A 72,089-nucleotide genomic window follows, 5' to 3' on the forward strand; every position below is an offset into this window, starting at 1 on the left:
GAATTACTGAGAACTGTATTTATGTTCATAGAGATATTCAAATTGATATTCAAATTAATTACCTGATTCTCAGAATAATATTGCTAATTTGTGGAACTGTACACCTATGATTTGCTTAAAGTGTTCAACTTCTTATTGATAGGAAAAATAAAACTACATTTAGGTTTTGTGCCAGCATTGAATGGTATTTGAGATTGTTCACAATTCCCTACACAATGACTAAAGCCCCAGTTGCACATGAACAAAATAGCCCTAGAAAATGATGCTGCCACCATCATGCTTCATTGGGGGTTTCTTGGTGTAAATTGTGTTCAAACATTTTATTTAAAAATATGGTCAAAAAGTCCAACCTTGGTGTTATCAGATCGTAACATATTTTCCCACATCTTGGTTTTATTTTTACATCACAAAACACGCTATTTTAGTAGACACGTGTGTATATTGCAATGAAAATAAATACAAATGGATTAATATTATTTGTCAAAACATTAGGTTTCCAGTAATAAATTGCCTGAAGTAAATATTCAATATTCTAAACTTGAATAGGGGTCCAACATTTTTTTTAAATGCTGTGGTGTAACCTTTATGTTTTCTATGTTCTGTTTTAGTACCTGTGCCGACAGTGCTGTAAACATCTGAACTTAGCTCCCTTCCGCTGTCAAACACAGAGTCACAGGTGATGCTGGGGACGGTGGGAGAAGCTGGACCATTGTCCTTGTCAGTACTCTTCAGCTTCCTCCTCATCTTCACCTGCACAAGTAAACAAATGTGTTTCTCTGACATTTAAATGACATAACCCCAAAACAAAGTTGACCTTGTGTCAAAAAATAAGCTATTTTGTCATTTTGCTTATGTACTGGTGACATTTTTGACCCCTGGAACAAAAACACTCACAGTAGTAACAACATTTGAAATATATAAAACATTAAAACCGTTGACAGATATAGTGAGCCTGGTATATCTTGTTGCAGTGGAAAGGACGCTTAGACCAACACTTATTTTTTTCACTTAAACATTTTTGAAGATAAGTCATACCTCTGACTTTTACAGTACTCGCCTAAAGCAGTTGTAACCCCCTACCTGTCCCTCTCAGCAGGACATCAATGAGACATGTGAAGCTGCTTAATAGCTTAGTCTGATGGGATCTAATGACAGAAGCTGTAAGTAACACATCCACTGAGTACCCACCCAGGCGCCCCCAGGCAAAAAAGATCTATAGGACAAAACACTTTGTGACCCATCCAGATCTTCTTTTGACACGTCATTGCTCGTCAGAGAAATTTTGGTCATAAAAGGACGAAAAAGCAGGAAAAAATCATCAGCATTTGGCTGATCAGTAAGCGAATATATAGTTGTGAATGTCAAATTATTTTGTAAGAAAAAAGCAAAGTATCAAGGAATACAAAGACAAGTTGAATGCTATTGAGTGAATTGGTATCAATAGTTTTCTTCACCTAAATAAAAAAATATATATTTTGTATCTACTCGGTATATCTCTATGTGACAATAAGACCTGCTTGATGAGCTTAAATAAGTAATTAAGACATAAAAGCAAAACCAGAACAATCCTATATAGAAACATGTTTTCTCTGTCTTTTTGAAACCTATACAAACATTGCTCCCTTACATGCACTTACCTCAAGAAAAATAATTAAATGTCACAAGTCATCAGCATAATCCAGTATGACTTTTTTTTTTTAAATCCAAGCCACAAGAAATGGAATGTATGACACAGTTTGAAGAGTATCAAGGGATTTGAATTACTCAGTATTTTTATTCAACCCCCTGAAGTCTATGTAATGTAGTTGGTGATGGTGCTCCACTTGCTGTGCTATTTCTTTATCTTATTTCACAGCACAGAAAAATATTCATGAAGTAAAATAAAAACATTCAGCAAAAAAAAAAAAGAAGAGATACACCTTCACACTTGAACTGGTCTTAATTCACAATCCACAGCATTCCAGGGTTATTCCCTTCAAACTGCATTATTTAACTTTGTGTATCTGAAATTATGGTAGGAAGTGAAGAGGAGTGAAATCCTTAAAATGATTACTAACCGATTTTTTCTGCTTCGGGCTGTAAAGAGAGGATGCAGGAATGTCGGATTTCTTTCTCAAAAACAGCTTGAATGTAGCAGAATCAAAGTTATCCACTGCAAAACATCTCCACGATGTCTGTGGAGACATGGAAATAGAAATGTATTGGAATGATTGATACACTTCATCCTTGACCATATTTTTTTAAAAAAAGAAAGAACAAGATGCAGGAAAGTTTTCTGTCAGTAATAAAAGTTGGGCTCTGAGACTATTCAGTCCCCCAGCTTCTCTGAGGTTTCCTTTGAGGGTTTTTTTTAATACCTGTATGAGACAGGCAGCTGCAGGAATCTGCCTGTTGAAGTGCTTCTGCCTTTGCTTTTGCTGCACCTTCAGGGCAAAGCCAGAACCTAAAATTCCCTGTGAACAACAACAGAGTGATTTTTTTTTTCCTTGTTGCTTATTAATTCCATTTTAATCCCACAGATATGAGCATGAATGTGGGCCAAAAACTGAGAAAACATGAAATGTTTATAGGAAAAACATTTCATTTTCCTAGTCATGCAAACACTGATAGAAAAAAGAACACAAACGTGGATTTAAACACTTTTGTAAGTCTTTTTTTTACCTTTTAGAGACTTGACAATGACTAAAATAATTACTGACAAAATCGATTAATTTATGTCATCTCAACTTAATAATTATTTTAAATAAAAAAGAAAAAAAAAACATATCTCTTTTCAGTTTACATTACTTTTGGACAAGCATTTGGTAATTTTTAAAAACAACAACTGAGTATAAGGTAGTTGTCACTGTAAAACAAATAAAATAGTGTTTTTTGCTATTTTTTTTGTAACAACTGACTCTTCATATGAGAGCAACTATTCAGAACATATCATCCACATCAAGGTTTCAAATCCACATCAGATATTTGAAATCTAGATTCTCTTAAACTGGAGCTGTTTCATGCAATGTGTGACAAGCCCCTGAGCCATTTAATGTTCACATAAAGCTTGTAAAACTAAGATGAATATCATTTAAATGCAACTGCCAAACAAAAACTGTAGCAGAATAAACTAAAGGTGAGATCAAAACATGTTAAACAGAGCACAAAGCAGCCCTTCTATAGCTTTTTGCATATTATATTCTTCATGTCTTTAATACATAATCCATGTGTTTTTAAAAACTTTTTACCCAAGCCTTAATTTGTGGATTATTTTGCTCGATTCTTTTTTAAGTGTGGATAGCTTGGAGTGTTCAATAATTATTTCAGTTGCTGTACATGAACAGAAATTGACCTTAAAATTTCTGGTATTTAGAAACATGGCTGTGCTGTATAATTAATTTATTGTCATAAAGGGTCAGCAACCAGTCAGTCACAAATGCCTGAGCTATTGATTAGTTTCAGCTTATTTAGTGTTCCTGTTCAATATTAGTCTACTTCAATAGACCTTTGTTCATTTTGTACTAAATAAAAAAAAGGAAATGTGTGTTTACATGCAATATCTCAAAAGTGCAGGCTCCAATATCCAACCATAAGTTCCCATAATGAATGTCAATACACTTTTCCCCCAGGTAAATTTCTTCTGATCAGCGTTATAGAGAGCAAACAGAGAAATGTTTGGGAGCAAAGCTAGCTTGATTGACATGCCTGGGAGTCTATAATTTAGTGACTTATGAGTCACAGAGAGACAAAACACCTGTGATCTTCAGTCGCATGTAAATTATTTTGACTCATGGTTTTTATCTTGCCGTCATCTGTCGGTGGAATAGGCAATCCATCTCTGACAGACAGTTACACTGTTGTTAGTTATGTTAGCTGTGTTGTCTGTTGTATTCAATTTTCTTTTCTCCATAATTATGGCTTATGGCTTACAATAATTTAACTACCAAACTCTCACAATGAAGATATCCATAATTTGCATTTTCACAAAACAACAAATCATACTGAGTGCATCCACTTACTGCAGGCAGAGCAAAAAACGATATGGCAAACACAGAAAAGCAGGAAGCAATGGTCTTCCCAATCCAGGTTTGAGGCACTTTGTCTCCGTAGCCAATTGTAGTTACAGTCACCTTTAAAACAGAAAAATAGAAGAAAAAAATGTTTATCCATACAAGAGATTTTTTGTTTTAAAACCACTAATACAATCATGCAAGTAAAATTTATTGCGGTTCTTATGTGGTTGTTCTTCACAGGTGTTCAGTCATCTGACAAAGAGGTTCAGTTTTTGTTTTCCTCTTGCCCCTTATACATATTTCTGATTTAGTTAATATCTCTATAGTCTATAGTTGGTCATAATGCTTTAATTTATTTCTGTAATAACTGTTCTTCACTCACTATCTTGCGTTTGTATTATGTTGTAGTCTACATCCGTGCATATGTTTTTATTTAAAACCAACTTCTAAAGCTTTAGATGAATATGAATGTTTTTTTTTTTTTTTTTTTTTAGTACATTTCTGGTAAATTACTTCCTTGTTTCTCTTCACTCACCATTGTTTGTCCCTTTTAGATGCTGCAGCTGGAGCAAATGTGTGGGAGGGGCCGGCCCAGTATTTCCTGCTTAAATGGGTGGCTGATGTCACTGATCGCATCAATGGGTTCTACCAAATGGAAGGTTTTTTGTATTATATTGTTTGTTTTTCTTTAAAGTCAGCTTTTGAGTTGCCTGGTATTAAATGTTTTATTTTGCAGACTATTCAGCTATATAGATGAGTTTGTAAATTATATTAATAATCTTAATCCTGTTTCTTTGTTTAGAATGTGTTATTTGGTTTGACCTGTTCTATTATGGTATAGTCCAGGGGTGGGCAATCCTGGTCCTCGAGGGCCGGTGTCCTGCCACTCTTAGATGTCTCCCTGGTCCAACACACTTGAATCCAGTAACTGAATCACCTCCTAAGATTTCAGATGCTTGAGATAGATTTCAGAGCCTAAAACATGCTAAACAATAAAAATGACAAGAAGATCCTGGAACCACCACCAGATGCTGTTTTCTGTTCACCTGTTTTGACCCTTTGACTACACTACCTCACACTAGGACATTAGGTTTCCTAAGTGAAGATTAAAAGAACAGCTTATGTTAGTTGCCAGTTGTCACATCACCATGGTTGACCTACAGTGCACCGGACATGGATTCCCTTGACATTTTTCACATTCTGTTACACTATGACCAAAAACTTCAGTCTATTATCTTTTTATTGTATATGATAAACTAACTTGCACAAAGAAGTGCATAGTTGTGCATTTTAGTCCACTCTTCATCGCAAAACAACTCAAGCTGACTTGAATGGCAGAAGGGCTGGATACCATCTGTGAGAATTAGCAGTGCACATCGATTTACAAGTCTTGCAACATGTTCTCAGTTAGATGCAGACTTGGTTTTCTTATTCAAATGCATAAATATAGGTTGATCTGAACCATTTCATTCTGGCTCTGGCTTCATGTCCAGGGCCATTGTCCTGCTTATATGAGAACATCTGTCCCAGTTTCAGGTGTTCCACAGCCTCTAATACCTGGTAGCTCTGTCATCCTCTACTCAGCTCTGAGAGATTTGTCCAGTACTTTGCTGACCTGACCATGTCCCACAATGTTAATATTATGTTTAGGGTGACCTGTAAACTTAGTTTACTCCACATATATGATTTGAAAATAAGCCAAAAACGTTACATTTTTCTGCCACCTGACCAGACTATGTGCTTGCTGTATCTCTTATATGGCTTTTAATGAACATTTTGTGGCTCTGTTTTAATAATGGATTTGTTATTGGTTGGGTCAACATTCATAAGATGTTTTAAATGTTGATCAAAAGGTTTTGGTCATCACATCACTTTTTTTTTAAATACTGAAGGGTCAAGACACTGAATGAATGCTCTTCAAATATGCTGTACCTTTTCTCTCTCAATAATCACATTGCTGGCTAGATCAGAAGCACACGTCTAGTTCAAGGTGATAATTATAACACCTGAATATCCTTTCTCCTTAAAATATCTATGTGTTTACTACATCTATGAATTATTTAAATTGATTGTAAGAGGCAATATACCTGTCCTGCCTTCATTACAATGCTGATCTTCTCCTATTCAATAAAATATTTCATTATTTAGGCATACATGGAGCATTTACACATGTCAAAAAGAGATATTTTGTTTTTGACCACTTCCATAACAATGTCTCTGAATTGAACTGGGTTTATTAGTTGTCTGTCAGCAGTTCTTCCATAGCTGACTAAGGCAGTGTGCTGAATAAACTGCCTCTTGATATTTGGGATCTGTAACACAGTAATCTGCTGGGAAATACCCCCACCCATCGGCCAATATGGTAGGTAACGATGCAGACTTTGGTCACAAGCCACTAGAGAGACACTGCAGTCCAGCAGTTTGCATGGGAAATTTCCATGCTGCTTACATCTGGCAACAACCAAATAAAATAATAATGGATAATATTGTAAAATAACTACCAAAAACAAAATCATGGCCGACTTAAACATAACGAGGCCAATGAAGTAATAGCTTTCCAATAATGTAAAATGTTTTTTGAACAAGTAACATACTATCATGTCACTACAGCTGCAAGTTATAGCTGCATAATATAACTTTTATAAAAAATATATATATATATTTTTTAGATATTTGTTGAAATTGTCACTATGTCATGACAGTAATCTATGAGACAGATAATCTGTGAAAAGCAAATGTTTAATTGCATTTTAAAATTCACTTTATTCCATTTAAAAGGGCCAAATTATTACATCATGTGCAGTTATTACATTAAAAGTTTTTCTTATATTAACGGTTACAACACATACCTCTTCATTAAAATCTCCAGGATAAGAAAAAGTTGGTTTCAGTATAGATTTCTCATAATTGTAAAAGCACAACTTACTTGTTACTTGGTCTGCAGCTATTATGGACACACGCCTATATTGTAAGAGGAATAAGGAAGCAAGAGTGGAATATGTAACAACTGTGGTGACCTGATTTCAATGGCCTTCCAACCATTACAAAGTTAATTGTCAATTTTGTAAAGGCCTAAATTAGATGGCTTCATGGCTACAGGTTGCTCTTAGACTCTAAACCATTTTTTTTCTTTCTGACCATGAAGATATAAATATAAAATATAAAATATTGCATTGATGGTCAAAAGGCAAAAAACAGAAATAGTTTATAGGCCTTAGGCCAAAACTGTCAAGGTCTAGCATGGGTTCTGCATTATTAACACTCATTTTATGTTGTATGGGTTTGCTATTTGTGTAGGTTACAGTTACTTCCTGAAGAACTACAGCATAACTTATTTTTGAGGAAAATACTCTAGACAACTCTTGGTCTTTGTAATAAATTACCAGTCTTCCTGACCACAAAATTGAACTTTTACCTCGTTGGTTCTCTCTCACATGTTTCTGCTGTAGAAGAACCGAAAACAAAATCACTGTGTGTAAAAACGGATAAAAAAAAAAAAATCCATCAACCGAAACTTGTATTTATGTAAGAAAGGTTATCGACTCAATTGAACATGTGTGTGCTTTTAAAAGAGTCCCTTAAGTTTTTAGAAAGCTGAAGTTCATCCCATGTTCTCTTCACTATTTGTGTTAGTGCCTGCATTAGCAGCCCACTGGATCTACCCACGAGTTTACACACTCCTACTTCAACAACAAAGCCACAGAGAAAACACAGACTGTGTTTGACCTTTCACAGTTGAAGAAATACAGCCTCAAGTGTTCCTTAAAAAGAACAATATTTTAAAAATATGATCGTAATCAAAGATCAGAGGTAAATCTATTATTCAACAATATAAGTGAAGCCATTCCCAGCTACAAGGTAGGTAAATCCAACAGATAAAGGTTCTGGTTTTAGTCACAGTTACATGTTTCAGTTCATCAAAAAAAAACTTTCATATGAGCTACAGCATACATATCCGGTTTTCAAATAATTTCACTCACCAAGGGAAAAGAGCAATCCAAAAACGTCCCTGTTTCTATGTGAAAAAGGAAACGCCCTCTTCTAAATCATGAATTGACTATAATTAATATGAATATAAACAATTATTAATGATATATTAACTTTGTTAGCCACGCAGCCACACATTTGGAGTTAATAAATCACAGATGTAGAATCTTTAAAATAATAAGGAGATAATAATAAATACCTCATCCTGCTTAGATCAAAAGGAATTCAAGAACAGATGAGAAATATTGTCCTTGACCTCTAACAGTCTGTAAAAGTTACAAAGTTATTTGTAACTTAGTGAATTATAGCAGGAGTTATAACCCACAAATAGAGAAAACGTGAAGTATTGGTGAACATTCCCAGGAGTGGTCAGTTAACTAAAGTCAATCTATGACTGAGCCAACAGGTTTCTTTTGACTGGGAGTAATATTAAAGCTTCAAAGTCCTGATTTTACTCTGACTGACAATCAATGGAGGCAGCTAAATATTAGGGTAATGGCAAGTAGGCCAACTGGCCAGAAAAGCCTTGAAGCTCATTACCAAACAAATTTCATCAATTAAAACATGAAAACATCTGACTGATAATTATAGGAAGGGTTCAATTAGGGATGTAACTTTCAGAGTCATGTCATCTTAACAACAAATAATGAATATGTATGTTGTCAAAGCATGGTTTGAAACACTCACAGTGACAGTTAACCTGTTGAAAACTTTCTTTAAGCTTATTCATTTCATATGCTTTAAAATTACGCCATCTGTTCAACACAGACAAAAAAATTATTTTCCTTATGAAATTAGACATTCAACACTCTTCAATCTGCCGTTAGCGACTAGATAAATCCCAAACTAGTGAGAAAGAGGCAGTAAATGAAATTCATTGAGCAATAAAAAGCAAATTTTAATGGGGAATCGCCAAAAAAATAAAAAAAAAATAAAAAAATGCCTCTCTGCAGCGAAGTGACATAATCTGTTCGGTACATCTTTAGCAACTTGGCATTTTATTTGCTTGCTCTGCAATGTGAATCGCACAAGTAACCAGCTTGTTTATGCAAAAGCAAAATGTTATCCACACCGCAATAAATCATAATTTGGACAGTGGATGCTGTGAAGACGCAGCTTCAATATTTCCTCAAGTGGTTAATGTGTGTCTTTTTAAATGAGATAATAATGCAGATTAATTTTACATTATGAAAGGAGTTATTAGTAAGGAACTGCATTATTTTGATGCTGCTTATTTTTATTTAAATCAACCCACTTAGCTATGGGTCATATAGAGAAATGCCTCGATAAAGATTAGCAGCTTCTATGTTTAAACTGTTGTAATTGTTAAAAGGTGTGTTACAAATCAGTGCAGTCCTAATTGCAGCATGTTTTATTTTTATTTGATCAAACATTGTATAAATTGAAACAAGTTTAAAATGTAGCTCTGTGTGTTCCATTATCTTTTTACACTGAGTGAATATGCACCAAAGATGAGGCTCTGGCTCAGTTGAGTCACAAGACTATTGTAATGATGAGATGGTGTTTGCAAATTGAAGACTCTGTGATTAAGCAGATGGTAATCTCCTAAGAACAACACCCTGCTGCCGGGTTTAGAACTGCCAGACAAGAAGTGTAACATGGGAGCACAAAAACTCCAACAGATGAGCAGTCACTTAAATAACATTACAAATGTTAAAAATACACTTTGAAAAACAGTGTATTTCTTGTAAAAAGTGACTGGTAAAGGTCTGGTTACTGAAACGTTGTCTTGATCATTTTAAATAGTAATTTGAAAAGCTGCATTTCATATTTGTGTACTCGTAACTGACGTGATCATGAAAACTGCCATGATCATTCAAAAAGATTTATCTTACGACAAAAGTGAAAGAGAAACCTTACATCTCACATTGTAGTTGGAAACTTTAGTCCACTCTGCTGAAGTTATTTTTTTTTATGCACATTTCTCTTTTCATTCCCTAATAGGATTTTTTAATACTACATTGTCTGACTTGGGTGTAAATTTGCTGAGAAATCCACTTCAATTTCTTTTATTATTATTATTTGTTTTTATCTCCAAAATAATGAAATTCAAATTAGTCAGAAATAACCTGACAACATTTCCTAGATTTATGGACAACAGTAATTCCTTGCTACCTTAGTTGATGATCAAATAATCACATGCATTAACTCAGCTACTTTTCTTCGTATGTACCACAAGGGAGTGATTCAATTTTTGCCATAATTATAGACATATACAAACAGTCATAACCAGTAGAGGTAGTCTTACCACTCCCCACCACAACGCATCTGCATAGTTTCCAAACCCAGTGGAACCTGTGCTATCAGCTGCATCCTTTTCTGCCAGGTAGACAAAGTACGAAGAGAAGATCAGGCTCAGAAACCCAATGTACAGAGTAGTGATCAGCTCCTGAAATACACATGAAGCAAAACAATAGTTATTTCAATCTTAAACCAAATATCTTTTTAAGGTAAACTACTCTCTGATAGTTATCACTTCCCATAGGTGTCAGTTTTATTAAGGTTATTTGCTCATGGTCTCTCATATATAAGTGTTATCCAAATGGCATATGGATTTGAATATTCATGTAAACATGGTATGTGAATAAGATTAAAATATCCCATGTAAGTCATTCATCAGGTAAAAAACTGCCCTTTCAAAAGGGCATTTTATTCCCTTGCCAACCCTTAAACAGTCTAAAAATCAACTTAGATTTTCAGACTGTCATTCTGTGCTGGTGACAGAATGACATCAGGACAGATGTAATTCTGTTGTTATTGAAAATTGTTCTTCAATATTATCTTGGATCACAGTAAATAGACAAAACTTCTCCCAACAAGTATGTCCATGCTTTTACAAATGAAGCAAAAGATAAAGCTGTTATGTGCTGGGTTGTTTTGAGGTTTGTTATGTGTTCCTGACTCTTTCTTTCTTTGATTTGATCAGACTGATTTGATCCAGTGCATAACTTGTCCCTAGTTATTCCTTGTTACTCTAGTATAATTATGTTTCTTATACCTAGCTATTCTTTAGTTTTATATTTATTTCCTAGTCCCCTGTGTACTCTCTCTCCCTCTCCTCAGCCTGCCAGCTGCTCACACCTTCAACCTGTTAGCTAATCAGCCCGGGTCTTTTGTTCTAGCAGTCACCCTCACAGTTTTTAAACCCCTCTCTTCCTAACACTCCTTGCTGGTTCCTCCTGTAATACCCTGTTGTTAGCGTTTTTCTTGGATTTTTTTTTTTGTTTTTGTTGTGCTCTGACTTCCTGTGCTCCTTTGTAAGTTTTCATCATTTTCTTTCATAATAGAACAGTCACCATGATCCATGCTCGCAGCTCCTGCTCCATTTTAGAGTTCACCAACAAACACATCATGATAAAAACAATGCTTTCAACACAGCTTTATGAAGATTTTTCCATTTGTTGCTTTATTGTCACAAATAAATTATTATTTGATTTATTAAATTAAATTTATTAAAGGCCCTACACCAAAAGTTATTGCTCTCTAAAACTCAATACTGTGCTATCCTTGGCATCGAAAACTGCCATCAATGAGCTACTGGCAATGAGTCTCTTACATAGCTGTGTAGAAATCATGGCCCACACTCTTCTTTGCAGAGTTGTAGACATTCAGCCACATTGGGAAACTTTAGAGTCTGAATGGTCTGTTTACAGTCCAGACTTAAACTAGGTCACTGTAAAACCAAGCACCCAAACATAGTTAGAAATAGCTTTGCAGCTATTGTTTCATTGATGTCAATAACTTTGTTTCTTGTCTGTTTCTGGGTTTTGCTCTACAGCCCTGCAACATGCAAAAAGTGTCAAAGACAAAACATCGCCTCCTTATCTCCACCTGTTTGCATGTGAGTATAAACTACTACTAGAGAATAAGAAATGTAAAGTTAAATGTTTTATAGAATGCAAACGAGGTTCCTCAGAATGTTCTCATTTTATCAATTCATCAGGGAGGAAAACATCAGTGTGCATGTGTTTGTACTGCCATCATTTCCATCTGTGAACTGGATAACTGAGCCCCCTCACACTCCAAAAAAGAAAACGTTCCGCAACTTTAATGTTTGTAGATTTTAGTGTTGAGTCTCTTGGACTAAAATTACTCAGGGCTGATGTCCTGATGTCTTTTCAAGCTGTTGCACTGCAGCTCTAAAAAAACAAACAAAAAAACTGTGGAAGGTGCCACACACGACCAGTATTGCTTGTTAAGTGGATAAGTATTTACTACCACTGCCTGCAACAGCAGAAAATAGGAACCAAATGAAAAGAGGGAATAGTAGAAACACAATGTCTACCCCTGCAGCTTTGTTCATGCCCTCAATTAGTCAGAAACTTTGAGCACTCCTCTCTCCCCATGTGCTGCAATGAATAAAAAGAAAAAAAAAAACAACTTAAACCATATTATTGTAGTCACAATAAACAACTAACTACAATCTGCCCAGGAGGCAAAACTCTCATATATCATTGACGTATAATCACTTACTATCCGATTTAACATCTGTTTAGGAATCATGCTCCCCAGTAGTAATTATTTAGAATGACTTCCTGTTGAGTAAAACTACTCCATCTGGTATAATGTAACATTATAAACCCAGATAAAATTCTGCTTGTCATAAAAACAAACAAACAAACAAAACATGTAAAAACTTAATGGATTAACATATTTCTAACCATTATTCAATGTGTAGTGGCCATTTTCACCTGGCAACCTCTACTGAACACACATTTCCATATGCTAGACACCAAACTAGACAATTACATTTGCAAGCAAAAAAAAAAACAAAAAAACATTATAATGTTATTGTCAGTCTAGAAACTTCTACAGCATAACCAGCCACACACTGCATTGGGTTTTTTGGGGGTTACATGGGGCTTTGGAATATCATATGATTATGTTACTCTTAAAAAGGTAATTTGAAATGAAATGATGAGTACAAGATATATAAAGTTCAATTCTCACAGAGACAACACCTTTTATCAGAACTGAGTTTTATAAGGCCTCTCAGAGAGTCACTCTCGTAATCACACTCCTCTATCAGACGCCATTGGTGTTTGTGTGTGAAGACTGAGCCCTATTATGGGTCCAGCTCATATGTGTGAGAGTAATTTGGCGCTGAAGCCCTCAAATTTCCTTTTCCACAGCCTTGCAAACATGGGTTGGATAGTGAATAGCTTCTGTCTGCGAAGAACATGTTTTGAATTAAATGTCCATGTTTTGTGTGACCATCAGGTTTCAGCTGTTTTCAAAAAAAGGAGGACAGATTTGGTAATTAAACAAGATGAAACCTAAAGGGTGCCATGCCTATGTTTTCAGTCATCCAGAGATGAATGAAAACATCTCTGGATGCATTTTTTGCAGTTACAGCTGCAAGTCTTTTATGGTTTGTCTTTATCAGCATTTCATATGTAAAGGCAACATTTTCTGTCCATTCTTCTTCACAAAATAGTTCAAACTTAGGCACATCAATACTATTTGCAAACAGCAACTTTCAAGATCTGTCACAGACTCTGAGTTAGATTGAGGTTTTGACGTTGACTGGTTAATTCTAACATGCGTTGCTCTGAACCATCCATTGTAACAATGGTGCATGGCTGGGTGTTACAGCTGTCGTCCTGCTGCAGGGTAAGCTTCCATCTTAGGCTCAAGTCTTCTGCAGTTTCTAATAGGTTTTCTTCCTGGACCGTTTTGTATTTAGCTCCATCCATCTTCCCATTAACTTTGGCCAGCTTCCTTGTCCCTGGTGAGTAAAAAGCTTTCCTGTACCATGATGCTTACATTACCATGTTTTACCATAGTGATGTCATGTTCAGAGTACAGTGGATCCTGCTAAGTTATCATGGACCTTGGCTGTTTCTTTGATTAATGTGCTTCTTGCCATGTATGTCACTTAGGTAACAAACATACTTGATGACAATGTCTTGGTAGCCTTGCCACTGAGATATACTATTTACATTTTAATATGATGGATTCAGCAGTGCTCACGATGTGTTCAAAACTTGAAATATTGTTTGATAATGTAATACTGCTTTAAACTTCACTCCATCTTTTTCTGATTTGTCTGGTGTGTTCTTCATCTTTATGAACATGTTTCTTTGCGTTAGCTCAGTTTTTCCCAACCAAAACGCTCATCTGTATAAACACACCTTCTGCACTCTTCCCCCCATTTGCCTTGAACCAGCCACCAGCAAGTCTCAGGAGGAGAAAGGCTGTCATTCTCCAATTGTCACACCAGTCAATTTAAGCATGCTCATTTGTTCCCCGAAAAATGATAAAATGGAAAAGTGGACGTTATGCTGCTAGCACTTAGCAACAACTCATAGGTGGAAGAGAGAACGCTGCCCAACACAAATAATGATCCAGCCGGAACACGGTGTGCTAAATAGTAAAACATAATTTAACGAAGCTTCGAGGCAGATAAATGTTCCTTGAGGAATTTTAATAATCAAGGTACTCAAATCATTCGAGGAAACGTTGCAGCCCTACTATGCATGAATGGAGAATCATGCAAATCCCAAATAAACCCCAGGCTGGCTTTCATAGGCAGATCTTCATCATCATCTTCATAAGTCTTACACAGAGTCACAGAGTCATCCTTGTAACAATTTTTGAAGGATGATTATTTTGAAGGTATAACTTGAATAACATGAGTATAAATAAGATTAATACACGGTGTGCTTCTGCTTTATCTTACATTGGCTTTTTATGCATTTATACTGTTTTAATAAGTAACTTTTAACAACCTATAAAAAGGCACCTGATGTAGCTATTACTCAAGATTAATAGAAAAGTACAACAATGTACTTATTATATCACCATCTGGCACTGTTAATTTTAAAAGGATGGGTGAACATCTTGTGAACATTTTGTTTTATGTTTAGACATTTTTACAGAGCTGTCAACATCACCGATCTCTGTTTGGAAAAGGTCTCTGATATTTTCCCTGCACCCATATTAACTGTCTTCATATCTAAAGTCAGCAGCTGTCGATAATCCTCAGAAGCTATAAGTGATGTAGCCATCATGAAGGCAAGGAAGAACAGCAGGTGGCCCTGAATGAGTAAAACTCCTGACACCCTGCTCATCACTCATCACTTTCATATGGACATTAAAGGCAGCTACCATGGCCACTGGGGATAATCACAGCCACCTCTGTGTCTCGGTTAAATGACACCCTGGAGAAAGACATAATCCTTTCCAGTTAATGTGTCTATAAAATTAAAAAACCCAACCGTGTTCATAACTGAGCTTTTTCTTGTACTTCTCTGCTCTGAATACTATTTTTGACCGTATGATGTATATTCATGTGAAGACCATCCATTTCATTGCATAGTGAGAAAAATAATACATGATGTGGAGAGGCTATTACTCCCCAGATGGAGAGTCCCCAGCTTATTTATAATAGTCTGAAACCCCAGTGACAGGAATGACTGTGGACTTGAAATATACAACACATTTAGAGTTGTGATTTTGTACCTGCCGATGGATGAAGACAACTGAGCCCAGGAGACGCCAGGTTCCTCCCTGCCTGTCAACGTGCAGCATTCGCAGGATCTGCAGGAAGCGAATCCCTCTGGAAAAATGCAACACTTTTTACCTGCTGACAATATATGTTTGCCAATTGCAAGTAGAGATCCCAGTGCAGACAATAGAATGGAAGCAATAATAAATGTTACATAAATTAAGCTTCTAATGAAATGCACCAAATGACTTTAAGGTTGGGGTCATGTGGAGGACAGCTGTCACTCTAACCTGGGGCTCTACATTGCCTTGCAAAGCTTCTCCTACATCATAATCTTGCCCACAGTTTGACAAGTTACAGCCACAAACTTTTCAGTAATTATGTAGGATTTTATGTTGTAGACCAATGTAAAGAAGAGCCAAACTGTAAAGTAAAAGGAAAGTTTTACTTGATATGTTACAAGTAAAAATCTGAAAACCGTGGTGTATTTGTGTCCGGTTAACAGACAGATCAGAGGTAACACCAGAAATAACATTCTGAAGACTTGTTCTGGTTTTAAAATAATACCCCAGACTTCAAAGATCTTACAGAGCTGGGACAAAAAGATATGGCACAATTTCAAACCAAGTTGTTAGTTATAGACTTTAACTGAAAGGCCAGACAAAAAGACCAGCAGTCGAAAAGCCAATAAGAACAGTGGATAAAGATCCATATGTCCATAGTTCAGGTGGAAGAATCTATTGACAGTACAAATATTGGTCATGGATGCCACAAATCGGATTTTAATTTAAGAGTCTCAAGAAGAAAATAGTTTTTGAAAGAAAACCGATAGAACTCCTGTTTGCAGCTTGAAATACCAAATAGAGGAAGCATAGTCAGGATGTAGAAAAGCAAGCACAGGGTACTCTGCTCAGATGAGGCCTTCATGTGACTTTCTGGTTTTAATATACTATATGAAGCAGAAAACTAACAATCCACATTGCCCCTAACACATCATCCCTACAATAAAACATGGTAGTGGCAGCATCACCCAGTGAGTAATCTCTTCTTCAGAATAAACAAAGAAACTGATCAGATTGGAAGGTGGATCAAGCGAAATACAGCAGTGGCAAGTTTTGAAAATGCATGTTTTACTGACACTCATCTGGAATGGGTTTGTGAAAATACTTCAACCTATTGGTATGCAAATCCGACTGGGACATGAATGTTAGATTATCTTCAAAGTATTGGGGACCTGCATGGAGTTGCATTCCAGACTGCTCAGATTTCTATTTGCTTGTTCTTTTTCATTCACTTCACAAATATGTTACTTTGTGTTGATCCGTTGCACAAAATTCCTTTGAAATACTTTTGCAAGGCATGCCTGCACATAATAGGACTAAAGTATTTACAAGTATAATTTACAAGATAAACTTATACCTTGTTAATTTATACCAAGGTAGAAGAGAGCTTAGGGTCCTGGATGTCACTCTAAACTGGTACTCTAAAGAGTTTGTATTTCATTTTCTACCTAAACACATAGAATTACTTACCTTACAGCAGAGGTGGCGAAAACCTGGCCTTTCGAACCCACTGACAACACAACTATTGAAGCGACAACCACTATCAGATCTGTGATAATGAAGCACATGAATCTCCGTAGTTAGGGACATGAACATATTGAAGTTGTTCATCAATAAGACAATAGGGGTTTATCTTAGGATAAAAACAGATTAGGAAAAGAAAACATTTGGTTTTTTTTAAAAATTCAAAGTAATTATTTTAATCAGGTAAAATGCGAAGGTGTGAGTAATAATAATATTCACACTGGCACATTTAAGAATAAGCACCTGGAGGCACAAATCTCAACAATAGAATCTAAACGCAAGAAAATATTGCTGTGACAGTTTTAATTTCATGCCGAATTTGTCTCAACTATCTCATTTTAGGAAGAGGCTCGGGCTACATTGCCAGTTATTGTTTAAAAATTGCAAGAGTGGGTGAGGAGTGACATGTCTGCTTGTGTGCATGGGTAGAGATATACAAGTGTATGGGGATTGTGTTTTCACCTATAATAGATATTGGCTTCCTGGCAAAGCGCAGTCGGCCCCAGATGCCAACATATTTACTGCGGCAGCCTGCGGACCAAACGCGGACGAAATATTCCACACCGAAGAACACCACAAGGACGATCTCCTGTTAGACAAATGAGGCAGAGGGACAGAAGGATAGAAAAACAAACATCAGATGTTGTTGCAGGTTACTTGGTGCAACAGCACCTGAACAGCTGTTCAGGTTTGTGCCTCCTTCGCTTTAAAACAAATATGGTTAAATTATAAATGTGAGCACTCTGCAAAGCTTTTCACACTGTCTTAATCTTGTCAACACAATTAATTAAGGATTATTGATTCTCCCTCAGAAGAGACGCCATTTGTTAGTGTTCCATTCGTGTCACCTCATTGATGAGTTCTCTGACTCGGCTGCAGTGCACTTGTGCCTGATTAATATGTGACTAAGACATGTTTGTTCAAAGAATTTGTCTGTATTGTGTTGTTTTTAAAGAAGGGTTCTTCAGATTGTTTTTCATCTGATTTTTCTATCAGGATCCCTCTTGGAGAAAATTATTATCGTTGAAGGTTGTGATTTCCCGATGTAAACAGAGGCATAGATTTTATAAAAGATTGATGGAGCAACAGAATATGACCTAATTATTGAGTGTCCCTCAGCAGATAAGCAATTTGTTTATGTTTAACTGGCACCAAATTATGGAATTGTCCTATAATTCATCTGCTGTCTATATGTAGCTAATTCTGATTTACTGGTGCATGATATCTAGTGGCTGCTTGGTCATTTTTATAGGTGACATCTGTGGTTAGGTATCATGGAAAAAGGCTTAGTACTGCATTTATACAGTACTAAGAGGATAAGAGGAAAAAGAGGATATATATATATATATATATAAATTAGGAAAAAAAATATAATATACACAATCTAGTTCAATTCTGGATCAACTTATAACTGAACTAGATTCGTTTAGTTCTAACAATTAATAACAAGGACTCTAAATGTTAAACTTTATATAATATCTTAACCTTGGCCATAGTTGATCAAGAGCTTTTTATTGCACAGGGGACAAAATAATGTTTGTAGTAATTGGACCTTCAAGGAAAGGAGAATACATTCACATTCTAAAGCAAGATGGCTCTGTGTTGGCAAGGCGGTTTTATTTTTATTTATTTTTTTTACAATCTGTTTTGTGAATTTTAGAAGCTGAATTTGCTCAAAATGAAATACTCTGAATTGAAACTGGCAACATTATGTAAACAACAATGCTTCTGACTGGCAAAAAGAGGAAAAATAAGCTATGTGAACCAAAACTCTTTGACTCCAACTAAAATTCTAATCAATGAAGCAGAAATCTTGCATGTTCTAAAGCTGCCATTTAAGTCCTTTATTTTTTCTCATTTTTTTCTGCACGGCAGGTCACTACTTGCATGGACAGTCTCAATTCTGATTGTTTTAGTAGCTAACAATAAAATCTGAAATAATAAAATGAGAATGTAATACAAAGCTTCAAAAGCTTTTTATTACATTAGAATCTTTGTGATTCAAGTTTTTGTGCATCATTTAACAAAACAGATTCCAAAGTGTTCATTATGAACACTTGGTGATCATTTTATCACTGATACAAAAGTAGTTTGAACACTTTTATACACAGAACAAACATAGCATAATGACCACCTGCCAAGTAGTTTGGAGATCCTGATATTTTTGGGAAACAGACCTCACCAAAGCATGAACTCCACTAGACCCCTAAAGGAGTGCCTTGGTATCCAATACCACGATGTTAGCAGCAGATAACATCATGGTATCTGCTGCTAACATCGTGTAAGTTGTTATATTGGGTTGAGATCTGAGAAATTGTGAGATCACACTCAGACTTCAAACTTAGTTACGTTCCTCGAACCAATTTCTTGATTTTTGCTATACGTTAGAGAGCATTAGTCCGCTCAAAAAAATCCATGACAATTTCTTTCAGTGTGAAGACCCGGACAGGTCTTTAGCTATGCAGAAGCATACATGCAAATATTGTGATGCCCTTGTATGATTAACTTATTCGGTGATTTAAGCTGCAGAAGCTAACGTGTTGGACCAGATCACATGGGCCAGCTTTCTCTCCCCATGTGCCTCAGCAGAGAACTTTGACTTTGTCAGCTACATTTGATACTGTTGAGCTACATTTGATACTGGACACTACAGACTGGGAATATCTCACAAGATTTACAGTTCTCTGGTCTAAGGAACGCTATGATATGTTAGTACCTAGGCCTGACCACACATTACTCTTCTTTTTTCTTCTCTAGGCAAATGATTGACAAAATGTTCTAAACATTCAGGTGGATAATTTATCTGAGAAATTAAGATTGCAGTGGCTTTATGTTGTACAATCTTACTAACTGCATATTTCAAGTCCTTCCCAGATGACTTTATTGGACAGAAGTAACTTTCTAATCGCTGGTCTTCTCTCAAAACTATTGTCCAATAGTCTTCACCTTGCTGATGCACACAACTCCACCTGCTGCCAGTGCTGAGCAAGCTCTGCGTTGGTGGAAACATGATTCATTAGTGCCCTCCTCAGGTGGAAAGTAATTATTCTTTTTGATGGACACTGAAAATCTTAAGCCCTTTCCATAATGCAATTTAACATCTGATGTTGAATGTTTTGATATTTCTGGCAACTGTTTCTTTCAAGGAAATATTCTTTGCAACATTCCTGTCATATATTAGAACAATTTGGTGCAAAACGGCAAGGTTTTGTTTTTTTTGTAAGCATTGCTAAAATAAAAGGATGATTGAAAATGACAAAAATAAAAAGACAAACCCCTGCATATGTTTCCTTTATAGCAATTAGTCTACTAATTAGATTGGAAGGGTTTTTTAGTAATGGAAAAATACAGGCAGTCTGTCTTTTTTTTTTTTTAATCTTGCATAGCATGAACATTCTATACAGTCTAAAAACTGACTAATTCCACCTGTTCATTTTTTTTTTTAATTCATGGTGATTGAATACATTCAACACAATGGACATCAGCTATTTTATTTTCACCCAAGTTTAATGCCACCTTGCAATAAAGAAGGACCACTAGGTGAGTCCAGTGAGTAGAAACTAATGATATTTTGTAAAATGCACTTTCATCCAGCTACGTCTTAATATTTGACAGCCGTAAGGAAAAAGAACTGAGAGAAAGTCAATAGCCGCTTCAATTTCTATTTTTATGATGACACCATGTACGGAGTGAGTGATGGGAGAACACTAAAGGGTTCTGACAAATGATGTTTCCATGTTGAACTTCACATTTTTTCAGCAGTGTTCTTAATAGTGCTTTCTTTATCAGAGTCAATGAATATAAAATAGCACCGTTTGAAAAGAAAATTGGATGAATAATATGTTTAATTGTACTCCTGGAAGCTAATGTTCAGCCAACTGCTTCATTTCCTAATTTAATCACTGGTGGGTTTTACTTTGCGGTTGAAAAATAAGCTGCTTTTCCCCCCAAAAAAATAATAAATAAATAAATAAGAAGCAACACACCAACAGCGAGGGATGAAAAAATATGCAGAAACCATTTTCACTCACTTAAATCTGTAAGATATCAAAGAAAGCCAATGTGTGATCACAAATGGCCAAATTAGTCAAACCAACAGAGACTTTTTAGCTATATCTTCATCTGTATTTTATTAGGTCTTTTTTATAACTTAACACAGAAGGCACAGAAGGAAAATGTTCTGCTAGATGTGTGTGATGAGTTATATAGAGGGATACCTTTGAACTTACAACAGAAGAAAGAAAAAGGCCAAACATTTTCTTTGCTTTCTTTGCAAGTTATAACTTAAAAGTAGCAGCTGTTTTTGAAAAAAAGGTTAGCAACTCAAAAATCTAAAACCCATTTATTAAATTAGTGAGGAGATTTTAGATATAACACAACACATTTTAATCATAATTGAAAGTCAAATTGTATCTTTTAATAATGTAAGTTACTTCAGATTGTTTTGAGGTTTATTTTACCCTTGCTGTGTATTTTACAATAGTGACAATAGAAGCCTATATCATTAACTCTCTGTCTTATTTTATGGCAGTTTTATAGATATATGGGGACGTATGTTGCATAAAGATGTGTCTGCTTTCCAAAATCATAAATTAAGACGTCAATATGAAACTGTCTTCAAGTGTGTTAAACTAATAAATTTAATCTCCACACAAAGAAATAGGCGATCTAAGCTATGCGGGTAACTTTTGTAACGGCTGAATTTCAACTCACATTGTGTTTAAATTGAAATTATGTTACAGCTGTGTGAGAAAAGGCAGCTTGGGGGGACATGTTGCTGAAAAGATTGTGAAGACTGGCCCATTTATATGATTTCAGAGGAAATCTATTTGACAGATATACAACACTGGTGCCCAAGCTACACTAATGCCTTGTGAAGGAAGTTTCATAGATAATCGAGGAAGTTGGAGCAGAAGTCACTGCACATGGTTGCTGCAAGGAGTCTGGTAGATTTTCTGACCTCGTTTTAATCACCATAACATCGGGGATGTGTTGTGTGTTCCTTTGTGTCTTGGGCAATTCATAGTCTGATGCATATTGATTGCTAATGATTTCACTGTGATTATCAAGTTGGAAAAAGTCATGCAATTAAAAAAAAATCTCAAAGTCATGTATCATCTTCTTTTCAATTCATTTTCTGATTATTTTTATCTCTTTTTTTATCAATTAAAATACAAATAAAATACATTTAAGTTTGTGTTTGTGATTTGGTAAATGTGGACATGAAATAAAGTTTCAGAATGTGCCAGAAAATTCTACAGAATTCCACTAAAAGACACATATTTGTGAATAAAGATATAACAATTAAAAAGACAAAAACCAATACATCTTTCTAACCTCTAAGTCACATAATGATCACAGGCCCACCTTTTTCTGCTCCTGCTCTTCCTTTTCTCTCATTACAGAAGCCACAAGGAGAACAATAAATCTAGGATTCCTCCCAAAGTCATTTCCCCCACACAGAGTCCAAGTCCCAGGGTTCCTCACAGCAACATCTTTGACCCAAATCAATCATCATTTTACATGCAAACTTTGTTTATACTCCCACTTATGTAATTTCTTAGAAGAAAAGGAAATCAGCAATGGGTAAAAAAAAATATCTTTATTACTAATTAAAATCTGAGGTGAAACATCTTATTCAATTCACTCTGAAACTTGACACATTTATTTAAATGGTCCATATTTTGCATCCTAAAAAGTGAAAAAAATAAAAAATAAAAATCTTTGGCGCAGACTGCCAAGCATCTGACCAAAAGCACATCAGCCAGAGCTGCATCTCAAAGCACAGTGCAGTGTGGTCTGTGTTAACCTTGTGGGAAGGAAGAAAGAAGGAAGACAGAAAGAAAGGCTTATGTCACAGAGGAGGAATGAATGAAAGGGGTGGAGGGTCAGAGAAAATCTCCCAACTAGAAAGCACCAAGCACTAAACAGTCCCCCTGGGTCAGAGAACGAAACAGATGATTGTCTGGGATTTCTAGAGGTTCAGTCGTAAATATTAATTATGCATTATCTGAGTCGAGAAGAACAGGAAGATTAAACATCTCCTGAGGGGGAACCTAAGGTGGAAAATATTTTTGCAAAGGAAATGTATATTTCCTGATAATGCGATAATGACAAAATTAACAATTCTTCATTTTAATTACAGATCCCGCTCACACAATCATGTTGTACTGTTTTCCTCACGAAGCTGATAATATACTTCTAGGATCTGGCACTCTATTATAACAGCTCATGAAGGACTTGTTCTCGTCTCATCCAAATATTCTCAGTCCAAGGTGAACTTGTCACATGCAGCATTCGTCATTTCTACACACAGCAAATCCTCAGCTCTTTTTTATTCCTTAAATGGGTTTTCTTTCATCTGAGTTTGAGGGAGCCACCACCCAACTGTTCCCTGACTGAGAAGATTGGGGTTAAATTGATCCCTTTAAATATTGATTTTAGAGGAGTTGCGTTAGCTCTGCCAAGCCACCAGGACACACTGAAATTGTTTTTAAAAATGCGTTGTGCAGTTCCATGTGAACAGTTCTATTTGAGTCCGATTTTTGAGCCTGTTAAGCACTAATATTACTTTTAAGGAAATGAGATTTGATATTTGTAATTTTTATATTAAACATTTAACCAATTCATTTTAAACTATTACAATTACCCAATCAATTTGCACCAACACAATTTGTAAATTGGTACTTTTCCTTCTACATGAGCTTTAGTTTTTCATTCATGTAGTTCAGCTGACAGACCTTCACACTCAAAGTGTGTATTTTTTGTCGCTGTGTGCCATGGTATTTCAATAAGATGGGATGTTATGAACAGTTCATAATAATACTTCAGCAGCTCATTTATCTACATGGAACACATCATATAGATTAATTGCACACTGATGTTATTTCCATTGATTATGATGATTTTCCACATACAGTTCATGAAAAAACAAAACAATAATAATAATAATAATAATAATAATAATAATAATAATAATAATATTCAAATATTACTTATTAACAACCCAGTGACAAAAGTCTAAAATGAACTTAATCTTAGCTCAACTGAGCAAATAATATCTGCAAAAATTATTAAAGTAATTTCCATCCAAGTAATAGGTAATTATTTTTTGAGGAAGAAGAGTCAGTTTTCTACCTCGGACTGTCATACTCTATATTGGAATTTAGCTTTATTCAATCACAGAGGGAGTGTTCATATTTACAGAGTATTCATCCACATATCTTTTTTATTTACTTGATTAATCCTATCAAGAGTGTAAAGCAGGACAAACTCCAAGCAATGAGAAGACAAACAACCGTCAACACATGCATAATGGCAATTTGAAGCATCAAATAGTGGTCTGACTGTGGCTGGGAGCCGGAAAACCTTGAGTAAATCCCACACACAAAAGATATAAACTCTACACTGAAAGGGAAGTTCTTTCACAGAATGTTAAAATCTCTGTCCTTACAGAGATTTTAACATTCACCTTCAAGCTCTGTTTCAAGAGGGTTATTCTTTGCTCTACAACACAGCATTTAGTTAGAGGTGATGCTAATTATCTAGATGAAATTCACAAAGATCAATGATATTGGTGGATGTGCGGATCGAAAGGAAATCCTACTTTGTTTTTTTTCACTGATTGAATCAAAATTAGCTACTATGTGAACTAACATCACTCCAAAGAAAATAAACTTGCTAAGCCAATATGTTTTTAATATGTTTTTTTTTTTTTTTTTGTCACAGTTTTTCTGAATGCCAATGATTATTGCTTTTTTGGGCATTTTTAGCTTAGGTTTACCAGAGTATCCCATACAAGTTGAGTTTGTCACACTTTGTAATGTTTTCAAAAATAGTTTCATACTCGGATGGAGATTTCACCTGAAGGATTTGTTGCCATGACAAAAGTGATATTTTTTATGTTATGACTGTTGTGTTTTTAATGGTTACGGGTTGTTATTAGTAGCATCTTCATTTTTCCACGAAGAATGTCAGAATATTTCTCTAAACTTACCATCCAGAAGAGAGTTGTGTGAGCCAGAGCTTGGAATTGGTCGATGGTAGAGAGGACACTGAGGATCAGACAGGCCAGTACTATGAGGAACCTGTACAGATCAAAGCAGAAAATGTCTTGATTGAAATGTTGTTTATGTTAGAAGTCACTTTCTATATTCCTGTGAGAGCTGAGTCTATAATTAAGCTGAACCAGACCTTCTACACCAATAAAAAAACACTTCTCAAATCAAAGCTCTATGTTGCTTGCAGTCTGTCAGGCAAACATGAATCTCCTCAATCCCTGCTCATATTTATGTCAACGTTTTAGATTCTGATCAAAAGTGAAAAGGCTTAACTCAACTTTGGTGTTTAGTTCAAGTATCTGACAAAAACTGAGGAAACTGTGCTCTCTGAAGGGAAAACTGAACTTTTAGAAAATGTATGCATATAAATGCAAAGAACATGCAGAATGTGTCATATGTTCCTATACAGAATTTTACAACCCACTTACACTATCTCTAAGTACTAAATTACTCTTTGACCAATATCCCTCTTGAGTTGAAAAGTGCTTCAAATGTGACAACAAAAAGATGTTCAAAACCCTTCAAGCTACTTATAAGAAGAAAAAAAAGAAAAACGCAATTCTTCAAGTAAAGGCTTGAAGCTGCTTTGACACTTCACCACAGAAAGAAGTAGCATCAATATAAATCCAGTTCTGACTCTTAGAGACCACAAATTTAGGGATGAACTGGATTTCATGAGTGTTTTATGAACATGTTTTTGAGATCTGAATAAAAAGAGCAGTTTGTTTTTGAAATCCAAATGTAGTAACTTGCAACCCGAAATAAAAGTCGGAATACAGTCTGCTACCCTGTGTATATCATTTTTCAGAGCTGTTCATAAAAGTCAATATGAGGGATACTTTTCAATTTCAATCGAAGAAGAGGAAGTCGGGCAAGCAGGGTGAACTGCAATATAACTCACGAGCCCATCTCAACTTATTTCCTCGCTCTCATGTGTTTCAACCCACCAAGTAGGACCAAAGTTCCTGTTTTCATTTCATTTGCTTCAGGTTTGTCTAGGTTTGGGCTAAATTTGGATGAAGGTGTTTCAGCGGTTCAGCTATTTACCAAGTAAAATAGAAAATGAACTTTTTATGAAATTTTGCAGAAAGGTTGACATTGAAGGAAGGACAAACTCATTATTCTGCTAGCAAGAGGTGGTGAGAAATGTGAGGATAAAAGCTTGAACGAGTGAATGAAATAGGAGATTGTGAATAAATCCAAAGGCTTGTTTTATACTTGTGATTCATTGACCTACATAGAAAGCAGCATGCAGTTAACATGGAATTAGGAGTAAATGTCATTTGCATAACAGCCGACAAGAAACGATCTGCCAGATGCTTTTCTTCGTCTATTATTGACAAGAGTGTAAAAGAAATTACTGTAATGACATCATCAATTCTTTTTTTTATACCCATCTAATCTTAGTCAAGGTCACTAGGAAGCTGGAGCCTATCCTAGCTTTAGGGTTTCCACACTTCCCCTTCAAATGTTGAATCATCCAATATTTAATGATGTGTGTCCCATATTTGTGAGTTATTATAAACACAGGATCTTCATGGATATCATCTTTACCATATCATCACGTGGTATAGCCACACACACTGACTTTCTTAGATACACCTCATTTAGACTCTCTTTTGCCTTCAAAAGTGCCTGAATCCTTTATGACACAGATTCAACAAAGTGTCAGAAACATTCCACAGAGATTTTAGTACATATTGACTCGATAGCATCATGCAGTAACTGCAGATTGGTTGCTTGCATATCCCTGATAGGAATGTTCTGTTTCACCACATTCCAAAGGTGTTCTGATGGATTGAGATTTGTCGACTGCGGATGCCTTTGGAGTGCAGTGAACTCACTGTCATGTTCAAGAAGCTAGCTTAAGGCCATTTTAGCTTAGACGTGGTCATTAGAAAATTGTCTGATCTGTCCGACTTTTTAGGCAGACCTAAGAAGACACTGTTGCAGTAATCAATGCAACTAAAGAAATAATTCTCTGGTTAATCGATTGTGTTCTTCTGATTCTGAAACTAGAAACAAAGGCAGATATTTCCCAACAATAATTTATTAGTAAGTAATACTACCAGGTCATAATCACAAGCAGGTTTCTTTTTCACAAAGTAAAACAAGTATGTGCAGTACATATTTGCAAAGTGGTTATATAATATATTTCCAATCTAATAGACTCCCCTGCCTTTTTAAATCTGCAGCAGTGAACTAGAAACATGCATCACTCAGCAATTATTTGACAGGTCAGAACTTTGTTTTAATTTATTTTCACCCCCTTCATCTTTGATCATTTCAATACCTGCTTTGTTTGTGGAGTAAGAAAAGCTGGAATTTTAAGCATTGTCTTTTCTGAACTTGTGAGGGGTTGTCTTATCTGCATATAATTAATGCACTCATCTCAGAATCAAGGGCAGAAAATAAGCACGTCACATTTTAAAAACACATTTTAAAAACAGAGGATGTAGTATCTTGCTGTGTTGAAAAACCCCAAAAGAAGTGTTCAGGTAATTCTGAAAACAAAAAACAAAATCTTCATGAACCCCAATTTTGACAGAAAAAATGTAGCTCCATCCCAATTTTATCCCATGCTGAAGTCTTTGGAGTGTTAAACCCCCAAAAAAGAGATTACTAAGCTATGATTGATGTGGAAATAGACAAAGAAATTCACAGAATGTGAGCGTGATTTTTTTATGTGTAATTTTTACTACTGTTTTACTTGCTGCCTGTTCTAATATTTAGTCAAAATTGACCCTAGTCAGTGTTTACAGTAAGCGTTGGACCTCTTGCTCTCATTGCTCATTCAGACTTGGGTCTTAGGAAGTAACAGTTTTTAACATTATATTTGCGCAAAATAAATCCCATATGAATGAAACTCAGCGAAGAGTTTCATTGTAAAATAATGAAACACTCAGGTTTCACCCTGACACAGCTAAAAAGCTATAAGCTAATGGAACATTATCAGATTCTGTGGATCATGTTACTTTCAGATGAATATCTCATACTGCTATAAGCTTCAGGATTAATAAAGAGACTATGTAGATTGTCTCTTTGATCCCCATTACTCTTGTTAACCCATACAGTAGATAATGGTAATTTACTGAACAAGTAGAATAATCACCATCTCAATGAGTTGCTGCTCTCCAGAGCAGAGAACATGTGGCTGTTATAACACTGCTGAGTTTGAAAATGACAACATTAACTAGATTCACTGCAGAGTCACTCTGTGTTATCACTGCAGAGCAGATGGACATGGATCTCATACATAACTGTGAGCATCCAAATTGTAACATTTACATTATTCTCTCAGTGCACCTGGATGACATCTGTGAGCGAACCTTAAAATGGTGACAGCTGCAGACTTAATCTACACAATTAAGACTGAAATATCAAGGTAAAAAGTCACAAATGTCAAAATGCCGGCTGAATTACCGCGAGTCAAACCAAGGGAACAGCTTTAAGATCTCTGAAACGCCAACAGTTGAAGGTATAACTAAAATAAATTTCAGGAAATTGGCAGCAAATAAGAAAAAGCAACAGAAAGGCTTATAAAAGAAAACAATGGAAAAGACAATGGGTCCAGAAAAGCTTCAATGCAGAACAATGGAGAAAAAGACAGTTCAACTTTGTGTCTATCTCCTGACACATGGTGATACTTCAAAGTCAAGGAATTTTACCCAACATCAATTTTTTTTACCTGTTTTTATTTTTTTTTCCATTTAAACACTGCCAATATGTCAAATTCAGAAAATGCATAAACCTTTGCAACTCTAATAGTGTATCTTTAAACCAAAAAGTGATACTTGCATAAAGCATGACATTTTATGACATCAATAAAAATGTGGTCCTTTGTCTTGTCTTTGAGGATTTCAACTTTTACTAAAGAATCACAAGTCATCACAGAGTTAATCCTATTCGAGTAGACCTGATGGAAAGTATGTGTAGCAACAGTTTTGTTTGCACCACGAAGACCCTTATCACTTCTTGCTACTGATCCCCGTTTACTGAAGTCCAGCCAGGAATCCAAATGCCCCCCCTCTGAGCTAACACATACACACACAGTGAAAAACGTGCACACCACACGTCAACACAGATAAAAGACCGAGGAGGGATCTGCTCAGGGCTGCTGGATAACACCACTAAAGCAGATGGTCCTGTCTGAAATGACTAAACATGGAGACAAAACAACACAGTAAAAATGACACTGGAGTCCCCTAAATTCTGTCCCCAGGATGTTGCATATGTAAATGAAAGTCTGTTTGTCTTCTGGAAAGTGAAAAGTAAAATAGCTGTAATACATATTTAATCACTGGTCAATGCATATTTATGTCACTATATGTGTGACAGAAGCAGTGAAAAAAATAAAAAAATAATGAAAACAGACAACAGCAGAGGGAAATCTCCAAATAATCATTCTGATGCGATAACTATTATTTTTTTCAGTGAAGCCCTATCTAATTTATTTTGTCATTTGCAGTGACAATAAGCATAAACAGTAAAACAATCCTGAGCTTTGATTTTTGCTTCACTATTTATTTAGCAAATACTTTCTAACTTGTCTTTCCCTCACCACTAACTGCTCCATCATACTACAATTCCTTTACCTCAAGGCCCTTAGAAAATACAGCCTCTGTCTCTTTTTACACCCAAGGGCTTGGTGTAGCAACAGACAAAATAATACATTGGCTCAGCAGCACAGGCTCCACTGAACTCTAAACAAAAGCTCAAAGCATTCCACCTATCTATTATTGATGGACAGGTTCACTTGCACACTGTTGTACTGTGTGTGTAGAAAAGCAAGACCTTGGGGTTACCCTACTGACCATGTCACTAGCTACTATTATGTTTAATCCATCAAGAAATAATTCCTAAATTGATTTAAGGCTGCAACATAGATGGTGTAAGTCTTTGTCAAATTATAAGTCCAAAGTGCAGCTAGCACGTAAATAATAGGTGAAAGAATGTTGTTATTGTGGCTCACTGAAAATGTGTGAGAATCTGTTGAGATAAGTTGCTGATATTTTAGGGTTAAGTTTAACAAGGTGTAGAGAAAACTGGAGCACCTTGAATTTGAAAAGAGAGAAATCACACAATTGCAGTAAACAATAAAATAAAATACTAACAGTAAGTCAAAATGTGTCTTTAATGAAGACGGGTAACGCTTTGTGATCTCTTAGTCTTTTTGTTAAATCATTGATGCATGTCTGAACGTCCTGCCTCTGACTGTTTGTCAGAATAAGTAGTTTAGTTTAATAGAGCTGAGTTTGGAAAACACTTTGAGATATCCGTTTTCTTTTAACTCTCCCAGCTGACGCATCTAGGCCCAGCATGTGGGGTGAATCCATGCTGCTGCTGACCAAAACATCCCATTTAGCTGTTTGTCACTCCCACAGAACCACAAAGAAAAAAGTATTGCTGAAACAAAAAGGAGAACTAAATATGTATAACCATTCTATGCTGCAGTGTTGCAATGGATTGTATCTGTTCCATGAAGCTAAATATGTACTTGTACATATTTACATATTTTCCATACATATATTGTACATAAAACATAGTATTCATAATATTTACAATAACGAAGTTCTGTACTGAGCCCCAGATATCTGCAGGAAGATTTCATATCACAACACATCTGTTTATGATCTAGCTACAATTTATATAATAAGTATTTGCACAGTGCCTTGCTAAAATGTTTTTACCATTTGAACTTTACCACATTGTATCACAAAATATTCTCAGACTCTATGCAACTTCAGTGTATTTTATTGGAATTTTAAAAGATACACATGCAAAGTAGTGCACAATTGGGATGTAAAACGAAAGTTATGCAATGCCTCAAAATGGTTTTACTAATAAAAACAAAAATTAAGGAAGCTAAATAGAGTGAAATCCTCTACTGTTCAAGTGTGGGGATAACTTTAGAATGGGACAGAGGTTCACCTCTTAGCAGGACAACCACCTTAAACATATATCTATAACAGCAAATAACTTTAGATGGGAACATGTTCTTGTTCAGAATGGCTTAGTCAAAGTCCACATCTCCATCCAGTTGAGAAGCCATTCAAAATGGATGTTTCCAGATATTCTAAATCTATTTAAATGAACTTCAACTGTGTTGCAAAGAAGAAAGGGCAACAATTTAGTCTATGCAAAGCAGGGAGATTGATAAAATAGGTCAAAAGACTTGAATTTTTATTGTTGAAATGGGACTCTAAATAATATCGACTCAAATGCAAGGTACACTTTATTCATAAAAAAACCTTTTAAAAACCATGTGCCTCCATATTTCTTTATCTATTTATCTTATTATTTTACAGTGAGCTATCACATAAAATTCCAATAAAATGTATTAACGTTTGAGGTGAGAAATTGACAAAATGTGAAAAAGTTTAAGATATATAAATGCTTTTGCCAGGTCTCACATGCGATTTCATATGTTTGAACAGAAAATGTGAATTCAATTGTTTTGTCCCTCCAACCAAAGCTGTATTTTCCCGTAATGTCAATTGAAGAGGCCATGAAATATATCCTTTATTTAACTCTGACCTTGTTTCTATCCACAGCCGCTAACACAAACACATTTGGAAATATGAGACGTAGAAATCAGCCATGTAGACCTTCCATCACCACTTTTAGCACAAATGTGCAATTTCATGCTACAACCTGCTGCATCACTCTCACCAACCTTTTACAGTCTCTCACACTGCTAAGCATCTACAATCAATACAAAAGCCATTGACATCATATTTGTTTTAGGGGGTGCAGAGAAAGGCCAATTTCATTAAACCCTCAGGCCAATAAAGTCATAACATTAGTGAAACAAGAACCTTCCAGTAACATGGCAAAGAATGCTGTCATGAGAAAAGGAGCTGAGCTGCAGCAAACAGAAACATTGCACCCCCAGAAATGTAATGACATTAGTGAGTAAGCACATTTTTTCTAAACATAAGTAGATTAAACAAACACAGAATTTAAAACCAACAACTACACGCAACAAAGGCAGGAAGATTGTTTTTCAAGAAATATCATTTAAAAATCCAGTAATTCAAGGTCTCTCTTGAACAAAGACATTTTTAATCTCAACGAGACATACCTGGTTGAATAAAGGCTACATACATGCAAAACTGAACAAAGAACAGTGTTTAACCATATAATTTCCTTTCTGAAATGCTCTGTGAACTTGGCGTTTAAATATGCTGGAGTTGCATTACGCTCGCTCATGTTCCCTTTGAGTCACTCAGATTCTAACCCGCTCCGACAGGCTGCGTTCCTCTGTGTCCCCACCGACACCAGAGGGTCACAGGGTAGCAGGGCAAGACCGGGCCGCTGCCTCCTCCACAGCATGCACCCTGCCAAGTTTAGCTGCCCGCTATCAGTGCCAGTAAGCAGGGATGGACAGCACACATGGGGGTGTGCTAGAAAACCATTCCAAAACCTCTGGCTGGTTACCATTATATGCATCCAGTTTAAAGCTTGTGAGTTTCATGGAGGTGGATTGCATCAATTCAAAACATAAACAGAGACTTTGCTTGATATTTCATCTGTGATGTACAGAAACTAGAAAGAAAAGAAAAATAACATTGCACCTGGCAGGAGAGATTATGTGTGTTTTTAAAAGGATCTCTGAGTACAATACAGTCAATCCTTAAAGCAACTCTGGAAAATTAAATACAGATTGGTGCTTAGACAAAAAAAAAAACAAAACATGTTTCCAAATTAAAAATGTGTGTAAAAGTATCATCACAGTGCTCCCAAGGTTTCATACATTTTAATGGATCACATTTATTTTCAGGCTAGTCCTTTCATCCTTCCCATTGGAAACTAGAGCTGCATGGACGTCTGATCAGCATCTTTCTTAAATTCAAAAGATTAACAGCTCTTTGTTGTAAGACCTTCCAATGCAACACTTTGCAAGTGCAACTAACTCCCTGTGTAATTTGAATCTGTTTGTAATAATCCCCACGAAATACCCCGCGGATCCAGAGGCTTATACACAAAGAAGATTTGAAGAAAAACACTTACACTGTGAAGTGATACATGAAGCACTTCCAGCCAGACGGCCTTTCCAGAAAGTTGTACACCCGTCCCTGGGTGTAGGCGCGGGTAACAGCTGGGCGAACCCCGGTGCTGTACACCGACATCCGCACAGACATCCGGGGATGAGACAGGTAGGGGTCCAGGTGAACAGGGGGAGCTTCAACACGGGACCTGCCTTCTCCTTGCATTGTGTCGTTGCTGCCCGCAGCTGTTCCTGATTCATGCCCATTGAAGGCGGTTTCCGAGAGCTCCAGATCCGGTGGTCTCTTTCCACGTGCCACTCCTGAAAACTTCCTGGAGTTCTTCGTGTTCTCCCGCCCGGGAGTAGAAGAAGTAGACATCTCGATCTTCCTTCTTTCTTGTATAACTTAACTTTTTCACAGTTTATTTTTTTTTTCCGGTCACTGAGTTAAAATGACAAATGTTCGCCCATTTGCGCACACCTTCTGTTGCGCGCCTGATCGCACCAAGACGCATAAAACTAGAGGAGGCTATAAACTCTGTTATTAATGCTCTAGATCACAAGTACGTTTTTTTTTTCTCTTCCTGGAAATAACTTCCCAGTTCTCTGGGTTGTTCAGGAAATGACAGGTCCCAGACTTGAATGGGTCTCTCTTACCTCTTTAGAACGCTTATCAGCCCGGAGTGCTGTCACCAGGCGGTGCGCTGTGAGCCGCCAGCTGATCGGTCATTTGCCAACTGTATGGCTGTACTGTTGAAAAGCAATGCAGAGGATGAACTCTGGCCTCTCCAAAGAATAAGCATTACATACTTCACTTTCCTCCCAAAGTGTAGACGTTGTTTATGTGATGTTAGTAGGGTAAATAAATGAACATTTCAAATTTGTTGTTGAACTCACATTTTTGTAGAGTTAAATAAACTGGCAAGACTTTTGTAAAATCCCTTAACCTCACTTTAGATATAATTTGTCACCTCTAAAACAGCTTGCTGTGGTCAACTTTCATATTTGTTGTATTTAGTTGTAGATCATTATTTGACTACCCTTATCACCCTTATTAAGTCCAATCAAAATTTTCTAAATATTCAGTGTAAGCATGTGTAGTGTTACAAAACTCATATCAGAGACGTTTAAAAACGTGATCATATTTTGAGTTAAGTTAATGTTACATATCCCTGGTTGTCCCAGTTTCCAGATTTATTTGCCAGATAACAGAATTGATAGGCAGAAACCCATTGAGGTCAGTTTATCAAGGTTATTGTGTGGATTTCTCCCACTGTGACCTTGGCTCAGGTAGTCTAACGGAGAGGAAACAAGCTCCCCCGGAGAACATTTTAATAGGAGTCGAGTGTCGTCCATGTGACGACAGGATCTGTTGCCAGGTAAGTATTAAGCACCAGTCATACAGACTTTTGCAGCAGGATGCCTTCCATATCATTTGAGATTTTGTCTGTTGTACAGAAAGGGCATTGCTCTTGAAAGTCACCATTTCTATCACAGCTAAATGACAGACAAAAGGGAAAAGCTACAAATGGTCTAGTCAGGGATTAAAAGCTGAATTCTCATTCAATGATTTATAAGCCCACTTGAAAGGTTAAAAGTGTAACATGTCTTTTAGTTAAGAAGAAATGTTCCAATCTTGGATATATATCAAAGATTGGATATATATCCAATCTTGGACATATATCCAAGATTGGATATATATCCAATCTTGTAGATTGGATATATATATCCAATCTACAAGAATATTGAGTCAAGGTTTAAAAACATAATTATTTGTTAGGTCTGTTGTAATAGTGAGCACAAAACATATGTTTTTAACTGTGCAGTTTGTTTTCATATTTTATCCAGTATTTGGTTTTGAGTTTAATACATCCAGGAGAGAAATGCAGATATCCGTTTTTCTTGTCACAGCTTATTCTGGAGGGATCCAAACACCTTCCTAAGCCAAAAACGAGAGACAGATGAAGATTTTTTTTTTTTTCTGTCCCAGGTCTTTTCTCAGTGGGACAAGCTTGGAAAACATCCAAATGGAAATATCCTGAGTCAATGCCCAAAACACCTCAACTGACTCCTTTTGATGAGAACGAGCTCATGCTCTATGCCAAACCCCCTGCATGACAAAGCAGAGGCCCCTTTCAGAATTACCATCCTCAAAAAGACACATAGCCACAAATCCCCTTTTGCAGATCTTTTTTTGTTCATATTATACAAGATGATCTGGTGAGTTCACTGGACCTGTGTGTTTGCAGACCATTCCCATGGGATGGATGAACCAAAGGGGCATAATCTGCAGCTGAGCAACATTCACTTGAGTAATATATATATCCAATAAATGTTGGGCATTTCATTGTTTTATGGTCCCATTTTTATCCACATCAAGATCTATTGATCAATGTATTAATGAGATCAGATGAGCACTGGATGAACATCTGACATTTCTGTTGTTTGCACCCTTGGGCTGTGCTGCTACTGCAGACTTTGCTTTGTCACTACACCACTCTTTTTCCTCTTCTCCCTGTCTTAGCCTTACAGCTGACAGTTGTTATGGGTGTGGAACAACTTCCTTCCACAAGTGGTGAAGCAAAAAATATGTTATTGAGGATTCACTTTGATCCCCTTATTCTGTATCTGATCCTTTCAGCTGATTGTGAGACACAAAGAACACAGATAGACAGTGAATCAAGACTATATGAAAGGTTTTTACACCAGCCAGACTCTGCATTTTGTGTCATGAATAGATACTCTTAAAGCACCATAGAGTCAGACATTTGTGGGACCTTGCCAGTGAGCACCTGGTGGTTGGGCTGTGGTTCTTGGGGGAAGGCCAGGCTCTGCCTAGAAAGACAACAGGAGGCTTCTAATTGGTCCTGTCCTTCACCGAGAGGGGAATTAAATTTGGGAATCATTGGAGCCTGGTGGCAGGTCAGGCCTTGACCAGGGCCAGTTGTATCATTATACTAACATTTTCTATTCTTTTTATTTATTTCCTCTGTGATAGATTATAACATTCTTAAGAGTGTTTTTTTTTTTTTTTTTTGTATTTAAGGTTTCTTAAGCTTTATTTTGTTTACACTCTCGGTTGTGTGAGTTTGCACTACGCCTTTGCAGTATAGATGGGCAAACATAGATGCTTCCCACCTTCCTAAAGGACACGAGGAGTTGGAAATGTGATATTAACTGGTATTTACACTGTGTGGTTCAGGTGAGATTATGGGATTCCATATGCCAGCTGAGACTGCAGCTCCTAACTAAGTTTAGGAAATACAATAAAAAAAGAAGAAAACAACCACAGAAACAACAGGAGCAGTGTCATTTTAAACAACAAAAACAGTACAAACAAGAAAGCACAATTTCTATTTATGTTATCTAATTTGAATTATTTCTTTTTAAAAAGTATTTTCACTTACTAACAGTTGCACCATGTAGAAATGCTTTATTGCATTCTGAGTTAGGAGTCTTTCTAAACAGTCTCTATCCAAATGTTTTGTACAGCCAATACAAGTTATGGGATCTCAAATTTTATTGTGCCTGTATTTATGAGTAATGAAAACACATTAAGGAAATGGGATCTGTCTTTCTATGGCCGTATAAACAAAGTACCAGTGACTAAGTCTATTCATGTAAAGCTATAATTAATAAAGCCGAGGCATAAAATGTGTAAAGATTGGTTTTTACAGTAGATTATTTATTTTGTCATATAACCCAGTTAATAATGATAGTGTCTCAAGCATGTGCATCACAAAATTCACTCTGTTGTGTAGAGTGGCCTTGTTCAGTAGCTGTTTTCTTTGAAGTCTCCTTTTCTACACCAGAAATGACAAGACTATTCGTTTCCAAAGACTTTTCTGAATGCAGCTTGAAACTGTTCTTGCTTTTGCTTGAATCTAAAGGGCAGAGCTGTTGTATCCTTTGCAACTCTCATTCAGTGTGCAGAATCCCCAGGCTAAAAACACATTAGAAACCAAAAAAACAAAGAGTCAACCTTCATTGATTTCCATTTGAGCCTGATGAAACAATATTGCAGTACAACTTTATCCTGCTTTGACCTGCATTAGATTGAAAATTAAGAAATGATTTTTTTTCCCGCTGTTAGTCTGTGTTGCATCCATGTGACCAGCCTGTCACCAGTCCTGAAAGAACACAACTGTTCTGAATATTCTACTGTTTCAATCCAGTTTGATTGTTTATCAAATAATATATTTCATATATTTGAAATTTATTCAATCTTCGTTTTCTGAGAAATGTGGAAAACATCCTCTAACACTGCAACTATGTATTTAAAGTGTGAACTCCTTCTAAACTTGGATTTTTCCAAATAAGTTTGAGATAAAACTTGGCTTAGGTTAAAAAGTATCTACATTTTGTTATAAATAACACCCGACATGAGAAACACTCTTTTCAAGGCTGTATAACACATTATTGTAATTTATAGGCTTGCTTTTCACCAACTAGACATGAAGTGCCAGTGGCAACAAAAATCCCTCCTTTTATCTCTCTTTGTCAGGGTAAAAAATGGGAAGAAAAAGGCTCAACACAAGGCAAATGCAGCATTAGACTTGTAACTATAAAAGACAATGTACAGTCTTGAGGGCACACATTTTAGTACATAAAATAAAATATATCCAATCATTCAATGATTAAAAGTAAAAGTTAGTAAAAGCTTACAAAATAAAAAATTATCAGTGCCGTAATTCTATAATTACTCCATTATTATTAATTTAGCTTCACTAGCAAAAATACTTATTGTTCAGGCAATCTTAAAGTCATAAGTATTTATCTACTTGCTTATCAATACTACTAACCTAAATCTACCTCTGATAATAAACTGTTCCACCATGACAATCACAAATACTCTTTTCCTTCAGAGTTTCTATTCTTTTTTCAGAATTATTCATAGATGTTTTTTGGCTTTTGTGACATAAATTACATAAGGTTGAATGTAACTCTGATTTTAAAACCAGAGCTCTATTGCAAACAATTAAGAATAATTTTTGCCTGAAATAATTAAATTTAGGGTGTTTTCAAACTTCTTTGATTAATCATGTCTTTCTTCATTTATTCAACAAATTAAAATTCTTTTAGATGTAGAAAGAAGAAAGAAATTTACCATTCCAAACTTGGCACCATGTTGATGTTGCGGGAAAGGAATTTGCTCAATTACTTTTGTGTTTGCTTAGTTTGTTTCACTTAAATGTTTTAGCCAATCAAGAAATGTAATCAGGACAAAATGGTGAGTAAATAGTAAGATAAGTCATTTTTTAAATTGTGATTTTTTTTTTTATTAGGGGAAAACATTTTTAAACTGCTATCCATAGCAGTTTAAAAATGTAGCCGCTAGTTGGCAACAAAATTTTAAATCAGACATTTGCATTTGCAAATCAGACATTTACTCATAATGAGCCTTTTAGATTGAGGATTTACAAACCACTCTTTTTGGCAGGAATGTTTTATTTAAACACACAAAATAAATTGGGAATTTGTTCTTTTTTTGTCTGATCTTATGGAACTTCAGCTTTTTATGACACGTTGCAGCATATTATCACTGCCATGCTGCATAGTCCAAGTACTCTTTCACCACTCCATATCATGAAGACTGTTTTACTTTTGCAAATGTGAAACAGGTCTATGTGTTATTTTTGATAAGCAGGGGGTTTTGCCTTGGAAGTCTGTCCTGGGGGCCATTTTGCCCAGTTTCTTTTCCCATAGTTGACCACTGATTTTAGTAGAGACAAGTGAGGCCTGCAGCGCTTTAGATGGGAGTATGTACTCTAAAAGTTATTTTTTTTAAAATAAATTTTGAAACATGTAAGTGTAACAAAACAGCAAAATCTGAAAAAAATTGTCAAGGATAAACTATTTTTTTCCAACACTGTTTGTCCAAAGTTTCTTAAATTAGGCATCAAAAATTGCCACTGGAAGGAAGCCTTTTTGGCTTCCATAGGAGTTGTGAAATTAAACTAAACATACACTCCTACATTGACCATTAACAGGAATGGATTGCAACCTATGGCTTCCACTCTTTGGGCCTTCCACAATAGCTCTTAATAATTGAGCTAAAAATGTGCAGAACCAACAAATGTTTAAATTTAGATGGATATTTTATGGAATCGACATTAAATAGAAGAAAACATACCCCCTTTTTGAAAATGGTTTACATTTTTCTTTATTTTAAGATCTGAACATATAAATAAAATGTTGGTTCTTTAAAAATGACCACAATTACAAATTACAACAATTTATCAACAAAAGTTGTCTCTCAAAATGTTATAGAACAGTGAGTTTCATTTATCTAGACTAAGGGCAAAAATGTCTCTGTGGTTTGTAAAGGTTGCAGACCTCTGACTTAGACATTTATACAGTTAAATTACTTTTCCTGTAGTAATGATAGTAATAATACGGTTATACTCACAATTCAAATAAAAATTGCATCCTTTGTGTTTTCACCTTGAGATAATCTGAATTGCAGATTATCTCAAGGTACAGCGGGGTTAATTGTCCTTCATAATACGTTCACACATACTAGTTGATGTTCTTCAATAAAATGTAAAGTGTGGCATTCTAAAGTTTGCCTGCTGGCCTGAAACCTAACAACTGCAGAGACCACTAGAGTAAACATGAGTCAATGTCATGTTACATTTTCATCAAAAAAGTATTCACTTGGAAAAAATGGTAAACTGTGTCTAGAGGGGGATGCTCCTGGTCAGCAACAAGGTTAAGTCTTGGGGTTGTATTCAGCTTCAGAATGTCTAATAAAAAGGCAAGACAACCGCCACCATCATCAGTTAGGCTTTGTTTGTGCAGCAGTGTTTCATGTGGCTCAGTCAGGTTTGCACTTGTAATGACTTTATCATAGTCTTGCTCTGCTTCTCCCTTTTTTCTCTGAAAACAACAACAAACGCTGAATGATTCCATTACTAAAGGATCAGATTCAGAAATGAAGCAATCTCGCTGGATCAGAAAGGTTATTTTAAAAAAGAAAGAAAAAGGTTACATGCACAAAGAAACAAACATATGGTATTAATAAAAAAAACCCATAAAAAATAAACTCAAACTCATTACAAAGACATGATTTTAAAATTCTGCTCACTTTGTGTCATGAAATAGCATTGACATATAACAATACATTATTAGTCATTTTATTAGCTACCACTGTTGTATTTTGAGCGCCACTCCCTATTGCAAACACATTTAGGATTACTACATAATAAGTGATTGAGACACAGCAGCAGAGAAGAGTACCAGCTGTGCATCACGCCAGACGCCAGGGAAAACATAGAGAGGGTGGCTGGTGGACAGGTGGGAAATGTCAGCATCTGAAAAAGAGACATAAACAAACACACAAAGGGAAGCTGGGGATGAGGCTGACACAGGAGCAGCTGTGACAAACACAACATTTGTAACTGTGTGGAGGAAACAAAAGGGCTTAGAGACGTAATGAGTACCTGTAAACATTTGCCAAGGCTCTGTCTATACTGTTTGAGGGTTGTTCAAATCACGTTTTGCACTTTTGATAAAGTGCATTTACTTTATGTTGGTGTGACATATATCCTTAATTCAGTTCTTTAAAAATGTGTTTTAGTTGCATTTCTTTTGAATACAGCGTAAATATGATTTCATATTTGTGTATGAAGACATTGTATAACATTATTCAAAACTCTTAACTTTTTCATCTGATGTCACAACCATAATCTCTGGTATGATGGATATTTGCCAGGTTAAAATATTACTAGAAATTTTCCTAGCATGTTCTTTACATGTGAGGTTGGAGTTAGACATTGAAGAAAAATATATTTTTTAAGACATGGTGACCCTTTCACAAAGCTGGAATCAGAGATGTTCTGATCAACCAAAAATTTAATATTTGCCTGCTTTTGACACGTTAAGTCGTAGAAAGCTGGAATTGTGCATCCTGAGCCATTGCTTCAACAGACAAGGTAAGATCTGACTCTAAGGATGATGTGGTTGCTTGGGTGCAATTAGAGAGCTTAGCTGTATCAAATCCCAATAGAATACACTGAAGTTAGTGTTTGTAATACAAGGCATATACGTTCACAAGGCTTTGTACACACACATATGTTTAATATCCAAGCCTGGTCTACAGCTAATGAGCATAGCATTATTTGTACTACAGAACATTAGTTTCTTCTTTGAGACATAAAACAACTAATACATCTGACAGAAGGATTTCACTGCCAGCAAACTAAAGAAAGACATAAGCTCATCCCCCTTTAGCTTGAGTTCTGAAATCAGTTTTTATTTGTTGAGCTATTTTCATAAATTGTGTCAGTTGTGACACAATGTCCCTGGCAGAGCCTAAAAACATAGAAACATTTTGTCCAAATTAGTAGTCACACCAGAAACTCCAAAACTGACATGTTGTAATATCATGGAAAATGTAGAACTAAGGGAAATCCATTGGAATTGGAATTGTACTGACAAAACGGATGATGCAGAAAAATATAAAAAATGCGATAACATTTAAAATATTAATGATTTCATACTGTGATTAAATCTTGACTGAAGAGAATCATTTCCATAGCACTATTATCTAATCTAGTAGAGTCAAACAAACATTACTTACAATAAAACAGATCTCTTCAATATTGAGATATTAGCAAATACAAAAACAGACTTACTGAATTCTATAATTATTGAATTACTAAAGGCCAGTCCTAAAACACATGTTTCGCTTTGCTTTTAAATAGAAGCTATACATTGCACACGTCAATAAAGAACATAACCCCCTGTGTAGTTAGGGACCTAAATATTTGATCAAGGTATTAAGGATACAATTTAAAAGGAACTCTTTGAAACACTTTGCCATTAAAAGCAAACCTTCACAGCCGGGGATTTACTGGTGAATCTATACTCCATGCTGATTTATTGTCTCAGCTAGTTAGGGTGTTGTTTCTCAGCAAGCACGTTGCTGCATGTGTTGCAGCCTCTGAAGAGCTTGAAGGAGAGTCGTTTCTTTTCAAAATAGTAGCGCAACTCGGTCGTCGTGTTGGCCCAGCTCCCTGATAGCTCCCTCAGGCAAAGATTTTAGCACTTAACACTTGTCTGTGCTACAGGTTATTTCTGAATCGGTTCCCTTGTCACTCAAATGCCAGGAGTTAAGTGTAATTGCTGCTGTTGTGTCCTCAGGGCACTAGTGATCCCCACACTGCGAATGCTGTGTGCCCCTTCGGAGGGCAGCCTTTCATTTACGATACAACAGGGAGGCGGCAGCTGTGGGAGCATATTTATGTAGGGCAAAACATGCTGCAAGTGTGAGAAACAGCAACAAACACTAAGAAATTAGAAAGCTTTGTTTTCAGAATTTTGTGCCCAGGCAGCATGGCTTTGGTTTGTCGTTAGGATAGTTTTTGTTTCCATAGCGTGAGTATTTTGACACAGACTTAGATCTATAGTTCTGCAGTAAAAACTCACCAGCACATAAGACGTATTGTAGAGTATGTTTTTTTTTTTTTTGTTTTTTTTTTCACGGCTGGGAATAGATCCAAGCAAATTCAATATTTACTTGTGTTTTTCTAATATGTGCAGAGACTTACAGCATAGCCCTGTTTCAAGATGTTTTTCAGCTCTTATAAAATATACAATTGAGGATGTACATCCACAGTAGAGACAAAAGGCTTGGAGTGCTGGAGACTTTTGTAACATACTTAGACATATTCTAAAGGGACTTTTAAGCCTTTCATTAGTTTGTTGACTAGGAAAAATGGATAAAGGTGTGATAAAAATAATAGCAATCTATAGAAGAGGAATTGGCTTCTTAAATTATTGATCTTGGAGAATGAGGCCAGCGTCTTCCCACTCTTCAGTTAATTGTGGATTCCCCCCTTGTGCAGTCAACTGAGACAATATCTCTTGTCAGCTGATATAATCTTTTTTAAAACTATATATTGATGTGCAACGGATGACATACTTTCTTCAAGTTATTATACTGTGTAGTCTCCAGGATCCAAATGCAGTCTGGCAAAAAGAAAATCTGTTTCTAGAAGCAAATAGGCCTTGATTACTTGAAATAAGATTCAAACCAGAAGGAAAGAAACAGCAGAAGGCAACAAATAACCAAGGAAGCCAGAGAATCTGACAATGGGCAATGAACCGAGAGACACATAAATCAGCTTATGCTGGAGGAGGTTATTACAAAATGTTAGACAATCTTAGGTGTGTGGATCAACAAATAGAGAACCGAGATAAAATGGAAGCTGGAAGAAACACATACATCTATAGAGATTTATTTATTTGTTTTCATTGATGCAGTCCAAAGCTTCTAAATAATTACTGGCTACCATCAGAAATGGGAATGTGTAAACAGACAAATTATTAAGACAAAGATTATCTGGTGATTGTCCCAAACATGATTGACCACCACACTATGTTTATGTTTACTTATATAATATAAATATCAGGTTAGTTACTATTAATGTTAGGGACACATTTCTGGAAGAAAAGTGTTTTAATGTTTTTTGAACATCACCAAGACGGTGCTGGGCCAAATCTAGAGTTAAACCAATCAAAAATACTTTGTTCAGACATGGGCATCTAGTTCCAAAGCCTAATTAGCTTGAAAACATGGTCTTATCCCATTTACTCACATTTACCAAAACATGTGTACCCTAATTTACAATTTTACTGTTTCAGACAGCGTGGGTGCATTTTAAAATTAGGCCTTCTGCACTGCAGAGTTGTAGATTTTCATGTTAAATGTTAATGGCTGGTAGAGTTTATTGATACGTCAATAAAAACATTCTCACAATGATTTTTAAAATTCTGAGAAAAATTGCATTGTTTTTCCCTATAGATCGTTTTAATACTTGCTCTCCACTTTTTCTGCATGTATTGCCCTGCTTTTATCCCAGTATGTTGTCCACTGTGATGGCATTGACCTACCCAGACATACTTATATTAATTCCAAACATAAATAAAATCAATATAAGAAGTTGTTTTACATTTTTGAAAAGTAAAATACAAAGAAGCTTTCTGAAGTTTCTTATCAAATACAACTGATAAAACTGCAGGCGATTTTAAACACGAGAGGTGAATTTCTGTTGTCTGCAATTGAATGGATTCTGAATCTAACATCATTTATTAACAGTTTTGTTTTTCAAACAAGCTCAATGACTACTTTGTCAAAAAGTCTTCTGCATAATTTAAAAGGCTATTTATGGTGGCATATGTTGTTTAGCTAGTGGATCCATATTGCAGCTATTTAATCTGCAGGGATAAAACAGTCCTGCAAAAATGATTAATTCTTGTTATCTGGATCTTGGGGTCACGAGCTCTTTCCAACTAACTTCTTGATTTAATGCCTAATATCCATTTTATGTTTGTCAAGAAAGACACTCAACATTTAATAATACCTCATTCTGATGATTCAAAATTTGCTCAGCATTTTATTTTTGCTCGATTTAACTAAGGCTAGAGCTTATGCTGAGAAGTATGCAGATACATCATTTAAGTCAAATCGAAAATTCAATTCTAAACATAAGCAGTCATTAATAGTTCTGTGTAACTTACTGAAGGCATTTTAATGAATAAAGTCAAAAATACATTAACTGTGCTGTAATTTTTAAAAGCTACAACTAATACTGAGCCAACCGTTGATCAATTTCCACAGTGGTGCAAGGTTGTTTTGCTGGATTAATTTTTTTAGAACTTAAGTTTTATTAATTTTTAACAGAACAATTATACAGCATGACATTTTACAATGTCAGCATCACCATACGATCCTAAAATAAGGATCCACTTTGGGTGGCAGAGTTGGGCACCATAAACCAAAACCCTAACTTGTTAGACTTGTTTACATGAATAAAGCTTCTGCTGGACCCCAGAGTAGACTGACAGTAGATTTTTGAAGTCTGAATAAATATGTAATCTTTTTCATTTGGTACAAAGCCCTTACTTTTTCAACCCAACTCAAATGATGAGGCACTGTAGAAAGGTGGCCCTAATGCTGAGTTAGTTTTTGATTCTATTCTCCTCTTCAATGCTCAAACAAGAACAAGTGCATCACCTTGAGAGAAGACACATATAAAGGGTTGCTTGTTTGTGAATCCCTGCACAAATAATAAGATGTTTGCATCAGAGCGGTGGGTCATTTCACACCAACCTTATTTGATAAAGCTACGCTAAGTCTGAATTGTATGGTCTGTACAACTGACACAGTTACAGCTGAAATCAGATGTTTACGTACAACAAAGGATACTTATTCTATGGATCATGCATCATTTTAACTTCTCTGCCTCAAGCTTCTCCCAATAGCTTGATAAAACATTCTGTAAAATATTTTCTAGAAATTTGAGCTTTTTTTTCATTTAGACATAGAAACAATAGCAGTAACAATAACTGCCTTGTCCTGTATAAATGTCAGACAATGAGGGAGAAAAGCTCTTTTTTAAGAGTGCATCTAAATAACTGGTTTCAACAATATTTATTTTTCCAGATTTTTTACAAAATAGCATGATATATATTATTGGCAAACATCACATACAAATACCTAAATAAATCTAAAGACTTTTTACACTTATAATCCCATCTGATCAAATAGATTTTGCAGAAATTCAATGAGGACATCCGTGGTAAATCATGTCGTCAGAACTAATGCCGTAATGTAATACACGGTATGCATTATCATATCATGTTAGATATTCAAGATGCACTATGACAAAGATTTTAATCCTAATCCTGTTTTCAAGCATCACCCAAAGCATGACACTGATTCCATTGCATTGTGGTCTTGGCACAACTAAAAATTAGATAAGCAATGCCTCATTGACTTTGCAGAGCAAATAGCATGACTCAGGGCATCAGTCTGAACTGAGCACTGTAAGCATGCTCGGTCCTTTGAGCTTTGCATTGTGTGGAAGGTTTTTTTTTTCTTTTTTTATGTATATATCTTGTCTTGTGCTGTAGATTTGGAGTTCTGCCTCTCCGTCCTGACATCACAGAGCACTGCCCTGCTCCAGGTGAAATAAATAGGAAAGAAAATGTATCTCCAAGCTCAAGAAAGGAAAGTAAGAGATAAAAGAAAACTTCAAAAACAAATAAATGTGAGAATGACATGTAATGAAACAGGACAAAAAATTAGGTGACGTGAGTCAGTACTTTATCTTTTACTGCAGTAAGCCACAGTCAGAAGCCAAACACTGACTATGGCTCACAGTGTTTTTACTAAGACCCCTTTATGTGAATCTGCTAAACTAATTGGATCCAGTCTATAAGTGGATCGCCTGTGACAAACCCTGAGTGAGTCTGTGATAATAGCATGAGCTACATACAATGTTGTGAATATTTCAAACCCTCTGGGAATCCAATTTTTCTGCTTGTGCAATTCAGTTCAAGAACTGCCTGTAAATGTGATCATCATTCTAAAAAACAAATCAGTCCGACCCATAAGCCCTAAAGGGAACAGTGAATGGCTTGGAGAATGTATGATGAAATGGTACAATCAAGACGGAAGCAGAGGAGGAGGAGGTATGGCTTGGCATTGCTCCATTTAGTTAGATTTCTGTGAATGTTACTAAGGTGAGAATGTGTTTCAAATGTAGTTTGGTATATATTTTGATTTGGGAAAAACAAAGACTCTGCAAGTAGGGATGGGCAGAAAAGCAAAGACAGCTTACCTAAAAATATAAAGCTGTCAATAGTTGACTGAGGATGCAGAGCAGAGGAACTGGAGTTCTCACACAAAGATACAGAGGTGCTGCTGCATGTTATAAAGAAACAAGATAACATTTGTTGGCCTCCCAGCCATGGTATTGTACTACTAGTAGAAAAAAAATCCATATCTACAACTAAAAGACACGATTTAGAATGCATTTTTTCAGATTCTTTCTTCTTCCACGTTCGCTCTTAATTTCCTATTTTCTTTTCCCCCTACTACATATTCCATCCTTTGAAATCTTTAGTGTAGACCACTGATCTACTCAAGAGCCAGGTCACTGATGTGAACCAGGCCAAGTGTGTAGGACCAGATGTTTCCCTGGTCCTAAACGCTTGAATTAAATGGCTCAACTGCATCCATCATTAGCATTCAGTCAAGCTCTGCAGAGATCTGCTAATGAGCCAATATTGAAGCGCTAGATGATATTCCATCTGCAGAAGTCTAGTCTCGATGGGTATTTATACACATGAACTACCTCAATAATATATCCCTCAAGAGAGGACACAGTGGGAGTCATGTGAGGCACCTTCTTGGTGTTGGTGAAATACATTCATTTAGTCTTGTCAGCATTGAGTACCAATTTTAGCTGCAGAAGTGTGTGCTGTACCACAAGCCTTTCTGCAGAGATTTCATAGTCATAGTGGAGATTAATCCAAAAAATTAAATAACTGTATCATCAGCGTAAAAATGCATGCTAGCATCTGACATGTTTTGTCCTAACTTGCTAATGGACATAATCAACAAGAGGGTACCCAATACTGAACCCAGTGGCACCCCCACAGCTCATGTGGGGGTGCCACAATACTGAACCCTTGTGGACACTCACAAATTCAAAACAGACCATTAGATTATACACTGTCCCCTGTAACTCAGGTATTAGTAATTTGAAATAAGTTAATTTGATTATAAACATTGTTCTAGTTGATCACAAAGAAGAGATTCAAAATTTTTTGACAAGACACAAATTTGATATTGGCCTGTAGTTAGCCGAAGCAGCTGGGTCACCTCTTTTTAAGGTGGTGACCCAGAGTAACATGAGTAACGAAAGCTGATTTCCAGACAAATGGGATTTCGTTAGTTTGGATTAAATAATTGTAAGGTTCTGTGGTACAACATCAGATGTCTTTTTCAAAAAAGATATCTTTTTTGAAAAAGCCATACTTCAAAAAGTATGGCTTTACCAAGTCTGGTCCTGGTGGGTTTCTGTGATCCCCCAGGACCAGAAACCTGAGGGCCTTTGAGGGCCTTTATGCACTTGTTGCACAAATGTAAGAACAAAACTAAAAGAATCTGCAGAAACCATTGGAGGGACTGTGCAGGGAGTCACAGAGGCTACTCTTGAAGAGTCAGACAAAGAACAAAATGCTTGTTAAAGGAATTTATTTCCTGAGTTCTATTGTAGACTGGCACCGAGTTTTTTTAAAACAAATTCTGGAAGAGCCTGAAGACTTTTATTGGCAGATAAGCATCCAAAACCTATTTGAATTAATGAAGTTATCAAGTAATAGTAAAGTGATTAACAGATTGAGACTAGCATTTCACTTACTTTGATGAAAGTTATCATTGGTAAATGTTGATAGGACCTACTTCTCCATACTGACTTCTTAAAATGTCTAATTTGAAACTTAAAAAGTTTCAAATTAGACAAATCAGATATACATTAGATATAATAGCATGGAAATATGCTATTATATCTAAATCACACTTCATGCAGGATTTTTTGAGAACAAAAGCAGTGGTGCTCTTTTCTCAGTTGTCTAAGTCTATTTGAGAAACAGTTCACTTTTCCTCTTGGAAGTAGTTTGTCTGACAGATGAAAAGGTCACAGAGGAAATTAAGACTTGTGAAGCTAAAAGTCCTCTGAATTTTCTGATTAAACAGTTCCCCCCCCCCAAAAAAAAAAAAAAATATATATATATGTGATCCTAATTTATACTCATTTGTCTTTAATGTTTGCTTTGTTGTTCATGCATTAGTACAAGTAAGAAGTACGGACACAAACAAGGATGTAATTACCATAAAAATGGTCTGCAGCAGCCTTTTATCGATGAAGTAGTGCTCCTGCTCTTTAGAATATGCTCACATTTTTCATTCTGATGTAAAGCTATATGGAAATTCTGTCTTCGGTCATGGTGACGGTCATATATATTACCCCAGAAAATTCAGAAACTATATATCATATGCATAAATCAGCAGCTCTGATGGCTCATATTAACTCACCAATAGGCATTTTGGGGTAAAACAAAAAAAAAAAAAAAAAAAAAATTATTCAACTTACAGGAACTGATTTATGACATACTGAGACAACAACATATAATGCATCACATTTGTTGAATGTTGGAAAAATATCTGGTCCTACCAGCAAATTAGACACAGTACAACCGTAAATAGGCACAGCACATGTGATATATTGTCGCCTATTTACAACAGAGAATGGTGCATTGAATGCATCAGCAAACATATTTATTATGGAGCTGTTGGCATAAAATTCACAGCAGATGTCAGTCTCAATCCAAACAATTCACACAAGCAAAGAATTCTAAGCAAATTAATACAGTAATTAAGCAATGTGTAGCAAAGTGGAATAAAAGAGAGAATGAGTGTTGAACAAATGTGCAAATGTGCAAAGCCAATACAATAGCTGAAATCTGTCTGTAATTAGAAAGCAATCATTCACCCTGTCAGTGCAAATTAATATCAAATGGCTTAATTCCAATTGATGGTCTATAAAAAAGTTTCTTATTTCCAAGGTGTTACATTAGAAGTATTTAAAAGAAAAATCGCTCTCAAGATTTTAGCAATCTTAATAATGCAAACACATTATTTGCATTATGTGTTTGCATTATTGTACTGGTTTCAGAAGTATTTCTGGAAGTTCCAGTGTTCACTATTGGGGCCATGTTCTCTAAAGGGAGTCAAAACAATTTCACCATAAACCAGCAGTGACTAGGTGTTCTACACAAGATTTAAAATATAAAGACACTTTCTTTTCAAAAAGCTTCAAGAAGATTTGAAATTAGATTGTGCAATTTTCAATGAAAACTATATGTAAGGCAACACATTGAAATGACCCCTCTGTAACACCTGATTTTTTTTTTTTTCCAAATTTGCCAATAATTTACTATGGGAGTTAAAAAACTTTAGGAGCAACTACACATAACTTCTTATGTTTAGTTACATTTGGTCTTAACCAAATGTAAAGGAAAGTTATGGGCTTATTTTTGTTTGTTTTTAGGTGTGGATTACTTAGGTTGCTGTAAAATGTTTTACAAGTTTTACGCTATCTTCACAAAAAAATTGCTAAAACCCAAAATAATAAGAGAGGGGATTACAGAATTTCCCAACCTTTCAAATTTGGAAGTTCATAGTATTTTCTAAATATTTGATATGATTGTCTTTTTTAACCTATACGCATTGGGTCAAATATTTTGGATATCCTTCCGTAACCTTCTCAAAATAGTTTGCTAACAATTTGAAACATAACTCCTGACAGAAGGGATGGAACTGAAACAGGCATTGGACACCGTATTCATACACATCTTTTCAGCTTGGCCCACACGTTTTCTGTGATGTAATCTCCAAATAGTGTCTTTTTTTGTCCTTTTGTAACCACATTTTGATATGCTTTTGGTCATTTTCCATTTTGGAAGAGCCTTTTGTATCTAAGCTTTAACTTAGTTCAGTATTTCCACATACAGTTTTTTCCTCTTGACAATATGTATTTTGTTATTCCTCCTGCACCGCAAAAGCCATTTAACCCTCACAACTTCTTTCAACCTTCTCATTTGGTGTCTAGATAAAACGACTAAGATTGGGACCAAAGACTTTTATTTCAGTTTAATCAGACAAAGGAACCTGTCTCCAGAAATTAAAATCTCTGAGAGGATTTGAGAATTGTAATTGAACATTTTATGTTGCTTTTGGAGTCATTTCTTTTTACTCTTTCAGTAGACTTTCAGCCCGTGTTAGTGCAGGACTCAGATCACTGTGGATAATGGTTTTCCCACCAGCCTCAGAGAGAATCTTCACAACGTCCTTGTCTTTTCTTCTGCGCTTTACAAGTATATCAACCAAGACACATTTATTTTTGAAATGGGAAACATATTTAATTCGATTTATTTCATCTTATTTATAGCACCATTTCACAACATGTCATCAGATCTCAAGGCACTTTAGAAAGAAAGTAAATTCAATCCAGTAATGTCATGCATTCCATTTGATCCTAGTTATCAAATTGTACAGTCAAATTTAGTGTATTATTCAAATTGTTTTCTACGTAGCCGAATACATCCAGCCATTGACTGGCAGCATTCATTCATCCTGAGCATGCAGGTAACGAGAGTGAGCAATTGATTGGCTTGTGCCGTTGACTTTGTAGTAATCCCTCATACCGAGCTTGCATGCAGTGACAGTTGAAAGGAAAGCTCCTCTTTAACAGGAAGAAACCTCTGGTAGAACCTGGCTCAATGGGAGCAGTCATCTGTCATGATCGACTGGAGGTGTGAGAAGACAGAACATGCGCACAAACAAGAAGTACTGATCTACAAGTATTTTCTATGTTAAAGATAAGTAAAAGGATAATAGCAGGAGAAGGAGAACATTAAGTTGATCGCAGCAGTAGCTCAGCAGGAAGGTGTAACAACTAAATATAATATGAAACCAGATGAAGCAGCTATAAAAAAGAAAAGAATGGAGAGAAAATAAAGTTAGAAGTCAAAATGACAGGAAATAATGGTGACCAGAACCTAACAAGAAGCTTACAACAGGATGACACAGTTATCTGGGTTTCACCAAATTCTTTAAAATCATTGTAATCTTAGAGTTTTTGACCTTCTTAGTTTGAAGAAAGTAATACAAAAGAAATATGTATATTGCTCTCAATATTCTGGCATTTGTCAAATAGAAATTATTTTGGCCAACAGACATCGAACAGAAAATGTTTTGTCTGATTTAAAACAGTGAGGGGAAAAAAATTCTATTTTCATAGACTTTGTATATAGAATGCTCTAGACATTGTATATACATGACTAGAGCATCAAAGGTATTTCCCCCTGTTTATGACAATCTATCTGGCAGTTGAAGCTTGGTCCAGTCTAGTTCCTACGATATGACAGTGAATCTGACTGGTAGGTGTGTAGTGCAATGCCAGAAACTGAGAAAATGAAACTTTTACTGTGGGTACATGAAAGATAAATTATGGTCTTAACGAAATGTAAAGGAAAATTATAAATCAACGAATGTCTATGGAGTTCAAGTAGTATTCTGAAGTCGAATAGGGAGAAAGTACTTCATAATGATGGATCTTTGGGTGAAGCACTTTTTGATTAGAAAAGAAAACTAAGATGTTTTACAAATAAATCTATACATTTCCAGGACCATAAAACAGAACCATGTTCCATGTTTTCCAATGGGAATATTGCAGAGGAGCAAGGTAAAACCAGCAGAAAGCCCTGCCTGGAGTTTTGACCTGTCTTCAAAAGAGAATCTGTACAGCTTAGTTCAGCACAAGTCTTTTTCTTTTTCTTTTTTTCTGACAACTCAGCAGCTTCTACTTTTCTTTGAAAGATATTTGCTTGTGGCCCAAATTTCAATTTATTATTAACTATTATTTTCCATAGCTTGGCAAAAGAGTGTGTCAGACTCCTTGCCCAAAACTGTTGCCTTCAAGGCGCTTTGGTTTCCAGGGCCACCCATGCAATTTTCAACAAGACTTTGCAAAATAACATTCTGGCTGATAACAGAGGCACGACTACAGAAAAAGTGGGCACATTTATCGAACTGGTTTGCCTGCACTCCTGACTTGCTATTAGAGCGTGTGTGGATATTTTTCAAAGGAAAGAAAATATAGAAACATATCCTCCCATGCAAGTATGGAGAAATAAGGGAATAAAATAACGTGAAACACTTAAATGTTGGGACAAGAAATTCAACATGAACCCTAATGTTGGTGGAAAGGTAGAGAGAAAGGCGTAGCTAAAGGAGACACTTCAAAGGCTGAGTTTTGGAAGAGCATAAATCCACCGTACTGCAAAAATCTGTAATATTTTATCTGTTTCCTGCAACGTGGGCAATTTGTGGTGACAAGTTTCAGAGTGACCTATTAGCAACTCTGATCAACTTTGACTAACATTAACTAACTCTTTGTTTCAAAAATCTGTTCATTTTGATGCCAGTTCTCTGGACTCTCTGTCCTTCATATTTGAGATGTTTTCCCATCTCAGCACACCTGATTAAAACTGACTAATTATCAGACTTGTTCTGAACTTTCTGACATTGTGATGAAATAATTAGATAGTTTGAATCAAGTGTGTGGGAGCAGTTAGAAACCAAAACATGAAGAACAGGTGGTACTTAGAAACTGGAGTGAAAACTGTAAAATAGTAAATTATGCATTTCCAAGTATCCAGCAATATCAAGATCTTTTTCTTTATATGCAGGATTTGCAAGTTTAATCACAATTGTCATTTATAAAGTAATCATTTCTGCATGGCCTTTGTAAAGCTCTTTTTCTGTATCATTAAAATTTGTTCCATAAATAAATTAAGCTAAATAGGTTTTCTACATAGATTAAGAAGAATAATAAATGTGAAATTATTAAAAATAATTTTGCTATAGGCTCCCCCAAAGAGCCTTGACAAATTAATTTAGAAAAAATGTTTTTATATAGAAATAAAAAAAAATGTCTAAGTTATTTTTATTTTTGTCATATTTTGTTTTTACAAAAGGATTTGCCTATTGTTCACTATTGTTCTTCAGTACTAAAAATAAACCTGTATAATGATTATTATTGAGTCATTGTCCACGTGTATGGACAATGTACATGAATGGAGTGTGTATTGTACATAAAGGAGACACTTCTTTATGTACAATACACACATATTGTATGGTTTATAGGGAAAATAAATATTTAATAAAAAATACCGTATTTCTTTCCTGACTGGGTTAATTTAATTAATATTAATCACCTCCACAGTTTTTCTAAGTTGGTGCTGGGCAGCCATAAATTATTCATGCTAACCATAATAATTTTCTGAAAATAGTTTTTAGTCAAACTTATCGCACATTTTATTTAAAACATTTGTTATTACTATGAGGAAATATTTAAGCAATTTCTCAGAGCAAAATGATTATTTAAAAAGACAGAAATCCATAGATATGAGATGAATTAATAAATGATGTGAACAGGGTATTAAAAACAGAAATCACATCCTGCTTGGATTTTGGCATTTCTTTTGGGACACCCTATAGGGTGACGCTTAGCTGAAGTATAGCTGGTGTTATGTTATGCATTATTCAATTAATCATAATTTTCAGATTTTTTTTTTCAAGGTTTACACTTGTTTTGTCGTTAACACAGTTGTGTTATTTGAGGACAGATCTAATTTTGAAAACCTTCTGAGGAATACTAATGTGGCACAATGGCCTTTTCAAGAGATTGGAGCAAAATGCAGTTATTATGTGTCATGGCAGCAGCTGTAGCTTTACAGAACTATCCATTTCCCCCCCAAATATCTTAGTTGATATTTAATTTAGTCTCTTAAAAGGCTTCCATGGACAGAGTTACATGACTGGGAAGAGAAAAGAAACTAACTCTTGCTTTAAAAAACAAAACACAAAACAATTACTTGCCTTTCATTAAAATAACCATGACAGTTTAATCTGTACATATGCTAATCTGTTGTCCTTCAGGTCTGAGTGCTCTTCCAGTGCCAGATTGGATGTGACAGCATCATATGACTATACCTACATCTGAGAATTTTGCTGCATGCTTGAGGGTTGCGCTCCTGCTCCTCTGAGTTGACTTCACTTTTCCGCTTGCCATGAAATGAGAGGTTAAAGTGATATGAGATGAAACTCTGACTGAGACAGGAGCAGGACAGAGCTAACCAAAGACATTCCACCACCCTGACAGCTACAGCAGCGGCATAATGTGGCTTGAAATTTAGCACAGGCTTCTTTATTTTCAGGAAGCTTAGCTCCTTCTGCCAAGCGCGCATATTTTCATCCAAGAATTGAGAAATTTCAGTTCCTTCAAAAAGACGGGATCCTTCCTGCAGGCTCCCTGCTGATAACACGAAAATTAAGTTATAACTGAACCATAAAAGTGGCATCCAGGGTTAATTATTACGGACTTTATCGAGGACAAAAATAATTCATAGATTAACATAATGACTGAATAGTCTATTTTTTATTAATCTTTTTTTTTTAAATGTAATCCCTCAAAACCAATCAGCTCTCTGAGTTAAGAGCATTTATTTTACAACTTTCATAGAAATCATGGTTAGTTATAAAAGAAACAATGAAACTGGAACTACAATCCTCTAAAATCATCTTCAAAGAAAATGGGGTATTAATATGTTTATATAATAATGGCCATATTGTGAATGAAGTAGAATAGTGGAGTGGAAATAATTAGTAAATCACTCAAAGTTATAACAAGACATTCCCATACATTGGAAATATTCACAGATCTGATATTAAATTAGACTTAACTTTTTCTGTTTCCAAATTATTTCTGTTTGCTAAATACCACAATAATAAGAGAGATATTTTTTAGGAGTATATGTTTGTTCACAAAGTGCTAAAAACCAACAGACATTCCTTTGCTGGGTAAGGATCCTGTACAGTTTGTCCGCAAGCACAGCTCAATTATAAAACATTTGAAAATGGTCACCTAAACTTACAACATTTAATTCAAAATGCAAACTAACATGATGAGCTGCTTTGCATGTTTTTTTTTTTGTTGTTGTTTTTTTTAAATTGATAAACAGTAAAACTTTGCCAATTAAGACATGAGATTTTAATTGTCAATACATAGCTAGACCATCACAAAATTGTGGTGGTGCCCTCAGTGATTAAAAAAAAAGTAAAAATAAGAGGGGGGGGGGGATAAAAAGAATGTAAAAAGTATGAAGACAAATATGCAGATAACATGGACTGTACTGACTTTTAATGTTGCATTTGTAGTTACTCCACAGGAACGGCCAAGGGTGAGAAGGAACAACATCAGCAAGAGCATGTAACAGTGAGAATATCTATTAGTGTAAAAACTCTCTGGCAGTCTTTGAGGTGCAATGAATGGGTATGAATGTGAGAGCAGGGGGTCCATGAGTCTGTGTGAGTGTGTCTGCAGGGGAGCCGAGTGGGAGCAGAGTTGAAGCAGCAGGAAGGTGGGGTGGACGGATGGCTCTCACAGCTCTTGGAAAGAAGCTGTCCCTCAGCCTGGTGCTGGTGGTCTTAATATGACTGTAACATTTCCTGGATAGCAGTGGTATGAGCAGTTTCTGTTCTGAGTGGGTGGGATCAGCAGCAATGTGACTGGCCTTCCTTTACAGTCTGCCAGCGGATGAGTCCAGATGAGGCAGCGACGTCTCTACGATACGCTGGGACGTTTTCACCACCCAGGCCACATCCTTTCTGTCCTGTACTGTGCAGGTATCGTACCACACAGTCATACTGAGGCAGAGATGTAGTTTACTTAGAGACCACAGTTCTTTAAGTGTCATTTAGTCTTTATCTCACTAAATTACATAAATACTACTAAGATGACTAATTTGAAAGAAGATAACACTATGTTAAGTCTTAAGTCTTTAGGGTTCAATTTTAAATAAAGTTTGAAGTCTTTATTATTATGACTAATAAGTGCAACCCAGGTGTGGCTGAAACTAGAGTCCACGTCTCTGAAAATAGGCCATGGGAGATTGGGGGTATAATTTACTAGGTTCTGGGGTATAATGGAAAAAAAAAATCCTTTGTAGAGCGGTATAAAAAGAATAACTAAACACCATGGACTTTAGAAGTAACTTTTACTATTCCTCTTGAAAGTGAACAGAATTATTACCACCAGTTTTAAAATGTTTTCATGTTCTTTATTTTAATTGTCTTATATCGGCACTTTTTAATACATAAAGGTAGAAGTAGAGTTGGGCTGCCGTAGTGTGCATGTTAACTCTGGAATCATCAATGTTAACAGAAGTGTCAAAGTCAAATCTAAATATGTAATATTGAATACATACTGCAATAACATAGAAGAATCATGTAAGCAAAATACAAAGATTAATTTTTCATTTCACAATGACTTGTGCACATAAACTTTTGACACATGTCCAGAGTGAATTACATTTTTCATGCTGAATGTGGAAGTCATATAACAAGAGACATCTTCATGTTAAAATATGATTTGTTGCCATGAATCGACTTCATCATTTTTCTCATCTGGTCCTCAGTTGTGTGTGCCTTATATGCATGTTGTGCAGTCAAGTGTAACATCTCACAATGCAGCTATGCTTTCACTGACAGATTATGATCTACTGCTGTGATGAAAAGAGCAGTGCTTGGATTTCACGTCGACGGCATGCAGTAGCGCTCACGCAGTGACTGTTCAGCATTTTTCCTGGAGCGATAGCTTCATTTTAATCTCAGCAGAAAAGGCTCAAATCCATTTGGGCTATTGTCTGTACAGTGGTTCCTATGAGGTCCCACTTCATAGCGCAGCTAATGAGTGTGGAACAAAAGGAAGAGATCATACAACTGTGACTCAGCAGCAAAACAATATGTTATTCTGTGTCAAAGTGTGCCTAATGTAAACTAAAAAAGATGCTTCTGGTCTGTTTTAAGACAGCCTGACATCTACAGTGCACTGAAGCCAAGATCATAACGTCAAATATATTCATTCGTGTTGTTGCTCTGCCATTTCTTAGGAAAAAATAATCACTTTTTTTCTTTTGTTGTTGTGTTGGCTGTTTGTTAATGAGACACTGAGGTGGTAGTGTTTGCTTTCTCTGAAGCCTACTTTAGATTTGTGGCAAATGTCAAATTAGATCAGATCTAAAAACTGATCTATGTATGCAGGATACAAAGACACAATGACAATGCACTGAGACATTATAGTTGTTTAGAAGCGCTATATGAAAAAGTGGATCAGAAAAAAGTGGATCACAAAAAAAAAAGAAATAGTTGCTGCTTGTAACCAACACATTTTGCGTGCAATACTTTCTTGATTGTTAGCTTTTAAAATAAATATTTAAAAATGTTAGAAGCTACAAACACAGGATGTCTTTCACTGCAAACCTACCGCTTTATGTTAATTTCTGCAGTGACAGTGAACAAAAGCAGCTGTGAGTGCAGCACCAAAGCTCCAGATCTGCCCTGTCAGTGCTGCAAGCTGTGTTTCCACGGGTCTTTGCCAGCATGTTCAGACTTAAAACAGGCACATTTCTGCCTCTCAAAACTGGTGTTTTGATGTAACAATAAACTGCTTTTCTTACATGCTACAATTTATTATGAAGCAAGGGAGGGGATAAGTGTTGCTGCACATTATGAGCCACGCACAGCCCATGGGAATACAACAAGCAGTAAAGCTGCTGTTTAAATGCGAGCATATGTTTTTAGCCTTTTCTTCAGAGCATTGTTGGGAATGAAAATGACAGGCAGTTGTCTTTAGCTAGCAGAGGTGAAAAGATGTCGCAGCTCAATCAGCTTAGACTTATCTGTTATATATAGTGCCTTGCAAAAGTCTTCCTTATTCTTCATATCCCTACTTCTTTTTCAACAACTTTATATGAAAAAGTTTCCCATAATCATATAGTAAACATACACCAAAACACCAGTGAAGCCTTATACCTGTTTGAACTGTGACACCAAGTAGGGGCAACAGCAAACATGTAGAATGCTTTATGGTGAGGTTCAACATAAATTGAACGTTTTGCTCTTATTGATCAAACTAATGCCCCGTGTGTTAGAAAACGAACGCCCTGAACATAACAACCTCACTATGAACCATAGTGTTGGCAGCATCATGATGAATTTTCCTTTTCAAAAGGAACAGGATGATTAACAACTGCTAAAAATGTGCTTTCAGTTACAGGAAAAAAAATCCCATTCTCTTTAGCAAAAATAAGAAACTGGGTCAGAGTTGATGGAAGTCAAGTCAAATTTATTTGTATGGCACATTTCAGGAAAAACGGCGAAATGCAGTGCAATCTTGGAAGAAAAGCAGGATTGCTTTTTAGTGCAATTAGTGTTGTTTTAGCACAACAACACTAATAAATAAACCATATATTTGCAGTTGTTATCTACAGAGTAGAAATACCTGTAGAGCAGTAAAATGCTGTAAATAAATAAAACAATCTGTTTCTTTATACAGCACAGGTATATATGAAAATGTACAGAGACATTGCGGTATGGGGGGAAGTAAGTATGATCACCATTGTCTGGTTTTTAATTAAGTTTATTCAAAACATGCAAAACAAAAGAAAAGTGGTTGTGGGGAAATACTTTTTCTCAGCGCTGCATAATAATAATAATAATAATAATGCAATCTGGAAATATATTTCAGCCCTCCATTTAAAAAAAAAAGATATTTTATTCTGAATTGATATCGCCTTCTAAAATCTGTAAAAAATAAAATAAAATACGGAAATCTTGAGCAGCTTCCTGTTCTTGTGAAATCTTCCTTTGAATTATCTCTCCTGTATCCTTTGGTTCGGTCTCCCTCTTTCATCCTTCCCTCTGGTGTCATAGTATGTGCTTGCTGTATTTTTAAGTGTCTGAAAAGTCAAGGTGAGAAGAAACATCTAAAAATGAAGCAACACTCTCTGAGCCATCTGTGACTAATTCATCAACCAGTCTTCATCTATAAAGGATATGTCTTTGGCACTTCTTTAGAAGACACTTGATAGGGTGCACCTGCAGATTACTTTGATACTGAATTTCCTCCACGATGACCTGATTACAGGAACAAGGATTTTTGGGGTGCCGGTGACATGACAGCATCATAATGTTCTTCCATGTGGCAGTAATTTCCCCTCAAGTTTCAGTGTTACAAAAACATGGGGTCCCAATCCCTATAGAGATGTGCCATAAGAAGTTTTTGTTTTTCTTTGTAAGGGGTCTCAAAATTTGATTTGCACTTTTACTAAAAAAAAAGCAACAAAAAAAAAAACATTTGATGAATATCTGGTACAGCTGACAATCCATTTACACAAAGAGTCATCTCTTCTTGTAATTAATTAAAAACTTTAAAGCAAGGAGCAATTTGTGTGAACAGTGCAATACAATGTTTTAATTTAAAACTCACACCTGGCAGACATATTCTTTACACAAGAGAGATGAAGAGTTTGAAGGATATTTTCTCCAGAGCAAATTAGATCCTAATATATTTATGTTAACAAGTACCAAAACAAAATTGCCAGTATTTAAGTGCTACAATGTCACCCTTGATATTACAGAACATCTCTGCTGTGTGGGTGAACCTGCCTTGCTTATCATGTGTCAGAGAAATACTGGTAGAAGAATAAGTACAAAGAGTTTTGTGTTATCAAAGGTTATGCTTTCATACTCTGAATAGTTAAACCCAAACCTTCAGTTAAGTCTCAGGTTATAAGGTGTAAACATGTTAAAAACAGCCATCAGCACTTCTGTAAACCCCATGACAGCTTTTCAAAAACATCATACCTGACATTGTATTACTAAGACAGTGGTACTCAAGTTGTACATTGCTGCCCCTTATATAAAAGTTTTAAAATGTTTTCCAGAAATTTTACATCTACATTTTACATTTTATATTTTGTGTTGTTGCTGCCATTTAGTCATGCAGAAGTTAAAAGATGCTGGGATTTGTGCCTTTTTAATGCATGTTAGAATGAATTCCTACGTAATTTTTTTTTAAAAAAAGTATGATCTGGAGCTTTTGGAAAACCTTAAATATTGCCAAAGTTGTCAGAATAGGATTAAAATAAGAAATCTTTAATTCAATACTTTCTCAAACCTCAGTCACTGGCAAAGAAGGATGTTTTATTTTTTAAGTTCTACATATACATTTGCTATTGAGATTTCTGAGATCTTATTCTACTTTTTTTTTTCTATGTCCTGAAGTCATGGGGCAAGTCCCTCAATGTGACACATTCTTACTACTTTTAGTTTAAGATTGAAATGCAGTGTGTTTCTCTGCTGCTGCTGTCTGTTAGGATCTTATAAGTCATTCAATTTAGGGATCAACTTAGCTGCACTTTAGTTTTCATCAAATATTAAAGGTACCCTTGTGGTTTGTGAGAATCCTGGATGAAATAGTTTAGTGTTTCTTTTGTATGCATTTTCAAATAGAAACCTCTGACATGATTTTCTTCACCGAACCATTTTGGAGAAACAAAATCATGTCATTTTCTTTATAATAACTATGGGCATGCTGTAGAAATTCATCCACCAAGTTAAGTAAGTATCTAAGCCAATATAATTAGACATATTGATTTATTGATTAGTTTAGGCTGCTTAAGGTAAAACTAGTTTCTACAGTCACAGCACAGAGATAGTTTTATTTAGATAACAGTTTCCTAACATAAGATATCAGCTGTAAAAACAGCTATAAAATCAAACTGCAGAGAAAATAAGTATATAGAGTAATGTTGTAGGGTCATACAGTTGTATAAAGTGTAATCGACCCCAGATTCAGCAAGACAATTATTTTTTTACTCCAGTTGGAATAAAAACAATCATGCACTTGATAAATCTACAAAACTTTTTCATTGATTTTTAATGAAAATCAATCTCAACAAAGTAAAGTTAAAAGAAAAAAAAAAAATCATCAGGCAGAGAGGCACAACATATACCATTTATTTTTTTATGTGCTTTTTTGACATTGAGACATCTCATCTGTGGCTTTATCACATTTGATTACTCTTCTGCAAGGCACAAAATGTGCAATAACTGTTTTCATTAAACACTATTTTAACTCAAATGTACTTTGAAAATGTGTTTCTGTAGTACAATGTTTTACATACTATGTTCTCACAAAGTAAATGTATCTAGAGATGTAGCTGTTGAATAGTTTATTGATTGGAACAGACCAAGTACAGTGCCAGGTGTTGAGCTTTGTTTTTCTTTCTCCAGCCCTCTGCTTCAGTCTGAAGAAGGATCCCCTCCTTCTCTTTCCTCAGCCTGCTCTGATGTTGTATACCGAACATTGTGAGGAAATCCAAGAGGTTTGGTGAAACAGAAGCACCAAAATGCCCAAAACTCTCAGATATCTATGACTTTATTTAGAGCTGTAGAACAAAAGAAGTCATTCAAGCCATTCAACATTAAAATGATCATGCAGTTGTAATATTTTTACACAGGCTGAATGCCTTACATCACAATCACCAGTTGAAATTTTACAAGACATCTGCTGTCATCAAAGTGACATTTATTCTCAGAAGGTTTGTCTTTTTTTTTTTTGCTGGACATTGGTATGCTTGACTGGCCTTTTGCAGTCTAGTTCTGTCTTTGACTTAAAATATGTGGCATATCATGCAGAAAAAGCAGAAAAAGACTGACAATTCCAGTCTTGTCCTCAGCAACAAGATGAAATTCTCCTCATAAACAACAACATTTTGATCATTTGTCTGCTTGCTCTTTAATCATCACTGACTTCATGGGTTTTTTTATGTATTGGCATTTAAAAATAAACTTTTATTAAATCTGGTTGGTTGCATAATACTAATGTGGCTGTCTTTAATGTTTAAGTGATGTGTAAATTTTTGTTGTTAGCCTTGTTATTTTGTGCTCTTATAGACAATTCCCATCTTCAGCAAAACAGTTCTAAAAAATAATAATTTCAAGAGTTGTAACATTTTAGTTGCAATTCTTTGTTTGTTTTAGACAAAAGCCTTGTGATTCTGCAGTAAACATCTGTGTCTCACGACAACATTTGTTCTGTCAGAAGGATCTCAGTTTCAAGGTGATTTGCTTTCGTTAGTAAACTGTATGCTTGACGAAAAGCACTGATAGATTCCAAACTGGATTGTGAAGCATTTCCATCCAGTCAGTCAGACTTTTTACATGATGCCACATCTCTGACACAGGAAGCATTCCTGCAGGCAGCACTTCAGGATGAGCCACTATAATAACTCAACCACTAGCCATGATGGACATAGGTTTAGAGCAGTGTTTCTCAAATGTTTTCAGGCTGAGGACCACTTAACCCATTTAACAAACAGTCACGGACCACCTAACCTGAAATTGCTGCTGCGCAACGCATGCAACCAGAAATTAAAATATTAGTCTCTTAAATCATGTATTGTTGTTTTCTTTGTTCATCCTAATTAGAAGAGGGGTGCTGTTTGGTAAATGTGACTGGGTGCGACAAAGCCATGAACATGAAGGCCGATGCATGTGTGCATTTTTTATTTTATTTACAGATTCTGAAAGTGTAGAGTCTGAGTCTTACAATGATATCAAACACATGGAAATATAAAAGAAGTTATTTACTAACGAGTGTTATGTGTATTAATAACGTCTGCACATATGTTATTACAATGTAATTGTGTTTCTAAATTGTGATTTAGAAGCACGATTAAAGAAAAATAGACTTGAGTTGCTTAAGGAGAAACAAAAAATAATTTTCTGCACCATTAAATATAAAAATAATTAACCAATTTCTATCAATTGTATTCATTTATTGTGTTTAATTAATTTAATTTTAATCACTTTTAATTAAATACAGATACCAACACATAGAGCAGCTAGAGTGTAAGCAGAGCATCATGAGTAAGCAAAGTCATAATAAAAGAACAGTTCTCATTAACTGAGACAGGTCCTACTACAGCTCACCGCATAGAGACGTTCAAAGGAATCCATTCGCTAGTGAACAACACTTCAACACTCAGCAGCTGTGACTTAGCTTCCTCTGATCATATAATGTTCCTGGAGTTGTTTTCTTTCCACCGGTATCTGCAGCTTTTCTTTTGACGAACACGGTTTTAAGCCAGTTTTCTACCATTATTTTCAATCCTTTTGGAAAGCTAGGTGTAGTGTCGCACTTCGAACTCACATCACGACAAATAAACGGTCGTTTACATGCAGTACCTCGCGGATCACTAGTGATCCGGGGATCACAGTTTGAGAAAGACTGGTTTAGAGGCTTAAACAAGTAATGGCAAGGAGGTGATCTTATTGAAGTTAAACTGGTTGGAATCTATTCAGATTTAATTTGTTTTATTTTTCATCTGATTGATTTGTGCATGTCAGCCATATGCAATTCATTTACTTTAGTCTATCACCTCATTTATGTCACATGCTAGCACAGCGATCTCATAACTGCCATAAAAACACAGTTGCAAACAGAGCAGAGGTATCGATTTTGTAATGTGTGCAGTGGTGAACTATGTGCACATTGAATTTCTACTGGAGAATTGCTCTTTATGCTGTAATTAAGATAGAGATGATGTTCAGGTGCTGTTTGCAGAGATCACTACTTGACTGCTCTCATTGTGAGGTCACAATGAGAGCAGTCATTGTAACTGTGGTTAATAAAACAGCATGTGTTTTATTAACCATATATCTGTTTTTGAATGATGATAAGGTGACCTATACGTTGTTCTCAGCACATGGTTTTATCAGTCACTGTCTGAAATAAAAGTGAATTCCAATCATAAGCAATGTAAAATATGCTTAGACAAAGAATACAATCAAAAAATCCATAGAATATTATGAATTTGTAATTTATAATAATTCTAGGTTTTGGAAACCAAGACCTTCCAAGAATTGAGTGGAGAGATGCAAAACTGTTTTACAAAGGGTGAGCCTATTATGCAAGTGTTTTTTTTTTTGTTTTTTTTTTTTGTTTTTTTCAGTTTTAGTCTGGTCATCTTGTTTAAACAAAAATATACTCAGGATCTTGAAGTTTTGTGCTTCTAAACTGTTTGATTGACAGTGATACATATTTACTAATAATAATAGGATAGGCATAACAGTGCCTTTTAAATGTCTGTCTTAGAAAGTGATCATATTTCTTAGACACAGAAATGTGTCTAAGAAACCGTTAGTCCCGACGTCACATTTAGCAAAGTTTATGGGAACAACCCAAGACCAAATAAGAAATTATGTTCTTGAGCCTTTGGATAAGGCAAGGTAATTTTATTTATGTAGCACATTTTCAGCAACAAGGCAATTCAAAGTGCCTTGTTGATAAGTGTAGATGATACACTCATTTACATGCGGCAGCATGATAACTCTCACACGGACCATAGCAGATTTGTGTTTAGTGATTATTTATAGGAGTTTTAGTAAATTAAATCCTCCTGCTGAGTGGAAACCAGCTCCAAATGGGTTTCAACATGACTGTTGTCTTCAAGGTTGCTGGGTGTTTTTTCGCAGCTTATGCAGCTCCCTGTGTGATTTTGTGGTTATTAACAAAACACACCAAAGGGAACTATTCTGTTTTTGTTCCCATTCTACGCCCCAGATTTTTAGTACAGCTATAAGTGATGCCTCTAGCAGAAGTTGCATAAGACTTGTGAGGTGTCAGTGAGTGTCAAAAATGAAGGAAATGCTGAACTGAAGGGAAGAAGAAAACTTTCTAAAGTGGTCTTACAAGGAAGTCTTTGTTACATGAGACCAAGGATATGGTGCCCGACGTAACAGCAATAATCACTTAAACATAGCTAGTGTAAATAGCTTTTCACAAACGGAATAGAATTTCAAAAAATTAGTACAGCTCAGTGTGGCTGCATGTCATGCAGCAAACTCTTGTCTGGATTCTGTTATTTCTATCTTCTCATAGGAGTAACCAAAAAAATATTTTCCCTGATGTTGCAATGCGCTTCTAATAATAATAATAATAAAAAATAAATAAATAAATATATGTGCAATTATGCAGTTAGTCATGAAGATTAATAGAAGATCAGAAAGCCCGAAGCGCATCTGGTGTAATCATTCCAGCTTACAGTTGTGCTACAACTAAAGTCATTTATTTCTAACCAATACTTAAATAACTTATGTTAAAATGTAACATTAATCTTCTTTGACTCATTACAAATGTTTTTCATGTTGTTAATAATTTTAGTCTGTGTATAAAACAGTGTGCTGCCAGATTGTTGGCCCCTTGCTGTCTGCACTCAGGACACTGAGTTGTCCAAATGTGTTAGCTGTTACATTTTACATTACATTTCTGCCTGGCTTCCTTATCTGCAATTAGCAATAAAATCTTTATTAATGCAACAATTTATTTCTTCCTTGAAATTTTTAGACTGGACACCAGAAGATAGAAAGTGCATGTCTATTCACTTATGGGATGAATCAAAATAGATTGCTTACATTGTGGAAATTGTATTAAATTGTGTAAATAGTGAGATCCTGTTTATTTTAATTCCATCCTTTTATTATAGCTATTCTATATATTTTTTTCTTTACAAAACTACCTTTGTATAATTTGTGTGATTAGAGCTTTCAGTGCATGCTGCAAAAAAGCATCCCTAAAACATGAGGCTGACACATCTATGTTTTTTCTGCAAGAGCAATGTGCAGTGTTAGTTTAATGACACATGGAATGCATGTTGGCTGAAAGTTCAGTTTTGGTCTAATTTGACCAGAGAATGTTTTTTTGCCATGTTTGCTGTGTCCACTGTAAAACCTTTTATGATCTACTTTTACAAATGCTTTATTCATGGTACCCATCCATGGACTGTGTAACTTTTAGTTGGTTAATTCAGCAAAATAAAAATGTATGAAGCCATAAAATGAAGAGCGTAACCTTCCTTGGTTTTAGTTATCTATATTCATGTCAGAGGCAATTAATTAGAGTTTGCCTGTTAAATATTTTACTTCAGGTTTGTGTTTATTTTTTTCTGTGTACCTTCTTTTTTTAATATTTAATGTAAAATCCATACATTTTGTACAGAAAATTCACTCATTTGCTTCTTTTCCTCTGATGTACATAGTAGAAATATGTAGCTCAAGTAGTGATTGTGAAACATTGTTTCTAATAATGATAAATTATGGAGAGAAAAATAAAAGATTTAGAGCACCCTTTTAAGTGTAGACCTACCTGATATGTAATTAGCCATATTTGTTTCTGAACTCAAGAAACAAGTGACACCTGCAGAGATCAGCAAGGAAAATGATTAAATTCATTATATTTCCATTTTTTACACAGACTGAAACAATTTTCATATGCCACAATTCATCACCAAGGGAAGTTAGATTTGCAAAGGACAGTTAAATCATTTTATGAGGCTCTTAGATATGTGTGAGTCTTTGGGGGGGAATCCTGTTCATCTATGTGTGTATGCAGAGAAAGAAGAGAAAAACTAAAGGAAAAACTCAGAGTAAACACAACAAAAAGAAACATAGAAAAACTGTGGGCTGAGGAAATTTTATTAAACTAGTGACAGCTAAGCCTACCTTAAGATCACACTAATTTTCTTTTAGTACAGATATAGTGATGGACCCCCCTCTGCTTGCACACGCAGGAGTCCTTCCAGCAGTTCTGCTTGGATCATCAACCTTCCTGGTGGACAGAGAGACAGGGGATCTGAGCCCATACTGCTTATGTGTTTGTATTTGGTTTTTGGAGTTAACATTCTCACTGTCTTGTTAAAAGACTGCAGATTTTGTTGTAAGACTGCAAATCTCACCATTATTGTTCCCACTGCTCTTTTTTGTAAGATCCTAAGTCATGAAATGGAGAAGGGGAAAAAAAAAACTGTTCTGTAGATGCAGAGCGCAACTTCTGAAAGAAAATGTATTCAAATTTCCTGCATTTCATTTATTTTTGCATGAGTTGTACCCCTTAATAATCACATGTTTTTAGGTTGACTTTTCAAATTAACAATTTAAAAAATGATTATAATGTTCATCTTGTTGTTGATTTTCTGCTTAGAGTACATATTTCAGATAAACAGAATGTGTTTTATTGCATTTATTTTTCTATTATTTTTCTGTAAAGCTTGAATTTTTTTAAGGATGCTACTTTTTGTCCTGTTTTATTCATAAATTTAACCACAGTGAAAAACTGTTCTAAAAATTTAAAGCATTCCACTCATCATTTTTCTCAAAATTTGTTTTAAATTAGAAATAGAATTATGCCTGCTATTTTCTTAATGTGGTAAGAATGAAAAAAAAAAATCTGTTCATCTCAATGTTATGCTGCAAGTTATGAACATCTGCAAAAACTGTTGACATGGTGATTCAAAATTGGGAATATTTATTTGTAGTGTGTATAAAAAGACATATATTAGTAGTTGCTCATGTATTTTTTTACTATGACAGACTTCAGTAAAAGTGATGATAAAGACAAAGAAACCAAAATCTAATTGTCTCCTGTAAGTGTCAAGCTGACAGTCAGCTAAGGCGACCTTCTGCTCTCCTTGTCCTTTCTAAATGTCCATCATTGCTGTCAAAAAGTGTGAACATTATGTGCCATCACAATTTCTTTCATTTGTCATCCTTATTTCTCTCCTACGGGAAACCTTTTTTGACAGATAATGACCAGGTCGAGAGAAAAAAGGACAGACAACCAAACGGTGGAGAGCCTGTTTTAGGCTGAGAAGGGTGACACTGGTCAAAGTCACTGAAGTGGCGTGAAGAATCATGTCAAGTTTGCCAAATTGCTTCAGGATTAGTTCTAGTCATAGTCATAATTCAGTTTCTTCACTTGTGTGCTACTAATGACTTGAAAATCAAATAAAAACATGAAGCTTTTTGAAACCTTCTCAAATCAAAATAACATCAGTAGCATTATCCAATGTTAAACCTGCATGTGCCAGAATGCAAAAAAATGAGTGTTAGTAGTTTTTTTTTATTTTATTTTGTGTAGTATTTTGGGAGCAATGTATTAATATCACGTCAAACTTTTTTTCTTATTCTCAAATTCTTTCAATAAATCAAAATAATCCAAAAGAAGAATCACGATCTGTACTATGATATTGTTTGTTACTGTTGGTGTTACATATTAAATGTATTATTTAGTTCAGATATGAATGGTTCTTATTCATTGTTTTGTTAGCCTATTGTTTGGTTATTATTGTGAGTATTCCTGTTTATTTTTGTGTGAGGTCATTTTAGTCATATTGTGCTCAGTCCTTCCAGTTGTGTTCCCCAGAAGTGAACAGCAGCAGAGAGCTGTTATTCATGTCAAATAGACTCACTTGGGTCCTTTGTCACTTATCACCTCAATGCCTGTTGTCTTCATCACTATATGTTGTGCCACCTTCAGATTAATAATCCTCCCTCTCTCTGCACAACTACCTCTCAATATGACAGATTAACCAGTACAAACTGTTAACGACTTGTGTTGATTTTTTTTTTCTTTATATTTTACATTCTCTGTGAAAACAATAACTGTGTAGAGTAGTGTTTTTAATTTTTAAAATTAATAGGAGCAGTTAAGAAAATCTGGGGAAATAAGGAAAGTGAACATTGTTAAAATTAGAAGAACTTCACTTTTCTTAATTTTGAGTCCCTTTATTCCTCTTAATTTCTCCCTTCACACCACTTTTTCCATTTTGAAGTTTTTTTCTTTATGTGGAAACAGAATAACATTTTTCTACACTATTATTGTTTGTCCCACTGCTGGGTGGTAAAAAGATTCTAAGTGATTCTAGCTCAACCAGGCCTTATTCTACAGAGTTAGGTTATCCTGAACTGTCTCACTAGTTATGCTGCCATTGGCTTAGGCTGCTGAAGCTCAAATTGGCCACTTTTCTTCACTATGTAACTTTCTTCAACTCTTAATTAATAATTCGGTTGCTAACTCTACATATTATCAGTTTTTTTTCCTCTCTCTCTATAGAAGCTGCATCTGGTCTGGCTTTCTGTTTGGCTGTAGTAACTTCCTGGAAGGGGCATCAGTAAGAGCGATTGCTGTAAAGTCAATGACTTTAGAGAAGCGATTGTCTAAGGTTGCCACAAGCTCGACGAGGAGGAGTGAAAGCTGCGCATCAATGACTCAATACATTCTGCTGGGTTTCTTTAGACAGGAAACCTTTTGGACTAAGTTGAATAATGATCTGAACTGTTTGATAACTGGGATTAATTGACGTGTATGTATGATGGGATGGAAATGACATTCTTAGTTATGCTTAAAACAACAGTAATCCACATAGAAATTGAAACAAACAAGTTCATAAATCATGTGTATATTGATTTGATTTCAGATTTCTGAATATGAACTGGGCCTGTTTGTTTTGAGGAGACAGTTGTTGTGAATCAATGCTATGCAATATACATTAAGTGCATACATACATGAAGTAAAGTGAATGGAATTTAACTGAATTGGATTCTCTGTAATCCATACAATTCTGTACTGTGTTGTACACTAAAATGAAAAAAGACAGAAAGAGACAGAAAGAGAAGCATCATTACATGTAGACTTAAACTGTGAAGACATAATTTTTAGAATGGGGCTGTAAAGACAGATAAGCAGGCTTAATGTTTACAAGTTAAAATGTTTTCATTCTAGCACAGATGTTAACTAGATCCTTTGAGAGAAATTGTAGCGTTTCATCTCTCCCAAACAAAGATAAGGATTGAAATAAACGTCTTTCTGCTTCATTGCTGCTAAAAATATGTACAAGCTTTATTTCCCTGAGAACAAACACCATAATTTGAACCTGAGTTGTCAGTCTGAAAACTCTGTCAGTCATAATTAAGTCCCAGTGAAAGTTAAAGTGGTTATGCTGCTGAATTAATCTTCTGCGCATATTATGTGGAAGAGAAAATCTAGATTAATGAGTACAGATATTCATTTCTTTGTTTTTTTCCCTTTCAACTGTAGCTGTTGATGACAGTTACATCTTTCTAAAATAGAAGCAAATCATCTACCAGAAATACGGGGGATAGTTATGGTGAATTGATTCAGTGTTTCAGTGTCTCCAGTTCATTTTCCCAATGCTCTTTGCAAATTCCAAATAAGATGTACAGAGATGTTTATTCAGAGGCTTCCTCTATATTTGGCCTGCCCCATTTAAAGACAGGGTTCATTTATTATTTTCCAGCTGTGGGATGTTTTGTGGCTGAGGTCGTTACACTTAACAGACTGGGTTAAGTCCGGCAGATGTTTTACACAAAATAGTTGTTATGTCAAAGTGATTTCATATTCAGAGCCATCTGTTCTTGACCTTGGATACATCTGTAGAAAATCAGGCAGGGTTTAATCTCATTGCTTACCAATGCATGTTAACCTCAAGCCAAAACATTCATGCAAATTGATCTCTGTAATAACACTTCAGGTTACTCCTGTGTCATGTACCACTTCCTCATCATGTGTTTGCATGTTTATGAGGAATAGCTTTAAAAAGAGCAAATAACCATAATTTTACAAACACTGACAACTAGTTTGACATTAAAGTGAATGTAATAATGGGAAGAGGTCAATTACAGTTTAGTCTGGCATGCACTTACCAACTTGAAGCGTTGCATAAGAGGAAGAACCTCCACATGAAATGTCTATCAACCCCACTACAGTTACATAGAGGACTGCACCCTTCTCTGCTTTGCTGAAGTTGGGAAACAGCTGGGCTGAAAGTGAATAATTTGGCTATGTTGTATAGTTAAATCGTCAATAAATGACCACGGTAGCCTCATAATAGTGCAAATCACGCAGACCACATTAAACTTAATTACATTAATCCTTCTAGCTGCATAATAGGATTATCAAATATTCAAATTGCAAAGTAGAAAAAGTTCTAAATTACTCCATAATTGTTTTAGATTTTTCATGACCAATCTCTTAAGTGTTCTGGCATTAGTAAATTATGTTAATCATGTATGTTTTATGGTTTGTTTTACTTTAATAAGTACGGTTTACTCTTCATAAAATAAATCCAGCCAAGCCTCAAAGTATGGCTGTTACTACTAATTTTAAATCACATTTTTGAAAGGTTCTTTTTGGAGGTTTACCAGTTAAATACTTCCTTCAGGTGTGTGAGGAGTCGATCGCAACTGATGATAGGCGAGGAGTAGTGGGACACTCAATCAAGCCAGAGACGATTCTAGAGCTACAGATTATCCCAACATAACAGATTAATCTAACATAGATTTTTGGACTATGTCATGCATGCACAGATAACATAGCAAAGGCAAAAGGTAGACTGTGCATATAAATGCATTCAACCAGTAAACTTCAAGCTTTTATGTAATAGAGCTAAGAAATGTGTCTGTTTTGTAAAATAATTACACAGTTTGTTTTTTTTTCTTGTTTTTTTTTTCCTACTTTCTAAGGAAATAAATATGTCAAGCTACTATTGGGGGCAAATTACAAATTACACCCCGGACAACTTGATAATCCATACATTTTGCTATAATGCAATAAAACATCACAGAATATTTTGTCAAAACAAAAAAAAAAAAAAACATTTTATGACTTTAAGGAAACAATAAAACTTTTTATGTGAGGTTATTTTTGGGTTCTATTTTTGGTCACTATGTTTACTATAATAGTTATCACTTATATTCCATCCAGTTGCACTATAATTTCAAAGTAATATAAACTCTACCCGCACAGACAAAAGAACTGCACTCCTTTTGAAATGAACTGAATTAGGTTGGTGATTATCTCCAGCATGTTATTGGGTGAGAGG

At 35.5% G+C, this 72,089-nt stretch overlaps 1 protein-coding gene across 1 annotated transcript; it reads right to left on the reverse strand.

The window, feature by feature from the left end:
- Nucleotides 1-373: 373 nt before the first annotated feature.
- On the reverse strand, nucleotides 374-33,728 carry LOC106963754 (potassium voltage-gated channel subfamily KQT member 1-like). The gene is made up of 10 exons (XM_015058828.1): nucleotides 33,110-33,728; nucleotides 25,033-25,123; nucleotides 17,499-17,625; nucleotides 16,983-17,061; nucleotides 15,465-15,561; nucleotides 10,249-10,389; nucleotides 3,999-4,109; nucleotides 2,358-2,453; nucleotides 2,058-2,174; nucleotides 374-750 (listed from the first exon to the last, which is right to left on the reverse strand). Exons 1-10 carry the CDS (start codon nucleotides 33,463-33,465, stop codon nucleotides 481-483), a joined length of 1,485 nt encoding a protein of 494 aa, XP_014914314.1. The 5' UTR covers nucleotides 33,466-33,728; the 3' UTR covers nucleotides 374-480.
- Between the last annotated feature and the right edge of the window lie 38,361 nt (nucleotides 33,729-72,089).

Source organism: Poecilia latipinna, unplaced genomic scaffold (genome assembly GCF_001443285.1).
Source record: "Poecilia latipinna isolate Pla-1442-1.1 unplaced genomic scaffold, P_latipinna-1.0 Scaffold1577, whole genome shotgun sequence".
NCBI classification, from domain to species: Eukaryota; Metazoa; Chordata; class Actinopteri; order Cyprinodontiformes; family Poeciliidae; genus Poecilia; species Poecilia latipinna.

Bases quoted from the DNA above. Each gene is read 5' to 3' on its own strand.
- LOC106963754 (XM_015058828.1), bottom strand. From the start codon at position 33,465: ATGTCTACTTCTTCTACTCCCGGGCGGGAGAACACGAAGAACTCCAGG. The intron at 25,124-33,109 runs GTAAGTGTTTTT...TGATCTGTACAG, and splicing joins TTCATGTATCACTTCACAGT to GTTCCTCATAGTACTGGCCT. The intron at 2,175-2,357 runs GTATTAAAAAAA...ATGTCTCCACAG, and splicing joins CAGCTGCCTGTCTCATACAG to ACATCGTGGAGATGTTTTGC.